General features: G+C 40.9%; 1 protein-coding gene and 1 long non-coding RNA gene across 2 annotated transcripts; one reads left to right on the forward strand and one right to left on the reverse strand.

Annotated features, from left to right (window-relative positions):
* Nucleotides 1-8273: 8273 nt before the first annotated feature.
* Nucleotides 8274-12250, forward strand: LOC130071076 (uncharacterized). The gene is made up of 4 exons (XR_008803958.1): nucleotides 8274-8417; nucleotides 10725-10813; nucleotides 11846-11945; nucleotides 12016-12250. It is a non-coding gene; the product is annotated as an uncharacterized LOC130071076 (long non-coding RNA).
* Nucleotides 12251-22295: 10045 nt separating this feature from the next.
* On the reverse strand, nucleotides 22296-57111 carry LOC130071106 (ATP-binding cassette sub-family C member 12-like). Its single transcript, XM_056235722.1, is given in 30 exon segments — nucleotides 22296-22393; nucleotides 23340-23504; nucleotides 27646-27759; nucleotides 28357-28435; nucleotides 28750-28909; nucleotides 31331-31520; nucleotides 31637-31726; nucleotides 31797-31986; nucleotides 32527-32664; nucleotides 32771-32997; nucleotides 33662-33850; nucleotides 33962-34065; nucleotides 34180-34269; nucleotides 34370-34435; nucleotides 34937-35027; nucleotides 35161-35295; nucleotides 37877-38080; nucleotides 38237-38309; nucleotides 42632-42756; nucleotides 42840-42911; nucleotides 45341-45547; nucleotides 46097-46204; nucleotides 46871-47019; nucleotides 47116-47263; nucleotides 47347-47520; nucleotides 47712-47948; nucleotides 48535-48682; nucleotides 49805-49951; nucleotides 53180-53340; nucleotides 55705-57111. Coding segments are annotated over 30 exon segments (5481 nt in total). The 3' UTR covers nucleotides 22296-22300.
* Between the last annotated feature and the right edge of the window lie 14978 nt (nucleotides 57112-72089).

A 72089-nucleotide genomic window follows, 5' to 3' on the forward strand; every position in this document is an offset into this window, starting at 1 on the left:
CGCACAATCTGACGTCAAACACAGTGGATAGCGGCGCACAATCTGACGTCAAACACAGTGGATAGCGGCGCACACTCTGACGTCAAACAGCGGATAGCGGCGCACAATCTGACGTCAAACAGTGGATAACGGTGCACAATCTGACGTCAAACACAGCGGATAGCGGCGCACAATCTGACTTCAAACACAGTGGATAGCGGCACACAATCTGACGTCAAACACAGCGGATAACGGCGCACAATCTGACGTCAAACACAGTGGATAACGGTGCACAATCTGACGTTAAACACAGCGGATAGCGGCGCACAATCTGACGTCAAACACAGTGGATAGCGGCGCACAATCTGACGTCAAACACAGTGGATAACGGCGCACAATCTGACGTCAAACACAGTGGATAGCGGTGCACAATCTGACGTCAAACACAGTGAATAACGGCGCACAATCTGACGTCAAACACAGTGGATAACGGCGCACACTCTGACGTCAAACACAGTGGATAGCGGCGCACAATCTGACGTCAAACACAGCGGATAGCGGCGCACAATCTGACGTCAAACACAGTGAATAACGGCGCACAATCTGACGTCAAACACAGTGAATAACGGCGCACACTCTGACGTCAAACACAGTGAATAACGGCGCACAATCTGACGTCAAACACAGTGGATAACGGCGCACAATCTGACGTCAAACACAGTGGATAACGGCGCACAATCTGACGTCAAACACAGTGGATAACGGCGCACACTCTGACGTCAAACACAGCGGATAGCGGCGCACAATCTGACGTCAAACACAGGGAATAACGGCGCACAATCTGACGTCAAACACAGCGGATAGCGGCGCACAATCTGACGTCAAACACAGCGGATAACGGCGCACAATCTGACGTCAAACACAGTGGATAACGGCGCACACTCTGACGTCAAACACAGCGGATAGCGGCGCACAATCTGACGTCAAACACAGTGGATAAAGGTGCACAATCTGACGTCAAACACAGCGGATAGCGGCGCACAATCTGACGTCAAACACAGCGGATAGCGGCGCACAATCTGACGTCAAACACAGTGGATAGCGGCGCACAATCTGACGTCAAACACAGTGGATAGCGGCGCACAATCTGACGTCAAACAGCCGATAGCGCCACACAATCTGACGTCAAACACAGCGGGTAGCGGCGCACAATCTGACGTCAAACACAGTGGATAGCGGCGCACACTCTGACGTCAAACACAGTGGATAACGGTGCACAATCTGACGTCAAACACAGTGAATAACGGCGCACAATCTGACGTCAAACACAGCGGATAGCGGCGCACAATCTGACGTCAAACACAGTGGATAAAGGTGCACAATCTGACGTCAAACACAGCGGATAGCGGCGCACAATCTGACGTCAAACACAGCGGATAGCGGCGCACAATCTGACGTCAAACACAGTGGATAGCGGCGCACAATCTGACGTCAAACACAGTGGATAGCGGCGCACAATCTGACGTCAAACACAGCGGATAGCGGCGCACAATCTGACGTCAAACACAGTGGATAAAGGTGCACAATCTGACGTCAAACACAGCGGATAGCGGCGCACAATCTGACGTCAAACACAGCGGATAGCGGCGCACAATCTGACGTCAAACACAGTGGATAGCGGCGCACAATCTGACGTCAAACACAGCGGATAGCGGCGCACAATCTGACGTCAAACAGCCGATAGCGCCACACAATCTGACGTCAAACACAGCGGATAGCGGCGCACAATCTGACGTCAAACACAGTGGATAGCGGCGCACAATCTGACGTCAAACACAGTGGATAGCGGCGCACACTCTGACGTCAAACAGCGGATAGCGGCGCACAATCTGACGTCAAACAGTGGATAACGGTGCACAATCTGACGTCAAACACAGCGGATAGCGGCGCACAATCTGACTTCAAACACAGTGGATAGCGGCACACAATCTGACGTCAAACACAGCGGATAACGGCGCACAATCTGACGTCAAACACAGTGGATAACGGTGCACAATCTGACGTTAAACACAGCGGATAGCGGCGCACAATCTGACGTCAAACACAGTGGATAGCGGCGCACAATCTGACGTCAAACACAGTGGATAGCGGCGCACAATCTGACGTCAAACACAGTGGATAACGGCGCACACTCTGACGTCAAACACAGCGGATAGCGGCGCACAATCTGACGTCAAACACAGTGGATAGCGGCGCACAATCTGACGTCAAACACAGCTGATAGCGGCGCACAATCTGACGTCAAACACAGTGAATAACGGCGCACACTCTGACGTCAAACACAGTGAATAACGGCGCACAATCTGACGTCAAACACAGTGGATAACGGCGCACACTCTGACGTCAAACACAGTGAATAACGGCGCACAATCTGACGTCAAACACAGTGGATAACGGCGCACACTCTGACGTCAAACACAGCGGATAACGGCGCACACTCTGACGTCAAACACAGTGAATAACGGCGCACAATCTGACGTCAAACACACTGGATAACGGCGCACAATCTGACGTCAAACACAGTGGATAACGGCGCACAATCTGACGTCAAACACAGTGAATAACGGCGCACAATCTGACGTCAAACAGTGGATAGCGGCGCACACTCTGACGTCAAACACAGCGGATAGCGGCGCACAATCTGACGTCAAACACAGTGAATAACGGCGCACAATCTGACGTCAAACACAGTGAATAACGGCGCACAATCTGACGTCAAACACAGCGGATAGCGGCGCACAATCTGACGTCAAACACAGTGGATAACGGCGCACAATCTGACGTCAAACACAGTGAATAACGGCGCACACTCTGACGTCAAACACAGCGGATAGCGGCGCACAATCTGACGTCGCAAGGCAAAAACTCTGGTTTGACTATCTACACGACAACACTGCAACCGGCGTTTCTGAAAATCCTCATCCTGCCAGGGGTTTTCAAAAATGTTGAAAAAACTGCGTTTCCGTGAGGACGAACGGCCGAACCACGTAAAAAAAGTCACGGTTATAAAAATACCTGTGTCCGTGTGGACAAGGCCTCAGAAATCATCAGATCTGTTTGGTGATACTGAAGATATAAAAGTTGTATAACTACAGTTAAAAAACTCATTCAATCATTTTTATAAAGACATTTATCTGTGCTTATTATTATTTTTTTATAATTAAGAAAGTCAAGTTTACATTCATCATGTATTTCTGTTTGACTTTTGTACATCAGAGCATGATTCATTGCTGCTTTACAAAACAAATCTAAAGTTGCTCATTTGCCTCCTTACATCTGACTGTTTTTCATATTGATCTGTCATTAAGAAAGCCTGTTTTTCACACAGGGCTGTTTTGTGTTCAGGAGCATACAAGTGGCGCTCAAGGTAGAGAAACCTTTACTTGCACAGATTTAAAATGCACAGACATGCAATAGTACCTAAATAAAAGTTCTGTACTTTTATAACAACAACAACAACAATCTTGTTTAATTCATTTGTATATCGTTTTTACAAATGAGTTTTGTCAGATTTAGCCGTGTCTACAAAATTGTAGGCCTACCCAAATTATAGTTATAGGTGCACTTACACATCATTTGCATCTTAAGATAATTTTTCATGAAATTTCCTCTCTCCACATCAAATTAATTTGCTTTTTCCAGAGAATCTGGCTCCAAGAGGAACCGCCGCTCAGTCAACGACACACTATGCAATGACATCCTATGTTAAGTCAGCGGAGCTCGCCATTGACGGTGTGAAGGATTTCTCTACACTTTCTACTTCTTGTGCCGTAACCAGTTTGGGACAAAACCCGTGGTGGAGGCTGGATCTCCAGGCTTCGTATCGAGTGAACATCGTGGTCGTCACTTACAGAGAAGACTGCTGTCTTGATAGATGGAAAGGTGTTGAAATTCACTTCGGAAACTCTCTGCGGGACAACGGAAACGACAATCCCAGGTCAGTCGCGAGTGATGTAGGTCTTTAAACGTGCTCCTGGGGACCCACCTGGGAATGAATTCAATGAAAATATAACATTTTTAACAGTTGCTTATTGCCACCTACTGGTGTGTAACGATGTAATCGATACAATTATTTGAAGCACCAAGTTACTTTCAAAAGGTGATTGCTTTATTTCTATCGCTTCCAAATCAGTAGCTGCGTTTCCATTACCCTGCAAATTGCAAAAATTGAAATTGCGATTTGAAAATACGCCCAATGGAAACGTAAATTTTGCACAAAAAAAAAGTACGCTCACATGAGGTGGTTTTTCAGGGAATACGAAAAAGGAATGTTTCGCAAAACTGCAATGGAAACAGTTTTTCCACGTTTACAGTCACATGACGTAGATTCCACCGTATGTTTGGACAGAAGACGAGATAGAGTTCTTTATTAAACTCATAAAAGGCAAAATAATTATGGGAATACTGGATTCTAAACAACAAAGAAATGCCACAATAAAGACCCTGAAGACAAGTCACATTTATTTATAGAGCGCTTTTTACAACACAGATTGATCAAAGCAGCTTTACAGAACAGGAAAATAGTGCAACAAAGTTTGTTTCCAGAAGAAAATAGAGTCACAGTCCAGCTTAAGTAAGTCCAGTGGTGTTTAATTTTGTTGTAAAAAAGTTATTCATTTACTTAATTTATATATATATAGCAGCTCCGGGGAAAAATGTGATGTCATCGTCCAGCTCAGTTCAGTTCTCATACAATGGTGTCAATGCAGGCAGATCAATATTATTGTTGAATATTACATTTAATTATAACTTTAATGTCCCCAACTAAGCAAGCCAAAAGCCAATGGGAACAAATGGGAAAAAAAAGGTGAAAAAAGCGATATACACTACCGTTCAAAAGTTTGGGGTCGGTACGATTTTAAATACTTTTAAAAGAATTCTCTTCTGCTAACCATGGCTGCGCTTATTTGATTAAAAATACAACAAAAATCAGTTATAGTATTAAATATTATTCCAGTGTAAATCAGCTGTTTTCTGTGTGAATATATAGTAAAGTGTAATTTATTCCTGTGATCAAAGCTGAATTTTCAGCATCACCAGTGTCAGTGTCTTCAGTGTCAAATGATCCTTCACAAATCAATATGAGGATTTGATGCTCAAGAAACATTTATTATTATTATCAATGTTAAAACAGTTGTTGGTCTGTCAGTTGTACAGTTTTTTTGATGAATAGGAAGTTCAAAAGAACAGCATTTGTTTGAAATAGAATTTTTTGTAACATTATAAATGTCTTTACTGTCCTTTATAAATAAAAGTATTGATTTCTTTCCTCCAAAAAATAAAAATTAAATTCTCACTGACCCCAAACTTTTGAACGGTATTGTATATTGAAGCAGAAATGTGCCATTCCCAAGTATAAGGGGCTTTCCTTACAATTAATGTTTGTAAAACACGCCTACGTCTCCTTCCATTAAAAATAATGGCTAGTGCAGTGGCTGAGACTGACATCCGTCGCCATGATTTTTGGAATGACTTATCACGAGAGAAAAATATATATATTTTGGTCTCATAACATCGGTTAATGGAAACCATTTCGCAATAGTGTTTTTTATGGACATTTAGAAAATATTGCAAAAGTTTTGCGCATATCTGTAATGGAAACCGGGCTAGTGTCTGAACTATAAACTTTTATCCCGGTACTTCTGTGATCATTTGAATATTTGTAACACACAAAAATAATGATAATGTGTGGTTGTTTGTGATTCCTCAACATGACAACTGCTCTCTCTGGGTCAGCCGCAGCACAAACACAGATTTGAACACTCTGGTATGATTTTGTCAAAGATTTAATAGAATCATTGTCATTTAGGAATAAGATCCTGTGTGTGTTTGAATCGAGGTCACGTTTTTAGAGAGTAGAGCCGCTGCTCCTCCACATCGAGAGGGTCAGCTGAGGTGGGTCGGCCATCTGTTCCGGACGCCTCCTGGACGCCTTCCCGGGGAGGTGTTCCGGACACGTCCCACCGGGAGGAGACCCAGGGGAAGACCTAGGACACGCTGAGAGATTGTGTCTCCCAGCTGGCCTGGGAACGCTTCGGTATTCCCCTGGAAGAGAGTCTAGGGATGTCTAGGGAGAGGGAAGTCTGGGCGTCTCTGCTTGTAATAATATAGATTTTCTGTAGCTCAAACAGGAGAGCGCTGGCGCTTGCAACGCCAAGGTCATGAGCAGTGTTGTGTGTGACGCAACTACTTTTTCGGGTAAAAAGTTGTGTAACGCGCTACTACTGAAAATTTGGTAACGAAACGTAGTTCCTTTTTCAATTCGGCGCAACGTTACTTTCCCCAGGGACAGATTATCTGTCCCTGGGATTTGACAGCGATCTCCGTCATTTGGTAGATTTGACCGCGATCGCCATCTCCGTAGTGAACGCCCCAGAGAGAAATGCACATAATGGATTACATAATCAGAGAGTAGCCTATTTCTTTTCGTTTTGAATTGTTTCGTTTAAAGACATTTCAAGCTTAAATTCTATACGTTGAGTTTCGGTTAATTTATGATGAGATGCTCCAGTTCACGTGCAATGCAAATGACCACGCCGGCGCTTCCATGATTATATTGTCTCCTATATTTGCGTATTAAATCCAGGCATTTGGTTGATAAAAAATTAATTAAAATTAAGATACAATTTATACAAAACGAAATTCGCTTTAAAGAAAGGCTTTCTTCAAAACAAAACTTAATGAAGTGGTCAAAATCATGTTTGATTGACTCAATGTCTCCCGATATATTGCGCATCCATCTTACTCGCGCTGTTCACTTTTCATAATCAGCATAGATGGAAAGAAAATAACATTATAATATTTGAACAAATATGAAACTAAATGCGCTTATTTAATAGGCTATAGTAGGCCTACAGACTCTCTATTTGTATATTGCTGCACATTCATTTAATTCTGAATTTTGCACACATAAGTTGAAAGGCATTTGTTTACGTGCATAGTAAAACATATCTGCAACATTTATCAAGTTCACGGATAATTGTGCGTGTATTTATTAATCATTATGATACTAAAATCATAATAAAGTAGGCTATACTATGTACAAAAAATCAGATGAGCCCAGAATATGAACGCAACGTGTTTACTTACACGTTAAGCATTTTCCTCCCATAGAAAACCATTATAAGAACGCTTAATTTGGCTTAATGCAGATTAGAATGTCCCCTTATTATGTCTAAATAACAAGATAAATGTTCTTTTTTTTCTTCACCATGCGGTTCAGGACTTCCATAGAATACAGCCTGAATATAATTACTTCCAGAAATGATTTTTGGGGGTGCTATACGGGGTGCTTTGGTCTTTCTTGGGGGCTTTCTTTCTAGCCCCTCCCTAGCGCCGCCCATGCATATGCCTATCCAATATCTTCATAAATATTAAAATGTTTGATAAATGCATTATGCATTTATGGCATTATATATGGCATTATGCATAGTATAACTTTATGTAGGCCTACACATTTAGGAACATATATTGGGTTCTGCCCAAAGTCAAGCAACATAAAAGTAACGTAAAAGTAACGAGTAACGTAAAAAGTTACTTTCTATATGGGGTAACTAAGTAAAGTAACGGATTACTTTTTTAAAGAAGTAACGAGTAACATGTTACACTACTTTTTAAAAGTAACTTCCCCAACACTGGTCATGAGTTCGATTCCCAGGGAAAGCAAGAACTGATAAGAAATTTGTAAATGTGTACCTTGAAATGCAATTTGGATAACAGCGTCTGCCAAATGCATTAATGTGCAAAAGGGGGCAATAGAAACAGAAAGTTGAGTTTATCCACTTACCAGGGTACAGTTCAAAATCAAAATTATTCAACCCCCATTGCAAGTCAGGTTTATTGGCAAAATGTACAGACTTTCAGCTGTGTGCAATGAACAAAAGTAATGGGTAATGGCACCCTGCAAGTCTACTATAGTGGGACCTGCAAGTATACTATACTCTGAACAGAGTTAATTTAACTCTGGAGATTTTGCTGTGTATAATAATCTGTTAAGTGTCCTTTAAAAAGAGACAAAACTTAAGTCTGTGCTATAAAGTATTCAAGATTTATAACAATATAAGTTGGGAATGTCACTTGACTGACAGTGAAGAGGTTTATCTCTCATTATCATGTAATTAAACGCTTTGATTTCCTAAAGAAATGGCCTACATGCAATTGTATACATTATAGTTTGTTTCGTTAATGTAAATCATGTAAAGTAAAAGACTGGTTGAATTTGCATGTGCGATTCTGCAGATGTACCGTGATCTCAGTGGATCCAGCAACTGGCAGCGTCACCTACTCCTGCGGTGATCTGGATGGACGGTACGTAAACGTCCTCCTTCGTGGATGGTGGAACTACCTCCCGGTGTGCGAGGTGGAAGTATACGAGTCAGGTGATCATCAATAATACAGAACTTTTTGTTATGGTCATGCTCAGAAGTTTACACGCCCCTTGCAGAATCTGCAACATTTTATTTCAACAAAATTAGAGGGATCATACAAAATGCATGTTATTTTTTATTTAGTACTGTGCTGAATAAGATATTTTACATAAAAGATGTTTACATATAGTCCACAAGACACAAAAAATAGTTGAATTTATAAAAATGACCCCATTCAAAAGTTTACACACCCATGATTCTTAATACTGTGTGTCTTTGCCTGGCAGATCTTGAGTCCCTTGTTTGTCCTGAGCAGTTGTAGACTGATCTCATGAAATGGCGTATGTATGACACGCGAATTCGTATTTCTATTTTTGGCGTGCTATCAACACGCATAATCGCTTTTCAGCGTGTTTATCAACGCCGTTGACTTAACTACATTACTGTATATATGACCTACCCCAGCCCCGTCCCTAAACCTACCCGTCACTGGGGTTAATACCATTTATGAGTGTTCTCCTACCATCCTAGGAAAAGAAATATCGCTCCACAGACGTAGATATAGCCTACTTTTTGCTTCGTTTCGCTCGGACATTTAACAGCGTGCACATACACGCGGAATCACGCGGACGTTTAATGGCGTAGACATACACGCAAAAGATTTCGGCGTGGACACACACGCGGATAGCTCAAAATGCGTATAGATAACACGCCACTTGACTTGAAAGTCAAGTCAAGTCAAGTCACCTTTATTTATATAGCGCTTTTTACAATACAGATTTGTATCAAAGCGCTTCACAGTGATAACATGAAAACAATATAACAAAAACAATATAACAATATAACAAAGTTTGTTTCTAAAAGAAATTGCGTCAACGTCCACCTTAAGTAAGGCAGATCAATAATATTATTGAATATTAAATGTTAAATGTCCCCAACTAAGCAAGCCAAAAGCCAAGGCAACAGTGGCAAGGAACCAAAACTCCATCAGGTGACAGAATGGAGAAAAAAACCTTGGGAGAAACCAGACTCAGTCGGGGGGCCGGTTCTCCTCTGGCCAACGAAGGAACAGTGCATGATTCGGGCAGCATTACAAGTCAGATTGGATCGGAACATTTACAGTATTTTTTGGAAGTCCAAGTAATCACGCCGGTCTTAAGACGAGTTGTTGAGGATCAGTGCCGTCCACCATAGAGAGTCCATATCGCCCGTGTTGAGTCGTCACTTCATAGGCTTTGTGATTGGAGCATCTGAAGTCTCCGTGAGAGGCTGGATACAAACTGGAGCTGACGAACGCCATTTTCTCGGGACTCGCGTCCCGAGTGGCGTGTATGTTTACACAAAGTCATGATGTCATGTTGTAATTCCCCAGGTCCCGCAAATTGTTTGGTTTTCCAGCATCTTTTGCATATTTGAACCCTTTCCAGCAGTGCCCGTATGATTTTGAGATCCATCTTTTCACACTGAGGACAATTGAGGGGCGAGTATTACAAAAGGTTTAAACATTCATTGATGCTCCAGAAGGAAACACGATGCATTAATGAATCTGAACATCAAGGTAAATTGTCCTCCAGAAGACATGTAAGTATCTTCTGTAGCCTCCGAAGGGCAGTACTAAATGAAAAAATATGATATTTAAACAACATAAGAAAAATATACACATCTTCATCCTGTTCAAAAGTTTACACATTTTCATAAATTCAGCTATTTCTTTGTCTTGTGGACTATATGTAGACATCTTTTATGTAAAATATCTTATTCAGGGCAGCACATGCATTTTGTATGATCCTTCTTATTTTGTTTAAATAATTTACATTTTGCAGATTCTGCAAAGGGTATGTAAAATTTGGAGCACGACTGCATAGATGCTTGACATTTGTACACAAATACAGATTGTGGTGGTTACTATGTAAAACAAATATATATATTTTTATTTATATATAAGATGCTTCAACTAACAGAACCTCAACAATGTTCCTCCTTGAGTAGGTTTTAAAAGTGTCTCGGGATTTCAAGTGAGAAATTTGAATTTTTAATATAGGTTTTGTTTACATAATACTAGTATTATTGCTGATCTAGTCTATAAGTTTCATACCATGCATATTACAACTAGAACTCATTTGTGACCATTTAATTTTGGGGACATGAAAATGTAGTTGTTTTTTCCAGTTAGCCCATGTTGGTTTTTATTTTAGTTTTCAGAAACAATAATAAAGCTGAATGTTTTTATGTTTTAGTCAGTAATCACAATAAAGAATGAGTATGTGTGTCTGAAACTCTGCGTTTGATGCAGTTTTTTGAATGTATGTGTTTCTTTAGATTATATAAAACGATCGTTCATGAAGCTAGTGTTTAACTCCAGCGCCGATCTGACCGACCCGACAGTAACGGATCAAGTGCTTAAAGAGGTGAGAGTGTGATGGGAGTCTCTTATCAATTCAGTTCAGTTCTTTTATTTATAAAGCACATTTAAAACAGCCACAAGACTGACCAAAGTGCTGTACAAGCACAAAGCTAAGGATCGAAGAGAAACAGCTAAGAAACTACATGTACAGATTTAAAACAGAAAATAAAGAAGTCAAATAGACAAAATCAAAAATTGAAACATGCAGAGGAGAGACATTAAAGGGATAGTTCACTTTGAAATAAATTTTTGGTGTGTTTTAGCTTACCTCAAGGGCATCCAAGATGTAGTTGTCTTTGTTTCCGCAGTATTTTCAATTTTGATATTTTTAGGTCAAAGCGTTCTTGTCTGTCAGTCATATAATGCAGGTCTATGGTCACCACCTCAAAGAGCATGCACAGAGAAGTCCAGATTAAACATGATTTAATGACTCGTAAATGTAAGTACACATTGATGGCCTAAGACACGAAACGAGCGGTTTGTGTGAGAAAACGAACAGTGTTTATATCGTTTTTACCTCTTGTAAACACAGCCACGTCCAAGTGATCTGAGGGCGCCGGCGCTTCGGTCTTTTCCGGAAAGCGGCGGAAGTGATCTCTCGCGCGTGTACGTCACTCATTGTTTACACAGAACAGAGATTGTAGGTAAGACGGCTCATTAAAATGGTACTAATTTGCGCTTATCCGGGATGTTTAAACCGTCGTAAAATAAAAAATAAAAAAAAAATAAAAAAAAATAAAAAAATTGTATGAGTGACGTACACGCGTGAGAGATCACTTCCGGCGCTTGCGCAGACCGAAGCGCCGGCGCCATCAGATCACTTGTACGTGGCTGTGTTTACAAGAGGTAAAAACGATATAAATACTGTTCGTTTTCTCACACAAATCCTATACAAGGAACAGTGAGTATATGTAGATTACCAGATCTTAGGTCACGGGACGGGCTATAGGAGTGTAGAAGTTCAGACAGATAGCTCATCCTTCAGGCTCATCCTGTTCTGATGCATTAATATGATATTAATGAGTGTTCACTACAGTTGACGTCAGCGCTGGCTGTGAGAGGAATCACCAATGTGACGCTGAGCTGGTCTCAAACTCCTGAAGAAGAAGAAGTGATTCAAAGACAAGTCGAAAACGGTGAGTCTCGAGTGAATCCGCTGTAAAATCCCTCAGTGATGTGTTTAATGATGATGATTTTCATTTCTAGATTCCTGCTGAAGCAGATCTCAGAGGAGGAATGAGCTTCATTATATTCATCATTTATGCACCTCAGTTATTCATACAGTCACTGCAAGATGCCAGAATAAACATGCTGTTTTCATGAACCCTCTGAAACATGAAGGATGACACCAGGAAGGAAAAGGAAAGCAAGATTGTCTCTCACTAAAATAATGTATTTTGATCTTATAGAAAAACACATTCTCTTATATTTCCCCCAAAAAATATTTAGATTTGTAAATGATAATTTTAATAAATAATATAGAATATGCTAATTATAAAGATGAAGGTTTTCTCTCCCCAAAAATATGTATTTTCTCCCATATTTCCCAAGAATTTAGGTATTTTGAGAGAGCTAGATAACAGAAAATATTGTAAATATAATAATAAATATATACAATAAATATTGCCATGGCATATGATGCATCACCACTTTCATTAGCCGTTTTGATTTTCTGTTATTATAAGTAAAACAGTAAAAAAAGAGAGAACAGTGATATATATTTATGAGTAAAGATGTAACATCACAAATTGAAATGATTTTTTTTTAAAGACCTGCCAATAGCAGACATTATGCATCAGAGGGTTTAATAGGGCTTAAACATAGATAAAGTAAAACATTGTTGTATATAGCCACACAGTATATATCCATATAGCTCATGTAGTCACTCAACTGTGTAATTATCTGTTTTATGTATAATATTGCCATAGGATCGTGTCGCTGTGCTCGTCTTTATTGTTGATGAATAAGATAAATGGTTTTGGGGAAACATATGCATATGCAGCAGTCTTTTGCTGAAATAGATTCCATGAGGTCATTCCTGATGGGAAAAAGATTTCTTAAACCAACATTTGGATTGGTTGGAAACTAAACATAAGTAAATATATATTTATTGTAGATTTCTATCCACTTTACCAGACTCCACATGTTACAGCTGTTATCATCAACAGGTCAATCATACAAATTCAGCACAATATACTATCTAGTGTTAATAGTGTGTCTAGTGTAATATCTTGATGTGACACGACGACAAGGGGAAATACTTTAGTTTTATTCTGCTCTTCAAAACAATATTAAAAGTGGTCTAGCATCATCAATCTGTGTTTCTTTACATTTCCCAGCACCAAACCAATGTCTGTCTGTCTCAGTCACTCTTACAAACTAATGATGAGGAATTAGCCTATATTTATCAGTGTTTGTTAATGTAAAACCCCTGCCAATATGTAACAGTTGCTTATTCAACACATACATGCAAAAAGTCTCCTATCGATCAGGCATGAAACCTACTGAACCGCTGACTGAAGCATCACGAGTCGTAACCCCAGCTGACCAACACGTGCTCTGAGAACATTTTGCTAACGTTCCCATGAAAATGTTATTTCTGAATGTTTTAAAATGTGTATTGGTTATGCGAACATTAGGGAAACATTCCCTTTTATCATTTTGCAAACATTATGGGAACGTTACTTTTGAATGTTCTCTGAACGTTCTGAAACAAATAGCAACTTTTTAAAATGTCACTACTTATATGTCCAGAAAATACTGTTTGAAAAGCATTAGACAAGCATGCAACTGAACGTTTTAGAATAAAACGTTCCATGAACGATGTATAAATGATGTTTTTGTGCGAACGTTTTGAGAACTTTATTAAAGATTAGATTACTTTGAAACGAACATTCTATTAACGTTACTGGAAGAACGTTTGTTCACATCTTTAAAGGTGCTATATGGAACTTTTCTTCTAACATGAATCCTTTTTTTATTGCCTGTGTGTGAAGGGGTTGTAATCACATATTGCAATGATCCACTTGTCGGGTTTGGCTATTTCCTCTGAAGGCCAGTATTCCTATTTCTAGTCTATGCGATGGCACTGCAGCTGACGGAGTCTGATAACACCCAAACACTCCTGCCTCCAGCACAACACACACTCCAACACAACACACACTCCAGCACAACACACACTCCAGCACAACACACACTCCAGCACAACACACACTCCAGCACAAACTCCACATAAATATACAAAACAAAACAAAACCGTTTCTGCTGAAGCTCGTCAGGCCAAACGTGAATCGGATCGACTCAGGACGAAAACACGGATCAACATCGGCAAAGCGTTTGAATTATGGAGAGACCTCCGCTATTTTTATTGTAATAAATTACAAGTTTTCAGATATGCTGAAATAAATATTGGTAAACTGTAATGAAATAGCAAGATAAACTACAACATACATGAGGCATGAAATGAATACAAAAGACTGTTCCAGGATAACAAAAAGTAGGTGCTTTAGGATGTAACTTTTATTTTGTGTACTAGATCTACTGTCTAACGTCACTCATCCCACTACTATCATATTGTTTATAATACACATTTACAGACACGTTCAGTACAGTAATGCTACTTCCTACGATCTTACTGTTACACTGAAATTGTTCAGTCTGGTTCACTAACCGTTTTCGTTATCATATAATACATTCACCTGTTGACATTGCTGATTGTGAAAGATACACGAATAGTTAGTGAAATGCCTTATGCTAGATAACACCACAGATGTAACGTTATCATGGTACGAGCATGGAGCATTAGTTCAACGTCAAGCTGATAAAAGTAGCCTATTATTGTAACGTTGCAGTGGGAGTTTACACGAGTTTCCAGCATGTTGTGTGATGCTTTCTCCAGTGTGTTGAAAGTCTCAGTGTGGCCGGTACCATGAGTGATCGCTCTTGTGTTCGAGCACGAGCGCTCTTGTAAAAATTGGTTGCAATCTGAAACATCACCGATAGAGGCCGCTAAAAAATACATATAGCACCTTTAAGAGAACCTTTAAGGAACTGGTGGTGGCGGCGCAGTGGATAAGAAACACATGCCTTTGGTGTGAGAGACCCGGGTTTGAATCCACTGTGAGACACCAATGTGTCCCTGAGCAAGACACTTAACCCCTAGTTGCTCCAGAGGTGTGCGATCTCTGACATATATAGCAATTGTAAGTCGCTTTGGATAAAAGCGTCAGCTAAATGAATAAATGTAAATGTAAACATTTAGAAATCTGTACTATCCACATACAATTCCTTGTTTACTCAGAAAACTTAAGTTAAGGTGAATTGATAGGTCTGAGGGTCATTTTTGTCAAGCAAAAAAAGGAGAGTTTTCGAGGCTGTTGCGGAAGCAGACTCAGATGAGGAGGCACACACAGTCATGCCATGATTATGAAGCTGTCATGTCAGTCTTATGCACACCGCTTCAAGTAAAGTGTTACCAAAAAAAGCAATGGCATAATCTATTTATGCCGCAACGCACTGTAGCGAATTAGCTCAAATAAAGGGAATTTATATATTTAATATTTAATCATGGTTATGCCTTATGATCAAGTATTGCATATATATTTTAAATTGTCCAAAAAGAGAATATATAGCCCATGTATTTGTACTCTATATATAGATAATTAACAACAACGAATTATGCTAAATTATGAATATATAGAATATACAGAAATATAGGCTAGATCAATTTTCAGAATATACTTTTACAGAGTTCATTTCAAATCAGGGGTGTTGAGGTGATTACGATCTTTCTGAAGTTTGGGGGTGTTTCTGCTCACACTCTCCCATGCCACTAATGTGTCAACGGACCAGTTTGATGCAGACTCATTGGCGCTGGTCCAATAGGTTAAAAGCTTTCTGAAGCTCACAATGAATAAGTCATTGTGATTTCGTCCAGACGCTACAGCACTCCGAGTCAGTAATTCTGAGTAGCCATACAAAGAGTAAATCTAAAGTAAATGATCAAGTACTCTCTCAGTTATTTTTTAGTTACTAGAACTCTTGTGTAAGTGAACTATACTAAGGCTCAATCCCAATTTACCCCTTGGCCCTACCCCTTGTTTTCGAGTGTACCCCTTGGCCCTTAAAACAGAGTTACAAGGGCCAAGGGGTTGAAATATTCCCCTCTGAAATGGAGCAACCCTTCATGAACCCGATCCGTCATCAGTCGTCGGCGATGGCTCTGCCGTTACGGAGTTTTTACAGGATTTCTCCATGACAACGACTGACAATCAGCGCAGCTGCTCTTAACTTTGAGGAAACATTATGCTTATAACGTTTCCTTCCTCGAAATGTATGTCTTTTCTGTTTCGGAAAGGTAATTTATTATACAATTTCTTAATTTAAATGACTATATAATTATTATAAGAGTAAATAAAGTGCACGGTGGTGTCATCTGGCGCTAAATTTAAATGTTTAACCGTTTGTGAAGCCATCTCGCCGGTGATTCGCGATGTATTCTCCAAACTTTCTCGTAGCCCTCCGTTTGGAGTGTGCCTCTGAAAAATCTCCGTTTCGAGGGCTATGTAGCCCTACCCCTTAGCCCTACCCCTCGATCTCAACAAGAATCGGGACACCCTACCCCTTAGCCCTACCCCTCGATCTCAACAAGAATCGGGACACCCTCCGTTTTGCGCGTTCACGTCAAGGGGTAGGGCCAAGGGGTACACTGTAAAAAAAAATCCCGTTGTTTTTACGGAAAAAAAACTGGCAGCTGTGGTTACCAGAACTTTACCGTCAAAAATACGGTATCAACGTTTTTTGGTTTTACAGACTTAAATTTACAGTAATAAACCATAATTCATTATCTGATATAATGATAATTTACCAACCTATTGAAGTATTAATATCTGTTTTGTACCATTGTAATACACTGACAACCAACAATCATCACAGCAGTGATGAGAGTCACATGATCAATCAAAGCTTATCACAAGCAATCTTCCACAAGAAAGTTAATATTATTATATTGAAGCTGCACAGTGTTATTCACACAAACATTAAACACCATCATGGTAACACACATGACATTTTAAAAATGCAATAAACATTAATTTAACAACATTAAATGTAACATAAAACCCTAATGTGCATAACCGATTAGAAAAGAACTAAGAAAACTAAGAAGAAACATAGTTATTTCAACAAAAATAAATCAAATGTGAAGTGTCATGCAGGGAATTGTGGGAATGTCAATTCACGTTTTTTCACTGTAAATCATACAATGAGTTGTTCTTTTCACTTTCAAAAACTGCAAATTTAACGGTATTTTACAGTAAAATTACATTAAATGTACCGTTAGATCTATCACAGTTATTTAGCGTGTATAGTAAGGAAACTTTCTGTTAACCAATTAACAGTTTTGCACTGTAGCATTTTTACAGTCTTTTACCGTTAAAATCACGATCATTTTTTTACAGTGTAGGGGCAAGGGGTGAATTGGGATTGAGCCCAACTAAGCATTTGTCAGCACAACATACTATTCCTATTTCACTTTACTTGGTTTTTAAGGCAATCGGTTTGCATGCTTTTTTAAGTAAGTCTAACAAATTAGATTTTACAGTGTTTTAATTCTGCTTCTGTTCTGACTAATGTAATGTACTAATGTAACTAACTATGCTCACTTCACAGCGTCTCAACACTTTGTCTCGCATTAAAGTATAAACAAGTCCCATGACTCATTTATGCACATGCAAATAGAACAAATATGTTAAAGCGTTGCAAAGTTTCCTAAATGATTTCACATGCAAAACTCACAAATTCATTTAAATATTTGTAACATTTAGTTTTATTCCAATATATAGACCTATTTTTAAATCATAACTATGAAGAAGAATATGTATTTACAATATTCCTGTGTTATATTTTATTTAGGATCTGGAATCATTGTGGATTTGGGAATCTCTCAGAACAGAAACTCTCAATCCGACTCCCAGCCCAAATTTCCCTGCCTTGTGACGTCACACGGAGAGAAAGTACATCAGTCTCCTTCGGGAATCATCGTCAGATGTCAAACTGACTGTAAAACCACTCCATCATCAGCGTACGGCTTTCACAGGACAGGACAGTTCGCTTCATTTTTAATAAAAACAAATATGACTGCAGATATTAGTGACAACAGTTACTGATTAAAAAACTGCAATAAAAACAAAACCATAAAATTAACATGCCTTTATTAATAATAATTAATAACTGTTAAGCCAGTTTTAATAATTAAATTACAATAAATTGCCGTAAATATACAATAAAGAAACTTCGTCCTCTGATTGTTTTCTCATACTTGTTGTTGTTCCATGTCTTGAATTGCAGAGAGTTTAACATATTTTTAATGTGTTCAAAATGAAAATCAATGAAATAGTTGACTTAACTGACATGTAATACACTTCCAGATGGCCCTCGGCCATTACTGTCTGTCAGGAAACTGCAGACTGAGATTTTACAGCAATGTTCCTCTAGGCTCCATGACATTAATCTTTGTCATATTTCACATTTTTGTCTTTTGTCCCAACATTACAGAGCAATATAGTACATATTTATAAGGACTTATCTGTGAGATGATGGAGATCATTGTGTGCTGGCTGTTATTATTGGGTAAGACTTTCATTAATAACAGTAAAAGAAGACCTGTTCACACCAAGGACGATAATTATAACGACAACGACGATAGTTAAAAAAAAAAAAATCGTTTGAATATATAAAATAATAGCAGAGTCCGCACCACAAGTATAACGGCACATAGAAACCATATCTTTGGACTCACTTTCAGAACGATTTTTTCTAACTGATGAACAATAAAAACATTGACAGCCAATCAGAATCCATCATGCTGTAACGAGCTTGAGCATTTAAAGTGACAGATGGGAAAAACCGCAGCCTGCTTAGAATAAACAGTACAATATTGTTATATGTATAGTTATCGTTCTTGGGGTGAACCGGTCTTAAAGGGATAGTTCACCCAAAAAATTGTATTATGTTGAAAACAAAAGAAGATATTTTGAAGAATGTAACCAAACATTTGATGGGCCCCTTTGACTTCCATAGGATTTTATTCTATACTAAAAACATCAGATTTGTATGGTGTTCCTGAAGATATGAAAGTTTTATAAACTATAAGCTAATTTAAATTGACTCATTCAATAATTTTTATAAATATATTTATCTGTGCGTATACATTTTATATATATATATATATATATATATATATATATATATATATATATAAACACTATTTACACCCATCAAGTATTTCAGTTTGTTGTAGGTCTACTTTGCATATTGTACTTTGACTTTTGTGCATCAGACCATGATTCATTGCTCATTCACTGCTTTACAAAACAAATCTAATGTCATCTGGGTGCTCATTTGCCTCTTTACATCTGATTGTGTGTTATATTAATGCTCTGTTATATAATAGCCTATCTTTTGCACATGCAGGGCTGTTTTCTGGTCAGGAACAGGCAGATTGTGCTAAAGGTAGAGCAACTTTTCACAAATTTAACAGCATCTAAATAGCCTTCTGAAAAAAAAAAAAAAAAATTCACCTTAAGATCCACTGGACTTTAAAGCTATTTTATTTAAAGTTCCCTGACTGTCTCCACATCATATTAATTTGCCTTTTTCAGAGAATCTTGCACGAAGAGGAGCCGCCACACAGTCGACGTCAAGCGGTGCTAAGTCCGCGGACCTCGCCATCGATGGCGGCAAGGACTTCTCTACATCTTCTAGCACTTGTGCCACAACCAGTTGGGAGCAAAACCCGTGGTGGAGGCTGGATCTCCAGTCAGCGCATCTACCAAGCATCGTGGTTGTCACTTACAGAGATGACAGCTTTCCAGGAACAATGAGACCAATCCAGGTTTTTTTTGGGAACTCTCTGCAGATCTATGGATATCCCAGATTCCCAGGTGAGGCGCTTCAGATGTTACACTTTATTTCGATGGTCCACTTTAGACATTCTACTAAATACCAAGTTATGGCATGAAACTCTAGATGGTGCTGTCTGATAGGTCCTTAACTCATGGTAGCGATCGCATCATCATCTACACAGCACAGCTGATTGGTTGCATCAGTGTGCTTTCAGAAACCCTTCCCTAGCTCCACCTGTATATGAGTAACTTTACAACTTTACAATGTCAACTAACTCTCATTAGAGTATTAGTAGACTATAAGGTTAGGGTTATGACTAGTAAAAAAGATGATGTACTTGCGAAGTCAGTAGAATATTTAAAGTGGATTAGAGATATAAAGTGGTACCATAGTTAAATCACAAATGCATGAATGAATTCAAATTGCCATGAGAGAAACATTGCACAGGAGTAATAATTACACTAAACATGTAATTTACTTGAGGTTCTGACATAATGTTAATTGCTAGTCTGTTTAATAAAAAATAAAATTGGTTTTATTTAAACATTTTTTAAAATTGGTTTAAATGAATGATTCAGTGACGCAAGTGTAAAGACGCAGGCTGCGTCCGAAATCGCACACTGTCATGAGTAGGTACTTATTTAAATTGCAAGCGCTATATCAGCAGAAGTAGTAGTTTTTCGCCTATGCTATATAGTAGGGAAGTATGCGATTATGGAAACACAATTGAGCAAAAATTAGATATTTACAACCTTTAATTTCTTAAAGGAAAAATTGTTAAAAAAAGTTTAGTTTAGTTCCCACCCTGATCCAACACACACACACACACACACACACACACACACACACACACACACACACACACACACACACACACACACACACACACACACACACACACACACACACACACACACACAAACAAACACACAGCCCTAGACTCCAAAATAGGGCTGTCACTTTACGTTCGGAAATCGATTGCACAATCGATTGGCAAACACACATACAAACTATACTATACTTCTGGATAATGTGTCTCTTTTTACAACAAAAATGTGAATTCTGCCGGTATTCAGACAGTCTCATGCATACAGATGAGATACAGATCTGGCCTACAATCGCCTACGTAGGCGAAATTTGTTTGACATTTCTAATCGTAAACAGCCACGTTGAAGCTTGCAGTGATGTTTTTCATTGATGTTATGGCAGTCCACTCTACTTATTGTTTTTCGAGAATCTTATACTCCTGTTTGTCATTGTGCACGAAACTTCATGCCAATAAATCATCAGAAATATTGCTGTCTCAAGCGCCCTCTTTACGCTCGTCCTAACGCCTTTTAGGTGTCCGTGGATTTGCCTAAATTTGGCGTTGAAAATGGAAACGTCTTTAGACATGGAAAATCGATTTTACAATCTATTCAATGAACATTTATGTCTCAAAAATCGATCAGGATTTTTTCACAAAAGTGACAGCCCTACTCCAAAAAAATGAAATGTACAGCATACATTTGTTTTCATCTATTACTGTATTGGTCTGAATACAAGGATAATATATGTTATATTAGGACCAATATGGTAATGTTGACCCCTATTGTCAATGTGTAATGAACAGAAAACTCATTGCTAATACTAAAATCATTAATTTAGCTGTGAAATGTTAACTACAGTTGCACATGTGACCCATGTTCGTTTTTTTAATACTAATAGGCAACTTATGCAACTGTAATCAGCATTTCATAGCTAAATGAGTAATATTAGTATCAGCAATGAGTTTTCTGTTCAATAACCATTGACAAACCATTTGACAAAATTAATCGGAGTGAATCAATATAAAGCTCTATTTCTTCCCTTAATGAAGTAAAATAAGTTTTTTTACAGGAGAATTTATATTTATGAAACATACAATTTTGCCATTAAAAGAATAAAATGAATGATATAAATCTGACTATGCTTGATTCTACTGTTCTCCCAGATACCAAATAAAATATGTTTCCAAAACAACATAAATTGGTCATCAATGTTTCTTGTGATAAAATCACACACATTTTGCCAAAATGGTCTTACAAATGGGCAATGCCAAAACAAATGAACCACAGTTTCAGGGCAACTGTCACAAAAGGTGCAATTAACATCAATATCACTTTTAAATTTGATAAAGTAATGTATATTCCATGTATCAATTTGAATGATACCTCCTTAACTTTGTTTGTAATTAAATATTGATTAGGTATAAGCCAAACCTTTTTCCACACAATATCTTCTGTAAAACATTTAGCTGACGCTTTTATCCAAAGCGACTTACAATTGCTATATATGTCAGAGGTCGCACGCCTCTGGAGCAACTAGGGGTTAAGTGTCTTGCTCAGGGACACATTGGTGTCTCACAGTGGATTCGAACCCGGGTCTCTCACACCAAAGGCATGTGTCTTATCCACTGCGCCACACCACCAGTAAATATAAGGCATTTCTTTGAAATAACTCTCTAATAGATCTGTTCTTTGCGTTAAGGGAAAAACAGATATTACCTACATATATAGTAGGTGGGGACAATGCAAGAGCATGCAGTGCGAGGATGTTTCAGAGAGCTTCACGAGTTCACTTGATTCGCTGCTGCTAGAAGAGAGGCGAACAGAGAGTTCGGCCTCTGGATCAGGTCCTGCGGCGGCTCAAACTCGACCACCTGGGAGAAAACACACAAGCTCACTCTTAATGTAGAGCGATTGTAACATGGCTTCTGTTCTAATCCACTTCCAATTATTTTAGTTGCTGTACAAAAACTGCCTGTTATGCTGCTTGATATTGCAAACTGAGATTTGTTTTGAATTTATAATCATTTTACCATTCACAGCATTCTGTTATTCTTCCAGTCATAGCGGCAAATTAATCGGAAGTGCCCCCAAAATCCCAGAAAATAGCTTATGTGTTGCTACATAAGAGGAATAGAGTACTTCAATAATGCAGTAATGCATTTAGTAGTGATGGCAATTTCAAAACACTGCTTCATGAAGCTTCGAAGCCTTTACAAATCAATGTTTCGGAGCGTGTATCAAACTGCCAGAGTCACGTGATTTCAGTAAACAAGGCTTCATTACGTCATAACTGTTTCAAAACACTTCGAAACACATCATCATTTGTTCATCGCTGATGATCTCTGTCAACCCATGAATCATGAGGATTCACTGAGAACCACTGGACAAGTGTCTGTGGGTTTACCTGATCTCTGATCAGTTTTATACATTTGTAGACTATTTAATTAGACATTAGTATAATTAAAATGAATAATGGTAGTTCCTTATTTAGCTGAGCCATTCATAGAACTAACAAACAAAACAAAAAAACCGACAATTGATAAAAGAACATATATACACTTGATAATCTTATTAGATGATTAGATAATTGCATTTGATAGATTTTACTTTCAATAAAACATTTGCATTAGATTTGTAAAAGTGGTTTCTATGCATGTTTTTGTTGCATTTACACTGTTCTGACCACTAGGGGTCCCCATGACACAAAGCCTCGACACAATACGGCACATTTGCTTTAACTGTTTCAGTGTTTCACGAAGCCTCGATCTGCCCACCACTAGCATTTAGTTGAATGGATATTAAAGTGTAGTGGATTACCTTGCCCTGCTCCATGACGAGTATGCGGTCACTCTCCAACACCGTGTTGATCCTGTGGGCGATTGTGAGCATTGTGCAGTGCTGGAAACCCTCTCTGATGGTGCGCTGGATCATGCTGTCAGTCTCGGAGTCTATAGACGCCGTCGCCTCATCCAATAGAATGATCTGTGAACACAACTTTATCAGACCCTGTTAAAGGAGAACTCCGGTCATTTTTAACATTGAGCTCATTTTTTGGTAAATTTGGAGTGCTGTCAGTACAGAGAACAACGACAAAAATCGGTGTTGCCTGCACCGTGTTATCCTCTTTTTAAAATGTGCACCCTGTAGACTTCAATGGGGTTCTAAACCTGCTTTTAACATCCTTGATGTGTCATTACAAGTGCACAGCCATGTGAGTGAGTATATTCAGTGAACACGGTCGTCGAGTTCACATGCGCGATCATTACCTTAATGGTGTGTTCACACCAAACGCGAATAGAGCGTCAAATACACGTCTATCGCGTCTAGTTAGACACTTCAACATTCGCTCGAGTTCAAATTTTTCAACTTGCGCGGAAGACATTCGCGGCAAACGCGTCGCCCAATTCGCGTCATTCGCAACGCCCGGCACGAATGATGTGTCTATTCGCGTCTTTGCATTGACTTTGTATGTAATCTACTCGCCCAAATAATTAAATTCACGTTCGGTGTGAACACACCATAACCACTTATTTACACTGCACACGTCTGCGGCGCATTACGGCTCCGACAAGGTTTTATTCCGTCCTCCACGCGGTGCCAACTCACACCAGGAGCATTTCAGAAGCGAAGCGACTGGATGCGCGAGACCACGTGATTTGCCTGTCCGACGTGGTTTTTCTTGATTTTTGGGTTTCTACCCTACAGTCTATGGTTTCTACCAAGGATATTGGTGTAAAATACAATTAGGAGTTTGCACAGGGTGTTAATTTTTAAAATTGACAGGATATTATTATTTTTATTTTGTATTTACGGTGCGGCTTGGACGCGCATCCGTCAAAAATAGACTAGGCGCCTATCTTTAGCGAAGCGGCGCGGAGAGCCGCATCTGGGACGCTTCTGAAACGCGCCGCGTCGCGGCTGGTGTAAACACTAGCATTGACTAGAGTGGCCGCGATCAACTTTGGTAGCCGTGTCGCGGCCGTAACGAGCCGCAGACGTGTGCAGTGTAAATGAGGGGTAAATGAGGGGTTAGGCCCATGACACATTGGCTGCGTGGCGTGTCCGTTTTTATTTCGGCTCCCATGTTAACAGGTCAGAGCTTGCAGACTGCCTGCGTGACACGCGCGTCTCAGGCGTGGCTTGAACCGCGCGGAAAACGCGTGCATGCTAGAAATAGAACCGACGCCTATTTTACACGCGACACGCAAGCGTGTAGGAAGCGTTTCTAGCTTCCGATGTTTATATGTTATTTTGTACACGAATACTAATAAATTACATTTTGATGGTTGAAAGTCTAGATTTTGACAAATTCAGATATAAATATAGGCCTAATTTAAAGATAAATAAATAAATAGGCCTAATTATCAATTTTCATATATTGCACCTGTCAATACAGAACGAAATATTCTGTAGTCTATTTTGCTGTCAATACTGCTGACAGTGTCTTTATCAGTAGGCTTTATATGTGTAACGGAGGCCAGCTAGTAGTTGCTGTGCGAGTAAACCTCACTCCTCTGATCTCAAAAGGCGCTCTAGCGACAGATGCTAGAGGCTGCATTCTTTAGCCTCCTTGTTAGAGCGCCTGACTCTCACGCCGGAGACCCGGGTTTGAGACCCGCTCAGAGCGGGGTGAGAAGGACCCGGGTGGAGGGGTTACATATGTATGCTTAACACGAAGTATAGGGCTTCCACAACTCTCTCCCATATGTCGAACAAGGGTGATCCGTGTCAGCGATGCGTCAGAAACGTTTCTGGTGTGCAAAGACACAACAGTGTTTACATCAGCCGCTTCGCTAAAGATAGGCGCCTAGTCTATTTTTGACGGATGCGCGTCCAAGCCGCACTGTAAATACAAAATAAAAGTAATAATATCCTGTCAATTTCAAAATTAACACCCTGTGCAAACTCCTAATTGTATTTTACACCAATATCCTTGGTAGAAACCATAGACTGTAGGGTAGAAACCCAAAAATCAAGAAAAACCACGTCGGACAGGCAAATCACGTGGTCTCGCGCATCCAGTCGCTTCGCTTCTGAAATGCTCCTGGTGTGAGTTAGCACCGCATGGAGGACGGAATAAAACCTTGTCGGAGCCGTAATGCGCCGCAGACGTGTGCAGTGTAAATAAGGGGTAAGCCTTGTTTATACTCGACGCGTCCGCAAGAGCGCGAAGGTGCGCGCGGCAAAAATCACGTAATTGCGGCGTGGGTGGTCATGCGCGTTGGGTGCGCTTTTTGTAACATCGCGCGCGGCGCCGCATCCGAAGATGAACGACTTCGAGCCGAATCTGGCTGAACTGGTACGTCTGCACCAGCATGTTTATGATCCTTCTATATACAGAGACATTCGCATTGATGGGCGACCATAAAAGCCTCTCATTTTGTGAATAGGAACACATTTGCATTAAGCACCTAGTTTGCACTTGTCTAAAGTAATTGGTTACATTTACAAAATAAGCCTTCAATAGCAGAAGTATAGCCTAGAAATCTAGATGCACCCTAGCGGCAGCGAAAATTATTTCGCAGCCAGTGTGGTCTAGCAACTCTCCATAGGCTTTTGAGCTGGAAAACCCCAAAACTGGTCGGGCTTAACACAATGACGGCACAGTTCATGACGTTCCGCGTGATTTCCATTGGTGATTTTCCTGCAACTTGAAAACAATGAAGATGCCGCGGTCTTTCGAATCGGCTTTGGCCGCGACTCTGGAGGACTTGGAGTTAAGAGAACGTCACTTAAGTCATTCTTAAAAAAGGAAGATGTGTTCGGAGTTTTGCCGACCTGATACGGCAAAGTTTAATATATCAATTAGCTCCGCTGGTGGAAAAACGCATGGGACTCACTCATCCACAACCGTTCGTTGCTCTGGTTGGTTGTAGCGCTATCCTATTGCGAGCAGAGGGATTTTGAAAGGTGACCGTTTATCCCGCTCCTCGGATTGAGGCATGTCAATGGAGAGTTCCCAGACCTAACATCTTGATGTAGGTCTGGCATGCCAGGCTAGCAGAAGTAAGCCTTGCTGATGAAATTAAGGTTTAAACACTCTTCAATAAGGCTTCAGTTGTTTAACTAGTTTACATGCAGTGAAAGTACAATAAACCTACAGCATTTATTACTCTTTTAATATGAATCAGCTATTAATAAACCGCAAACTACTTCTTCACTGCTGATTCCTGGTGGTTTAGAGGAGAATTACTCCGAGTCGCCCCCTGTCGTTTCACAGATTAGCACAACGGTGAGCACGTCAAGTATAAACGCCTCGTCCGTTTGGAGAGGTGCGCGCGCAGTCAGCGGAGACTCGCGCGCGTGCGGACGCGTCGAGTATAAACAAGGCTTGACGGTACTGATCCACTTGTCCGCGTGACACTTCAGTCGCGCCGCACTACACTTTATTCCTATGGGTGACGTCACGCCACTTTAACGCGCCCGCAAAGCATCCCGGGAAGGCGGCGCTTCATTTGGAAAAATGCTGGCCGTCAAAAAGCTGGCCGATGCCCATCTTTATGCAAATGAATCCGTCAAACGCGACGCGTCTATCCAATAGAAGTAGTCTCTCGAGGGGCCTTTGTTCTAGACTGGCCGCTGGGTCAAAACCACGCCCATAGCGGTAAACTTGAGGAACGCCCATCAACTTACAAATGTGGAGAGGCGTGCGACACCACGCTTCAGTCGTGTCGCAAAAGTGGATCAGTACCGTAATTACCAATGTTCGCGCGCGTGAACTCGACAATCGACTACTGTGGACTTCGACCGAAAACAGGAAGGAAATACAGGTATGTGAGCTGGCTGAATAAACATCACTTTTATTCAAATCTTTCAGATCTACTGCAGTCAGATTCACCGTGTTCACTCTGAATATACTCACTCACATGGCTGTGGACTTGTAATGACACATCAAGGATGTTAAAAGCAGGTTTAGAACTTGCCCTATTGAAGTCTACAGGGTGCGAATCTTAAAAAGAGGATAACACGGTGCAGGCAACACCGATTTTTGTCGTTGTTCTCTGTACTGACAGCACTCCAAATGTACAAAAAAATGAGCTCAATGTTAAAATGGACCGGAGTTCTCCTTTAAAGAGCAAGGACAGTTTTTGAGGGGATTCTGGTGTGTGTTTTGTATTCTTACTTTGGATTTACGGAGCAGTGCTCTGGCCATACACATGAGCTGCCGCTCTCCAACTGAGAAATTCTCTCCGTTCTCCACTACTGGAGAGTGTAACTTCTCAGGCAGCTTAGCAATCTGCAAGAGAGAGAAAGAGAAGTGCAGAGGACTTACCTGAATGCTTGAGTGTTTCTTTTATAATCTATGACGATTATATTCAATTATTGTTTCTCCTTTCTTTGTTACTGTGGACCAAAGTGTGAAAGGTACTGAGAAGAATTTGAGCAGATCTACTTTGTTTCATCACTGTAGTGCAGCTCACAGTAACTTTTATTACTTTTACTACACACTCTTATATATATTTTTTGGCTCTCTCAATAAATGATATCCTCACATAAAAGGCTAGATTAGCTTGATGTATGACCTGCTCCTAGTAGAAAGCATGACTGTTGAAATAATGAAATCATGGCACCCCACTGAAACAGTGGAAGAAGTAGAAGTGCATAAGCACAATGCCAGTTTGATCAAACATAGACTTAAACAGGTAATGTTTATCGAGTATGAAACCAGTAGCTGAAAACTGAGCATTCAGGCTGTGTTCTACTATTTGAAAAATAAGGAACACATTTGGAGAACCCCTCGGACACAAGATCAAGAAAAGTATGTACTTGAAACATACGTAATCAAAACTATATCCAGTATTGCTTGCAGGCCTTGTATAGAGTAACTCTTTACCGTGTCCCTCATGTAGGCCTTTTCTAACGCCAGCCAGAGCTCCTCATCTGTGTAGTTGTTAAACGGGTCCAGGTTATACCTACACACAGCAATCACACAAACAAACACATTAAAGTCACCATTCCTCAATCTGCACAAGAATACAATACACACAAACGTCCACAGATTAAGGGTATACGTATCGAGGATAATTGCAATTTTATTTTTCGATATCACACAATGAATGTTGCCTTTTTTCAGTTCAGCTCATTTTCTGACAAAAACAATTCAATGAATAAGACAAGGTGATTCACTGCTAGAATAAGTACTTATTGTGAATAAAAAAAGGAGTAAAGTAATTGAATCATCATGACGTAATGAATAGAAGTGTAGAGTTGGCAGGTGAGAGGTCACCTGACAGTGCCGATGAAGAGGACAGGATCCTGTGGGATGACGGAGAGTTGGCTGCGGAGATCTCTCAGCCCCAGCTTGCAGATGTCCACATCATCTATTAAAATAGTGCCCTCGGTCGGCTCTGCCAAGCGGAACAACGCCACAGCCAGAGAGGACTTCCCTGAACCAGAAAGAGCGGCAATGAACCAAACCACAAGAGACACAGACAGAAAATCCTCATTTATATTACAAGACTTCACTGAAATGCACTCGGTACTTTATGCATTTTTTTGATGGCAGCCACATTTGTTAAAGAATACTTTAGAATGACGACTTTGACATAGATTCCATCAATCTGAACAGTTATAACAGTCAATCTTAACATTTAAAAACATCAAATTAAAGGAGAACTCCGGTCAGTTTTAACATTGAAACATTGTTAACAACGGATGAAACATTAACCTACATTAGTAAAGGTTATTTAAACATGAACACATCCAAAATATATTGCTATAGCCTACTGAGATTTGTTCTAATCACGATATAGAATAGTGTCTGTAATGCCAACATGTCGTTGACGAGTTCTGGATAGATTATGGACTAAAATAGACATCAAATAAGCTTTTGTTGGACAGTTTCTGCTCATGTTAAATATATAGTATGTTTTATCAAAAATAAACTAATCAACTGTTATAGTGTTTGTTCCAATGCAAGCTATATCAAAATAATGAATCCTTAACTTTGAAATATGTATGATAAAATGTATTGGCCTACTTTAAAAAAAGAATAATACTTTATTTTTTGACATTTATGGAAAAAGACCATTTTCTTTTCAAGATGTTTCCAACTCTAACTTTAAACCAATTCTATAGAATGGCCCATATAACCTATTTGAACAGGATTTGTTTCCAGGTATGACTAAAAATGTGCTTTTGACTTTCATTTATATTTTGATTATACATATATATGTGTGTGTGTGTGTGTGTGTGTGTGTGTGTGTATGTATATATATTAGGCCTGTCAGTTAAACGCGTTATTAACGGCGTTAACGCAAACCCATTTTAACGGCGTACATTTTTTTACCGTGCGATTAATGGTCTTTTTGGCCTAGCAAACTTTGTAGTTTTTTTTCACATGCTTTTGCAACAGGACGGCATGCGCGGCGCTGCGCTATGAAACCCATTCATTTCAATGCCTTGCGCTGCGCGAGGACGTTCTGTTGCTTCGTCGACCAAAGCGCAAGCGGATCTAGCTAGACCGGAAACAGAACAACAGGCACGCCACACACACTTGTTTGAGCTTGCGAGCCGGCCAAATAGTTGGTTAACGTTACGTTTTGAGTGGATGACGAGCGCGAGACGCCGAAATGGTGCCAATAAGATTCTGAATGGAAAGTTTACTTTTAAGAAGTTGCCAAATGGTTCCATTGACAAGACCAAAGTGATCTGTGTGTTTTGTCGTTGTGAACTGAGCTATCATCATCGCAGCACGTCCAGACTGAAATACCACTTGATGATGGCCAGCACACACACACACACACACACACACACAGCTGATGCGAATTCTCCGCCCCCTCGTCAATATCAGGACCTCGTCAGTATTTCTTTCAACCTTTTTTTGATGGACAGTGTTACATTGTGTGAGAGATTATTTGCTCCAAGTGAGAATGTTAGTGTGAAATTGAACACTGTATATGCCAGTGTTGTTTTCAATAAAAAACATTTGCACAAAGCAAGCCGATCCACTTTACCATGTTGATAAGAGCATTAAAATGAGAATAAAATAATGGGACAAAAAGAAATCAAGAGACATTTAGAATAGATAAAAATGTGTGATTAATTGCGATTAATCGCGATTAAATATTTTAATCGTTTGACAGCACTAATATATATATATATATTTATATATAGTCCTTGCATTTTTTCTTGTGTGACACACCTGAATGAAAGGCTCATTATTATGCGGGTCTTTGTCTTCTCAGGTGAGAACCACCTAATTATTCATGAGGGGGTTGGGCCGTTCACGGCCATTCGCATATTGCCTTTCCAAACAAACAAAAAAGTTAACAATTTAAAACAATCTATTGTGTTATGTGAATGATTAAGCAGGATGATTTTCAGATCATTTTGAAGCAAAAACTCTAGGCGACAACATCCATTAGTCAAAAGTCTTGTGGACACATATTTAGTATGTGTTTTGTGGCCTTATTTCAGAAACTTTAATTTTTAGTTTTTTTCAATAACCACGCATAAACAATATTCTCTCAAAAATACAAACATGTACATACATGTTGCTCACATATTATGGTAGCCCTGTTTGTGCTAAATAGAGTGTAATTTCACCTGTGCCATTAATATGTTTATAAGCAACTGAAAAAAGCACAAATGTCAGTGCATGTCAAAACATCTCAAGGACCCTAAAACACCTTATACCCCAGAGGGTTAAGTCTACAGGGTGCACATTTTAAAAAGACGATAACACGGTGTAGGAAACACCGATTTTTGTCGTTGTTCTCTGTACTGACAGCACTCGAAATTTACAAAAAAATTACACCGGAGTTCTCCTTTAAGCTTTGAATACAACATTATATGTTCTCTCTCACCAGAGCCAGTACGTCCCACAATGCCAAGTTTTTCCCCTGGATTAATACTTATGTGGAGATTACTGAGGACTATGGGCGTGTTGTCCCTGTATCTCATACTGTAGTTTTGAAAGGTGATGGCGCCCTCCTGTGGCCAGCCGGCGGGGACGTGAGCACCCTTGACACTTCGTGGACCCTCTGATACACAACTCTCCAGCACACAAAGAAGCAGTGAAAAATTAAAACTATATTCATGATTATCTGAACTGGCTAAACTGAATATGAATGCATGATAACCCAAAGCTTAACCTAATGTTTATCTCTTACCGTAATATACTCCAGCAGTCTCTCTACACTGGTGAACTTCGCCTCCACCTCAGTGGACAATTTCACCACATACTGAAGGATTTCAGTCAACTGAAATGGCATAAACACACAGTGCTCAGATATCGTCCAGTTGTTAACCTAGTCTAGTTGTGAGAGTTACCTGTATCGTGTAGGATAAGGCCAGGCCCTTTAGAGAAGGGTTTATGGCCTCATTGGGGCTGAGCACTACGAACAGTGCCACCATTAGAGTAACAGTAGCAGACAAGAAGCCTAACCAACATGACAGCCAGCGAGTCCCACAATTAAACAGCAGGAAGTGGTTTGAGTTGATGTCGCTCAGCGTCTTAAACCTGATATTGGACACACAAACAATATGAGGCTTTGAATTCATTGGATGTTTGCTACAGTTGTGGGGGCAAACTTGGCTCTGAACTATTAGTGTTGGCTTTACGTGAAGAGAAAAATGTTCTTTTTGACTTTTAGTACCGAGTTCTCTATAAAAGCCACCGTTTGAATGGCCTAAATTTAATTTGAAACGATACAACAGTTAGTATATGGTCAAACAGCACTGGGACTCTTTTTGCAGGTTACGACATTACACCAGTAGTGATTCAACCGATTCATTCATAAATAGTTTCATTCAGGAACAAAACAACAGAAAACAAAGAATTGTGTTTTATTGTGTTGCAATTCAATATTCTTGTTTATTAGACTGTTGCATAGAAGCAATATCACACTCATAATAGTATTGTTGGTCTACATATGAACACTTTTGCTTGTGTAATTTCTGGGCTATGATTCATGAGAGTCACTCATTAGTAACACAGCACTGCTGTATGTATTTCTTAAATATTTTCTAATATAAAATTATATTGTCAGTAATACCTTACCGTTCAATGTACTGCTTTCTTTTGTCAAAGGCATGGATGGTGCTGAGTCCCTGTATTGAAGAGGTGGTGAGAGAGATCCAGGGAGAGCGACTCACATTCTCCATCCTCTTCATCTGACGAATGCTCCTTTGGAAAACACTAGGGCAAAAACAACAAAAAAAACATCATTTTTGTACATTTCATGGCATTTAAACATGAATCTGTGATTGTAATCTTTATATTCTATGCAATGTTTGTGTCTCACTGTAGGATTGTGGCAAAGATGACTCCGAGAACTAGCATGGCGATCAGGAGGAATGGGAACACTACGCAGATGGTGAGAATGGTGAAAGTAACGATCAGACAGAACTGCAAAAAGTTCTCCATGTTGTACGGCAAAGCTGCATCAACCTCATCTTGGTCTTTACTGAAGCGGTTCACCAGGCGGCCGGTGGGAGAGGTGTCAAAAAAACTCATTGGGCTGCCAAGGATCTGATGGAAAATAGTCAAACGGTATCAGAATTCTTCTCAAATGGTTTTTATTTTACTGAACAAATAGTAGCACAATGCTTACATTCTATTACTAAACAAACTCTGTCCTATTAAAAGTGATCACTTATATAAAAAAAAGGAGTTTGTGTGCTATGGGGAGGGTTTAGATCAACCAGCTGCAGGATGACTAAAAAGTATTTAAATTAATAAATTATTATTAATATAGTAAAAAAAAATCTCTAATCTGAATTAAAATTCTAAAAATAATAATAATAATAAGAAATATTTTGTTTATTAAAGAACAGTTCAGTTTTTGAAACTTCTGGAATCACAAAATGAATCATGGTTAATCTAATATATCACTAATAATAATAATATTAATAATAATAATACACTCACTCCTAGTTTCTGTTAAACAAGCAGCTTTGTCATAATTACACCAGAAATACTGGGAAAAAAAGTATTTTTTCCCAGTATTTCTACTGAATTTCTACTTTCCCAGTATTTCTACTTTTATATTCAAATAAAATAAACATGAAAAAATACACCATGTACATATCTGAATAAAAATAGTTTTGCCGGAGCCTTTTGCCTTCGTCAAAAAGGTTGTGAAAAATATGATCTAAAACCAAAAATTCAGGAAGTGTAAATCTGCTAATCTTACCCGTTTGAACATTGTGTCATGGAGTTTGGAGGAGGCACGCAGAGTGACTTTAGTGAAGGTGTAGGCCTTGGCAACACTCAGCAGTAACAGGGCAACTATAATAAGTCCATAAATCATTTGGTAGAATGACAGGTCTGGATTCTCAGAGATATTACCGCTTTTTGCTGTTAGATTAGAACTGGAAATGTTCTACAAGAACACACAGAGAGAAAACATTTTGAAAAGTGATGGTGAGGTCTTGATGAGTCAGATGAGTGAGTGTGTGTGTGTGTGTGTATGTGTGTGTGTGTGTGTGTTTACCCCCGATCCCTGTTCTAACCAGTAAGTGAGCCACCAACTGCTGAAAGTAGTCGATCCCACATGAAGAGTGAAGATGAGTAAAACAACTGCCAGCAGTATATACCCTACAGAGGCATAATTCAAGAGAAAGACAGAATGTGAAACAGTGTTACAGCGTTTATAATGTACAGACAGAGAGGCCGAGATGGAGAGAGAAGAAAGAACGTTATCAAACACACCTCCCGCAGCTTGGCAGTATTGGTGGTAATTCCTCCACGAAACTGAACCTTCACAGGACAATTCCTGTGTTACCAACTGATCCTTTTCCCCTGAATCACACACACACACACACCATTCTATAATCAGATTAAACTGTGTGAACATAATGGACGTATTCATAATAATCATTGAAGATGTTTCTACATCTACCTTTTGTTTCTGCAGAGTCTTTGGGTAATTTATTTGTAACATGTTGCTCATCAGACATTTCAAAAGCTAGAAAGATAAATGAGAGATAGATGTCTGTTAGCAGATGTTTGTCTCTCCAAAAGTGCACTATTAAGAGGATGAATTGCTTATGAATGCATGATCATTGCATTTACTAATATTTAGAAGATGTAGGGATTGCATATTTAAACTGTAATTCCTCCAAAGGCTATCAAGTTCAGTGAAAACAAATTTGGCTCACATCTGTAACACAAAAATCCTTAATGTACTTAAAATGTTCATGCTAAACGTAAAGGCGATTATAGAACTTCTATGGGAGCCATCATGCTTTGCTTTGATAAACCTTTCTTTTATAATTCAATTATTAATTATGTTCAGCTATTCTTTAATTATATTAAATAATTGTGATATTAAGTGTGTATAAATGACATATTTGCATAGCGAAGAATTTACGTTTTTCATTTATTACAAAACGAGTCTCCTAAGGAGATCCAAAATGAAAGAAAAGTATGATTGTAGAGACTAGAGATCACCTATTCATCCACTAACCTGTGTTGTCTACGCCGCTGACTTTGGGCTCGTCTGCATTGCTCTGTTCAGAGTCATTGTGTTCAGTATGTGTTTTGGAATCCGCTTCTACCTTTTTATATATGACCTAAAGGTGACAATTAAGAGGAAATGTTTGTTTAGTACTGGAAGCCAATACATGTCAACAGAGTAAATAAGTTGTAGTATTTCAATGGCTCATGTGTAAGGTAATTGAGAGGGGTTACGTTGCTCTGTTCCATCTGGACGCTGTTAATAAGATGAGCGTAGCGGCCTTTAGCTTTCATCAAATCTCTGTGAGTTCCTGCCTCCTTTATCTCCCCATTATCCAACAACACCTCCTCATCACAAAACTCCAAATACTGCAAACACAACAGAGCGGACCAGAAGTTGTTTCTTTCACTGAACACAAAAGATGATATTTGAATGTCGGTAACAAAAAAGTTGATGTACCCCATTGACTTCCATAGTGTTTTGGGTTCAGCAGAAGACAGACATTTATAGAGGTTTGAAACTTTTTCAGGGGGAGTAAATGACAGAATTTTCCTTTTGAAGGGAACTACTCGGTAACACTTTACTTGAAGGGGTATGCATAAGACTGACATGACACCTTCATAACCATGACATGACATATGTCATGAATATGAAGTAGGGTTTATGCATGTTTATGACAACTGTCATTAAGTGTCTTTCGCTCAATAATGACATTTTGAATGCAAATATGACATTGTTTAGAATGTCTTTGTTATGACACCTTGACATAAACCAACATCATAACCTGTCAGTGTCTTTGTCATGACAATTGACATTAAATTAAGTTAAACTGTCATGTGGTTGGTTTTGACATTGGCTGTCATAAGGCCATTATAACTGTGTCATGAATATTTTTCTTGACCTCAACTACAGTGGTACAAATTGAATTTGACATTAACCTGTTAACTGGCACCCCCCCTTTTTTTTTGCATAGACATAAAAATCACTATCCAAACTTAAATGGTTGTAATTCAGGAATGCTTTGGAATTTAGACCTATGGCTGGTCTTGTTTTAAAGAAGACATTTTCCAGATTATTGTAGAAGTCTAGAAATTGTAAAAAATGAAACAGAAAAAAAGTTATATAAGTTTGAGTTTATGAAATTGTGTAATGTAAAAATATAATGATTAATATTTTATATAAAATATATATATATATTACAAAATATATTTTACTCTAAAACTGCAAGAAAATTAAAGTCAAATATCTGAACAAGTTGTATTCCAAATTTTAGGTTGATATCTCAAAAAATGAGCTTTCAGTAAGATTTTATTCGGGCGCAGTACCCAACTTTTTCACTAGGTGAACACCAGACTCCATTACTGCCCATATAAGGGCGCCTCCATTTTCATATGTTTTGAGTGATCTGAACCATGTATTTCCATAATTTTCATACAATTTATGAAGTAGACATCCTATTCAGAAGTAGTATGGGTGGTTTGGCAGTATTTGATTTGAAAACCTCTAATAAATGCATAAAGACTACGTTATAGCGTTATAGCTCGCAGCCGAATTACAAATCGAGAATCCATACATTTTTCTTTATATTTAAAACATTTTCAGACCTTTTTTTCTCATAAAATGGAATTGGTGTTATCTTTTGAACTCATGGCATGAAAACAAACTGAGGTTTCTACCAATCTTTCATGATTTTTCATGTTTATTGTTATTTCAAAATAAAGGCCTAAATACTCCTAATGAATATGAAATATTCTTGTTGCAAATTGATAAATTTCTGCTCCTCTGTAATATATTTTAGATAACAGCCACCAAATATGAAAACTAGAGATTTTAAGCTTTCAAATGATATATAGTTTGGCAATATTACTTTAAGTTTTTACTAAGATATTATTGTTTTAAACATGCAATGGCAAATGGAGGTTAAGAGGTTAAACAGTTATAATGGCTTCATGACAGCCAATGTCAAAACCAACCACCTGACAGTTTAATGTAATGTTAACCAATAAAGCTAAGTGGTTTCTTAAGTTTGATAATTAATCTGCTATGTCATGTTTATGACAGGTTGTGTTGTCTTAGTAATGTTAAGTTGTCATGACACTGACAGGTTATGATGTATTGGTTTATGTCAAGGTGTCATAACAAAGACATCTCAAACATGTCATATTTGCATTAAAAATGTCATAATTGAGCGAATGACACTTAATGACAGTTGTCAAAAACATGCATGAAACCTCCTTCATATTCATAACATGTGTCATGTCATGATTATGAAGGTGTCATGTTAGTCTTATGCACACCCCTTCAAGTAAAGTGTTACCAACTACTCCTTTAAGTAATTTTTCGAGCAGCTTTCACGAGAGCAATATCTTATATATATTTATATATATTTTTTAAACATTTTAAATTTAAATCAGAACTAGAATAATTATATCATTATAGAAACTGGCCTGACTTTTGCATGACTTTTTTATCGATGTCCATGACTTGTTAAAAACATTTCACCATAAAATCAAATAGAGTAAAGAGTATGCGTATTTGGCGTATTCGGCGTATTTGGCGTATTTGGCGGGGGGAGGGTTCCCAGCTCTGAATGTGGACCGAACCCAGAGTAAACCCCCTGTATCGCTGGCTGGGAGAGAAACAGATACGACTGAGGAGTTGGGGTGCTGGAACACTGTCATGGGACTGAGGTGAGTTGGCTATTTTTATATCGGCCTCCTCTCGCTGATTAGGTATAGATTATCTGAATGTGCTCCTTCCGAACTTTGTCATTAACATTGTTTAAAATGACCTGATATTTTTAGTTTTTCAGAAGCTACTGGGAAACGCATATCTATAGATGTTATCTGGTATGAGCAAATATTTATTCCACTAAGTCAAACAGAAAAGAAGCCTGCAAAGCAAATGAACATACTTGACATTATGGATTATGCTGTTAGAGTAAATTACCTGCAGCTGATGCGTGACCAGAATGATTGATTTGCCCTTCAGCTCTTTCTTGATGCATTCCTCAAAAATGTGCTTCCCAACGTGTGCATCGACAGCAGACAGAGGATCATCCAAAAGGAAAATGTCTCTGTTAGAATACACTGCCCTGGCTAAACTGACTCTCTGTTTCTGACCACCTGAAAGATTAATACCTCGCTCTCCAATCTTGACACACACACACACACACAATATTATTATCCCCATACGTTATATGCATTCCTTTCAACTGTACTCCTTAGTATTATAAACATTTAATGGTTAAATTAAAACAAACAAATATTAGTGTCTAATCAGTGTGTTGGTGAAAATGTGGAAACATACCTCTGTCTGGTCTCCATATGGAAGTATTTCCAGATCAGGTTTCAGACAGCAGGCATGAATAACACGGTCATATCTGAAAACACAGCAAGCACATAACCACTTTTTTTTAGGATGCAGCAGTTCATCTCAGTACAAATTATCAATGTTCAGATTATAAAGCAGCTGAGACTGTGACCAGAGCCAGAAATAAATTTACCCCATCCAATAAAAGCCATTACAAACAATAAAAAAAATTGCTTTTGACACCGACGTGTCACCGACGCAATAAAGTCATACGTCAATTACTGCGTGGACCTGTGCATACCACTCAAAAAAAATCAAACACTATAATAACAACAAACCATGGTTTAACAACGACTCAACTTCTTGAATGGGAGGTTTGAGCAGGCACCGGCTACACCACCATCTCCCCCCTTTTACCATATACGAGGAGGAGGTGAGGAGCATCTTCAGGGGACTTAAGAGGAATAAAGGCCCCGGCCCAGACAACATCAGCCCCACCGTTCTCCACCACTGCGCTGCAGAACTGGCTGGGGTCTTCGCCGACATTTTCAATACCTCCCTCTGTCAAAACTCAGTACCCAAGTGCTTCAAATAATCCATTATCATCCCGGTTCCCAAGACCATCTCCTGCCTCAATGATTACATCAGCAGTCATGAAATCATTTGAGCACATCTTACTCAATCACCTAAAAACCGTCACCACCCCCCTCATGGACCCTCTCCAATTTGCATACAGGGCCAACAGGTCAGTTGAGGACACCGTCACCTTAGCAATTCATCACATACTGAACCACCTTGAGTCCGCAAACACATATGCCCGCATCCTGTTCATGGATTTCAGTTCTGCATTCAATACAATAAACCCGGTCCAACTGTTCAATATATTACTGGACATGAAAATCGATCCATGCATCTGTCACTGGATTCACAGTTTTCTCTGGAACAGGCAACAGAAGGTAAAGATTAATAATAACACATCCTCCCCTCTGTTCCCCAGCAAAGGCTGTGTTCTCTCACCCTGGCTATTCTCTCTCTACACAAATCACACCACAGTTCTGTCAGCCTATACAAATATGCAGACGATACAACCATTATAGGACTCATCACCAATAACCAAGAAACCGCATACCGTGCACAGATCAACCAAGCAGTGACCTGGTGTACAGACCATGATCTTCTACTCAACACATCAAAAACAAAAGAACTCATCGTCGACCTGAGACGTCAGCCATCCCCCAAAACTTCTGTGCTCCTTGAAGGTGAACCGATCTCCATCACTGATACATTCAAACTCCTTGGGACACACATCCGCAACAACCTTAAATGGAAAATCAACACAGATCATATCTACAAAAAAGCCCTGCAAAGACTTTTTTTATCTCCGACAGCTCAAGAAGCTCAGAGTAAGGTCTCATCTTCTGCTCCGCTTCTACATGGCCATCGTTGAAAGCATCCTCACCACATCCATCACAATCTGGTTTGGCAGTCTTGACTCACTTTCCCGGAAGAATTACAGCGCATCATCAACAGAGCATCTAAAGTCATTGCTTCACCCCTACCATCCCTTGAATCACTTTACCACAAACGGACACTAAACAGAGCCCACAAGATCATTTCTGATATCTCCCACCCTGCACACTACGCCTTCCAGTTACTGCCCTCTGGGGGGCGCTACAGGACAATCGCCTCCAGAACAAAAACAGTTTCATTCCAAAAGCAATAAACATTCTGAACTCTGAACGCTGAGGACTGTGGATTAAGCATGACCCCTTAAGGCGGGCGTACACGGTGCGAATTCTGACGGTCGGAAGATCGTATGTCCACGCACACTTTACGAGTGAGTTTATCCGAAAATCGTACGGAGGCAGACAGTGATATACAACACCATTTTACGCCCTGCTGAATTCCGAAGAAATCGCACGAAGTTCCGCGCCAAAAACTCTATCATAACTGCATATAAAATATTGATACAAGCCGTGATTATTTTGCTACATATATGGGCTCGTTTTCAGCATCGGAAAACGGACGTCCGGTCACCCTTGTGTGTGTGTGTGAATGAGTAAAAAAAAACTTAGTTACGGTAGGCTACACATTCAAAAATAAAATTTCAAGCTCTCTGAATGATTAATTAGCTGTTTAAACCACCTCATCATGTGAGTGTTTGCAATTCATTTTGCTGCGAGAAGCTAGCGCAGTGAACGGGGCTTGAGTGAGCTTGAGCGCGTTGTGAGTGAGATCGCGGGTGCCAGATCCCGTGTTGCCAGATCCACATAATGGAAAGGTGACAGTAGTATTCTGGACTTGTTTTTTGGATTAATGTCACAGCTTAGGAAGTTATTAAAGTGGTTCGTGATATATTAATCTTATTTCCAAAAAACAAGCTTTGAACTTATTTCGGATTTTTATAATTTCTTTGTTTTTGCTTGTTTTTCGTAGCAATATCTGGCAACATTGTTCTGTCGGCATTAATAAATAAAAAAAGAGTAGGCTGTAGACAAACTGTAATTGCTGTTAGGAAGATACAAACGCAATGATCATCGTGACGTGTAAGAATCTGTAAGAAATGTAGGCTATAACACTATCAAAAACAATAGCATAATACAGATCTGTATGTTACAGAATGAAATATGCCAAATACTGGCCAGCAGGAACACGGCAGATGCTGTTTAGTTAACCTTTCACAAAGTCATCATAAAAACATTAATTGAAGCAGTGTTTCTAGTAGCCTAGTCCACACCATTTTCGTCTTTCTTCTGTGGATTTTCTCAGCTCCTGATTGGTCAAATTCAGATAGATCGACAAATCGGCTCATTCAACCTCACACACCTCACGAATGCAAGCCGACAGCTCCCGAACTTTTTCGACATGCTGAAAAATGATCGGGAGGTCGAGAGGTGCTCGGCTCGGCTCGTATCTATCACGGTTGTGGTGCGGGTTGAAGAAGGAGGCTGAGGCAAAAGCTCCAATGCAAACATTTACTAAGTGTAAACTCAAAAACAGGTACAAGAAGGCAAACAGGCAGAACAACTCACAACATAATAAGTAAGACTAACTACTGACAAAGAATGACTAAACTGAAGGAACTAAATACAAGTACAAATCAAACATAACAAGGTGAAGACAGGTGACACAGATGATGATAACGATGAACAGGCTGGTAAGTGAGGGAGTGAGTTCAGGTGTGGAGACAAGGAGGATTCTGGGAAGTGTAGTGCAGACAGGGACAGACAGGTGCAGACGAGGACTGTGACAGTATCTTCCTCGCACACGATACGAGCCGCGACATGCGAGCATAACCGATTTACACACGATTTCTCTCGAGTGAAAAAAATCATCTGCGAGCTCGTAAAACAGCAAAAAATCGCACCGTGTACGCCCGCCTTTATGTATTATGTATTAATGTGTTTGTCTGTATGTATATATACATGTTACTTTATATGTTCAATTTTTACTGTTTAAATGTAATGCTGGAACCTGTACCAAAGAGCTGTACTGAAAACAAATTCCACCAGCCTGGCTGTGTGGTCATTCAATTAAATCAAATCAATCAATCAATCAATTAATCAATCAAAACACCATAAAGCGGTTCACGGTCTGGCTATAAAACAAGATCTATTAGCTTCCTAGGACACTGAGGTCAATTAAAACTGGCTATTTCAAGACGAATGGGTTAGTGGTGTCTAAACTGTTTTATTCTGAGTCCTTGCTCACTAAATTCACACTTACTATGGGGAAATAATGTCAAGTTTCATACAAAACTACTCTTTTACATTCTAATGATATTGATCTGCTTCATATTTAGATGAATATTTACATCTATCAGAGAGGCTAAAGGAGCGGTCACATACAGTTGTTAGATCTCGCCACGTTGACCAACAAAAAGCTTGACTTCTGTATGAAGCACAGCTCACACATTGCGACCACATTAACTGTGAGATACGTTTATTCATCACTATATCTTCATGAAAGTTTTCCTTTTACCTTTGTATGTGGAAGATTTATCAAGATCTATTGTAGATAAAAGAAAAAACGTCACGTGTAATTTTATTGCTTTAGGGACATGACTGTACGTTTTCTTCTTCGTTCAGTTTAGTGCTGTTTATCACTCTAAATCATCCACTGTTCTCCATTAAGCTCTCCTCTTTTGGCCAATACAGATATGATAGACTTTGTGTTGGCATTTGGCCTCCAGTAAAATGTGATACTTCAAAATACTGTGATACTGTAAATGTGGGTTTATAAGTAAAACTCCTGCAACTGCACAAATTGTACATTATGGGCATCATTTGACTGTGCAGAAGTGAACTCTCCTGACACTTTTCAAAAGACAAATATGTAACTGTTGACACACATTCTTTGACCAGTTGTGTTTTTTGCGTTCTCTAGTTTTACCTGGTTTGGTCAAATGGTTCTCCCATGAGGATATTGTCCCTTACAGTCCCGTGGAATATCCAGGCTTGCTGGGAAACATATGCAAATGTTCCATTAGCTGATACAGACCCACTCACAAGATGCATCTGCAGGAATAAATGATTATACTGTCAGTCACACCTCATCACATCATGTGTCTTGGACGTAGAAAAGACCGGCGGTGCCACACCTGCTCAAGAATACTTGATATCAAAGAGGTTTTTCCACTTCCAACATTGCCACACACCCCAAGCAGACTTCCCTATAGTTGAAGAGAGAAATTCATTGGTCTCTTTTAGTGTCAGAACACGTCCTGTTGTTGGACTGCAAATGTATTAAATGTTAAATCTAGGTTCCAATACAATAGTTTATAAACTGAGAAAGTACATTGCAGGTGTCTGACATTAACCTTGTGTATTTTAAAATACATGTATTTGAAATATATTTTCAGAATATATTTTTGGTATATATGCAAATATTTGAAATTGGCCCAATAAATATATTTTAGTTAAATTTATGTATATATATATATATATATATATGTATATATATATATACACTCACCTAAAGGATTATTAGGAACACCATACTAATACTGTGTTTGACCCCCTTTCGCCTTCAGAACTGCCTTAATTCTATGGCATTGATTCAACAAGGTGCTGAAAGCATTCTTTAGAAATGTTGGCCCATATTGATAGGATAGCATCTTGCAGTTGATGGAGATTTGTGGGATGCACATCCAGTGCACGAAGCTCCCGTTCCACCACATCCCAAAGATGCTCTATTGGGTTGAGATCTGGTGACTGTGGGGGCCATTTTAGTACAGTGAACTCATTGTCATGTTCAAGAAACCAATTTGAAATGATTCGAGCTTTGTGATATGGTGCATTATCCTGCTGGAAGTAGCCATCAGAGGATGGGTACATGGTGGCCATAAAGGGATGGACATGGTCAGAAACAATGCTCAGGTCGGCCGTGGCATTTAAACGATGCCCAATTGGCACTAAGGGGCTTAAAGTGTGCCAAGAAAACATCCCCCACACCATTACACCACCACCACCAGCCTGCACAGTGGTAACAAGGCATGATGGATCCATGTTCTCATTCTGTTTACGCCAAATTCTGACTCTACCATCTGAATGTCTCAACAGAAATTGAGACTCATCAGACCAGGCAACATTTTTCCAGTCTTCAACTGTCCAATTTTGGTGAACTCTTGCAAATTGTAGCCTCTTTTTCCTATTTGTAGTGGAGATGAGTGGTGCCCGGTGGGGTCTTCTGCTGTTGTAGCCCACCCGCCTCAAGGTTGTGCGTGTTGTGGCTTCACAAATGCTTTGCTGCATACCTCGGTTGTAACGTGTGGTTATTTCAGTCAAAGTTGCTCTTCTATCAGCTTGAATCAGTCGGCCCATTCTCCTCTGACCTCTAGCATCAACAAGGCATTTTCGCCCACAGGACTGCAGCATACTGGATGTTTTTCCCTTTTCACACCATTCTTTGTAAACCCTAGAAATGGTTGTGCGTGAAAATCCCAGTAACTGAGCAGATTGTGAAATACTCAGACCGGCCCGTCTGGCACCAACAACCATGCCACGCTCAAAATTGCTTAAATCACCTTTCTTTCCCATTCTGACATTCAGTTTGGAGTTCAGGAGATTGTCTTGACAGGACCAAACCCCTAAATGCATTGAAGCAACTGCCATGTGATTGGTTGATTAGATAATTGCATTAATGAGAAATTGAACAGGTGTTCCTAATAATCCTTTAGGTGAGTGTATATATATATATATTAAAATATATTTTAGTTAAATATGTGAATATATTTGTATGTCAATATATTTACTAACAACATGTTCATATGTTTTAACTTTTGCAAATGGTTTCATTTGAAATATATTTTCAGAATTGAAGTTATTTAATAGTGTGTGTAAAAGTGAGTTCTATCTATTATTGAAGCGTACTTCACTGTTGGAGTGTCACTGTTATACTTGCATCATAAATATTGTGCATGTTTTCAATGTTTAAATGACTTCAGGAAAGATGTCAATAAAACAACAATAAATCTAATAATTGCAAGTAGTGTTAGGCACGTGCCACCTAATAGTCCTAGGAAAGCAACTATCTGTCATTTTACATTGCAGTCATTTAAATGTAAGTACAGTATTTATTATAGCTGTGTGTCATAATACAGTAGTGAAATATGGTAGCCTACTGTTGTGTGTAGGGGAAAAGGTAGAGGAATTACTATGATCAAAATACATTTTCTTTTGCAAGCTAAACATTTTTTGACCATATATTTTGTCATATATTTTACATATATTTGTTATACTTTAGAATATATTTCAAAATGATAAATATAAGTGAACAACAATGCAAATGTGTATGGGGATCAGGCTGATTGGATTAGCATCTATGCATTTGAATGACACTGCTATGCTGATGATATCAGGACTGACTCCTGTACTTCATTTGCATGCTTTGTTCAGAGTGTCTCCACCTCTATATAAATCCCTCCTCAACTGTGCTGAGCTATTGATTTAGACATGATGACTGCAGCTATACCGTGTTCTCAAAAAATCCTGGTGAAGATACAACCAAGTCTCCTGGTCTTCGCTTCTAAGTTTCCTACACTGTCTATATCGACTACTGGCATGTTACAGTGCCTCACATTATAATATATTCATATCACACCTTTGAAAGAGTGAAGCTGATGCTTCTGATTGAAGGTTTGGAGTCTGACTGGTGTGTGGCGCTTTGAGAGGGATCTTGTGGTCTTTCAGTGCCGTTCATGTCATCTGGCCGGCTCCAAGAGAATGAGGCATTTTCCATGACCAGCGCCACATCCATATTTTTATTCTGCGTAAGATAACCTTTGGGGTTCTGTACCAACAAGAGTTTCTGTAGAGATGCAATCATTCAATATTCTGTTATTTGCATTGTGCTGCAGAGGAAAATCAGGAATTCAATGTAAAAGACGCATTTTAGAATATCAAGTTACAGCACGTGAAAATATATTTTCCACACACTTATCTTTATAAGATACACATGTTAACAATATTTACATCAATCTCAATATGTCCTAAACCAATGCAATTACAGCAGATAATGCAACACATTCTCATCCCAAGGCGTCATATACTGACGCTTTTGCCAAAGCGTCTACATCCGCCGCACATGGCACCCTTTAGCGTCAATATAACACGCTTCGGTTATGGGTAGGTTTAGGTCTGGGGTAGTGTTAGGGTTAGACCACTAGGAGGCGCCATATATCTGCGTCTCATATTGACGCTAAAGGGTGCCATGTGTGTTGGATATAGACGCTTTGGGATGAGAACGGGCTGGATAACGGGGCCAAAGGTACAAATCCGTAGGGAAAAGGAGGAACTCTTTTTGACAATGAGGTAAAAATGAGAGAAAAATAACTTTGATTTTGATTGAGAGTCCAACCTTGAGTCTCGCAAGAGCCACTTTAGCCTCAGCAACAGCTTTAACAGAGAATGGCAACAAGCCCATAGACATCTTCAAGCAGTTAAATACAGCGATGACAGTGTACGCCTGTGGGCAATGGTTAGAGAAAACTCATCGCTTTTATCAAAGTTTCAAGCACATCAGAGTCATTTGCCAGTTTACGTGATGTAGGAAATTACAACAAGTAAAGCGAGTTAGGACAGAATTATCCAAATACAAAATGGAAACAATAAATTGATCAATCAATGTATAAGTAATGAAGTTTTACACATTTACACTACCATTCAAATGTTTTGGGCTAGTAAGATTTTTAATGGTTTTGAAAGAAATCACTTAAATTAACAAGGGTTGCATTTGATAAAAAAAAAAAAAAAACAGTAAAACAATTATATTGTGAAATATTACAATTTACAAAATAGCTGTTTTTTATTTTAATACATTTTAAAATGTAATTTGTTGCTGTGATGGAACAGCAGTTTCAGAAATCATTCTAATGTGCTGATTTGGTGCTCAAGAAACTTTTTTTTTTATTATCACCAGTGTTGAAAATACTGCTTAATATTTTTGTATTAAGTTTTTACAAAAACACGATTTTGATGAAACTTTTTCTATTCATCATTGATGAATAGAAAGTTCCAAAGAAGAGCATTTATTTGAAAAAGAAAAAATATGAATGTCTTTTTGATCCCTAACTTTTGAAAGGTAGTGTAAACTTATGCATTTAGCAAATGACAAGCCTTTTGTTGCACTCACAGTGGAAGGTTGAAGAGGCAGTTTCAGTGCAATGTGGACAATGAAGGCGAGGACGGTTGCCAGTGTGGGGGCTATCATTGTTAATACTCGGTTTAAACTCTGAACATAACCAGCCTTTTGTAAGAGCAACTTCTCATTTTTCCTAATATCTATATCCGAAATAAATAAGGAAAGAATGGGTGAGAGAAAACACAGCATTTCACAGAGTCATGAGTAAAATACAATAGGATGGATGGATAGGCAACCTGTGATTGTTTTCTCGAAAGACTCCTCCCACGCATACATCTTAATGAGTTTGATGCAGGTCAGAACCTCATTCATGGTGCGAACACGGCTGTCCGTCACAGACACAGCCTCCCTTCTCAACACACCAATCAGCCTGGCAACTGATATCTATAGCGGTCAGGGAAAATACTAAATGTAACTGAGACAGGCCTCGGAAAAAGTGTTACACGAAACAGAAAAGACCACCACACCTGTATTGGTAGGAACACCAGGTACACCAAAATTCCCATTAGTGCCGTGTATCCCAGAATAAAGCAGGCATATATGATACATATGATCAGCAGAAAAGGAACAAACAGCAGACAGGTTCCAAACAGGACCGCGTCAAACACCCGATAACCATCACTCGTCAACACGTTTATAGTCTACAAAACAGAGAAATGATGCACACAACAGTTTATGACAAACACTACTTGTATTATATATCATTTAAGTAATTCAAAAGTGGTTGAAGTACTAGTAAATAAATACAAATTCCTTATCAAGTACCAATAACTAGATTCTACAGACAGTAAAGTGGCAGTACTCACTGTCGAATCGACAATCAATGGTTTACCTCTCCTACACTGATGCTGGTGAGATTCCTGAGAGAGAGGATTTTCCTGAAAGCAAGCATGTTGAACGCTCCCTTCATTCTCACAGCGGTTCGCAAATTCACAGCCCACATGAGTGATGCAAAAAATGCCTTGCTGAACTCAGATGTGAACAGAGCCACACACACACCGACGCCGTAGAACACCGTGGATGTCTCGGGGTGTTCGACGTAGTTCAGGATTTCATACACTAGAATTGACTAGAAGACAGACCAAATGAAAATAAAAAAATCCATGAAAAAATAGCACTGAATGCTTAGTTAGAATCCAATTTCAAATTTAATTCGAACTATTTTATTCTACTACATTGGCAATATAAATGTTTTAATCAAGGAAATAACATGCCTTTGTAATATAATGCTTAATATTTTTCTCATACATAAATGGTTATTAATACATGAACATATACAGATGCTACTATATTTTTGCAAGTGGGTCCCTCAAAAGGGGATTGACTTTATAAACTAAGCTACTAATGTAAAGCATCAGTTCACCCAAATGTTCGATTCATCAATTATGAACCTTGGATAAGCTTTTTGGGGCTTTAAAATCTCAGTTACTATTCACTCCTTTTATAAAGCTTGGAAGAGACGGGATATTTTCTTTAATATAACTGTGTTTGGCTGAAAGAACACAGACATATACACCCAGGATGGCTTGAGGGTGAGTAAATTATGGGATAATTTTCATTTCTGGGTGAACTGACCCTTTAAGGAACATAAAACAATATGTTTTATTGTTTATTCAACTGAATGATACTTTGTACTGCCAAGTTATTTTACATACCGGCCCAATAAATACAGCAAAAGTAAATAGGATTGAAGCCAAGAATGACACCATTAATCTTGTCTTCTGAAAACGAAAGACCACAGCAGGAAGAGAAGCCTTCTCTAGGCCCACACGGGCAACTTCATCGGCCCACAGTCTCTGGAACCTGAACAGAAATCACAACCGCTTTTCATTTTTTGAAGATAGTTGGTTTGCCCGCAAATACTGCACATTCTCCAAGACTCACCCAGGATTCAGGAAAACATTCTTAGACCTTGTGACCACTGTTTTTTTGCTCGTCCTGCAGCAAATCATTCTGTCGAGACTTCTTAACCAAGCTTAGAAACCCTCTGGGCTTCTTCGTTTGGGGGTTACACTTAGCTTCCTCCCGGTCAAAAAAGACAGACGCCTTAAAATGTAACTTTTTTTTTTCCAGGAAAACCAATGAAATATATTTTTGTTCAATAATATTTTCTTATTATTATTTAGAATTTTTAAAGATTTTTATGATACTTTGCATTAATTATATACTTTTTATGAGGTATTTTTTCCATTAGAATTAATTTTTCATTATACAATTTTTTTTCAATAAATGCAACATTTCACATCAAAATAGAGTGCAGGCTGCAGGAAAAAAAAATTCAAGTGAGAAGCCTGCCATCCAGTGGCTTTAAAAATATATAAATGTGTGTAATGTCCTTAACCGCCTGTAGGCTGCATATAGCTTCCTATATAAATACATAGAAAGGCTTTTTGATTCCTATTGTTGTTTTAGACATGATTTCTCTATCTTATTCATTTTTTTTATTTAGATATATATTTAGATATTCTAAAAGACTAGTTATTTTTTTTTTTTGATGTTGCAGTCTTGCCAGTTTATCACTGTGTTTGTGTGCGTGGGGGGTGGTTGTCTTATTTGCACTCTTGATGTTTTAGAGTGTCACTCCTTCATTGCTGTACACTTTTTTTCTGCACAGTGGCTGATCTGTAGTTTGTACCACCAAAAGTTTCTGAGTTTTCCTATTTTTTCGTATTTCCCATTCATTTGTCGGTCATTTTTGACCGGAAGGAAGCTAAGTGTGACTATTTTTTTTACGACCCTTTAACATATCCGAATCATCTCCTTGATTTTTTTTTTGTGTGTTCACATAGGTAATACAACAAAAGTCACCAAGTTTCAACCCCATCCGATGAAGCAAAAAAATTAAACATTTCAAAACATAAACGGTTTCAGTCATTTTTGTCCGAAGAAGCCCAGAGGGTTAAATGAAAAGATTATGAAGAATACCTCTCTTCATTGATGTGGGCTCCATCATGAGGTGAGAGAGAGGAAAAGTCCTCATTTAATCGATTCCTAAAGAGCCTCCACATCATGGGTGTCATCCATGCAAATGTTGCGAAGGAGAAGAAACCAGCATCATCAACTGGGTGCGAGCTGTGCCAAGTTAGAAAATGTACATTTGACATTACATTATGAATGTATCAGACATTTGGAGATTCAGAAATGTCACGTGAATGAAAGACTTGTTGAAAAAAACAGAGCATTAGCAATCATGAAAAATCTCGCTTACGAATGTAACCCTCGTTCCCTGAGTAGGGAACGGAGACGTTCTGTCGGATGACGACGAATGGGGGTTTCGCTTAGAAAGCCTATTGACTTCGAGTATACAAAACGAGCCAATGGCAAAGGAATGCCATGGGTCTGCGGAATTTGCATGGAATTTGCATATATAAAAAATACACATATGACCCGGAGGGATGCATATGGGGAATCACTGGGGTGTCCAGCCGCAGGTGGAATATTTCAACCCCAGGGGTGGCAAGGTGGCTTGCCAAGGGAAAGACACATGCTCAGAGAGGCTTACAGTGGAAATACACATGTGGGGGTCGCTCAGAGAAGGGACCATGCACACGGGAGGAATCTAGCCGACGCGCAGGCAATAGACACTGGCGCCGATGTCAGGAGTGATGGAGGAACTCAGGGCTTTCGGGGAAGATCACCTGAGAAGAATATCGCACGTATCCAGTCCGTAGAGTGGAATGGCGAGCAAGCAAAGACAACTGAGCGGGTCCGGTACTAGCTGGTTGAAGCGAGTACATGAGAGGACACTGGCTCCACTCGGAGATTGTAGAATCTGGTGAATGTGTTGGGTGTCGCCCAGCCTGCAGCTCTGCAGATGTCTGTTAGCGTGGCGCCATGCGCTAGAGCCCAAGATGAGGCCACACTCCGGGTGGAGTGGGCAGTCACACCAAGGGGGCACGGTCGACCTTGCTGCTGGTATGCCAAAGCAATGGCGTCCACTATCCAGTGAGACAGCCGTTTCTTGGAGAGAGCCTTTCCCTTCAGCTTCCCACCATAACAGACAAAGAGCTGGTCTGAGGTCCTGAAACACTGCGTCCTGTCTACATAGATGCGGAGAGCACGTACTGGACAGAGCAGTGCCAAGGCTGGGTCTGCCTCCTCCAGGGGCAGCGCTTGCAGGTTCACCACCTGGTCCCGGAAGGGAGTGGTAGGAACCTTGGGCACATATCCAAGCCGGGGTCTCAGGATCACGTGAGAGTAGGCCGGCCCGAATTCCAGGCACGCTTCGTCAACGGAGAATGCGTGCAGGTCCCCTACCCTCTTGATGGAGGCCAATGCAACCAGGAGCACTGTCTTCATAGACAGGAACTTAAGCTCCACTGATTGCAAAGGCTCAAAGGGAGCACTCTGCAGGGCAGTTAGCACCACTGCGAGGTCCCAAGAGGGAACGAGAGGAGGATTCAGTCTTCTCGCTCCTCTCAGGAACCTGACGATCAGGTCGTGCTTCCCCACAGACTTACCTTTGACTGGGTCATGGTGTTCAGCAATAGCGGCAACATAGACTTTGAGGGTGGAGGGAGACAGCCTTCGCTCCAACCCATCTTGAAGGAAGGAAAGCACGACACTGATCGAACATCTCCTCATTCTGACTCCATATGAGGAGGTGGCGGGCGAGTTGCGACATACGGCGGGAGCGTAGACCACCTTGACGGTTGATGTACGCTGCAGTGGCGGTATTGTCTGGTCGGACTAGTACGTGTTGATTCTTGAGCACGGCCCGGAAGCGGAGCAAGAAAGACGTACAGCCAGCAACTCGAGGCAATTGACGTGCCTTAGGCGGTGGGGTCCTGTCCAGGAGCCCGCGGCAGCACGTGCATTGCACATGGCGCCCCAGCCAGTGGTAGAGGCATCTGTTGAGACAACAACATGCCGGGGAAGCTCGTTCCAGGGGCACTCCGGCCCGTAGAAAACTGAGGTTCGACCACGGGGTGAAGGTCTGATGGCAGGTCGGAGTAACTGGTACTCGGAGAGTGCCGTGTTGCCATGCCCACCTCAGGACTCGATCGCGAAGCCAGAGCTGAAGCGGTCTCATATGAGCAATCCGAGCGGCGTTGTCGTGGCTGCAAATGCCATATGCCCCAGGAGCCTCTGAAAGAGATTCAGTGGAACCGCACTCTTGCCCTCGAATTGTCTTAGGCAAGTCAGCAGTGACTGCGCGCGCTCCTCGAAGCTGCGCAGACATGGCGACCGAGTCCATACCGAGAAAAGAGATCCTCTGCACGGGGCAAAGTTAGCTCTTCTCCCAGTTGACCCGAAGGCCCAGACGAGCTAGGTGCCGGAGCACTAGGACCCTGTGTTCGCAAACCCAGTCTCGAGAGTGAGCTAGTATCAGCCAGTCGTCGAGATAGTTCAGGACACGAACCCCATGTTCCCGGAGGGGAACAAGGGCTGCCTTGACGACCTTCGTAAAGATGCGAGGAGACAGGGCTAGCCCGAAAGGGAGAACTGCGTACTGGTATGCCTGCCCCTCGAAGCAAACCGTAGGAACGGTCTGTTTTGAGAAAGAATGGAGACATGAATACGTCCTTCAGGTCGATCGCTGCAGACCAATCCTGGGGCTGCACACACGCAGGATGCGTTTGGCTGTGAGAATTCAGAACAGCAGCCTGTGAAGGGAGCGTCTCAGGATGCGCAGGTCCAGGATTGGCCGTAACCCACCGGATTCTTCGGGACAATGAAGTAGGGGCTTTAGAACCCGGACCTCATTTCGGCTGGAGGGACAGTCTCGATCGCACCCTTCGCCAGTAGGGTAGCAACCTCTACTCTCATGATAGGGGTATTGCCACTGACCATAGTAGAGCGGACTCCCCTGAAGCGGGAAGGAGACCGTGCGAACTGATTCGCATAGCCGAGCCTGATGGTTCGTGCGACGCAGCGGGATAGGTTGGGAAGCTCAAGCCAGGCTCCCAAGGACTGTGCCAGCGGCGTCACGCGAACCACAGACGTCCCCTTTGTGGTGCAGCGAAGCGGAATGACCGGCCCGGACGTGGACAGCATAGCGGCCCGTGTGGGGGCACGGTCATAACCGCACCCTGACAGAGGAGGCCAGGGAAGGACCAGCGTTCCGCGGGGGCCAGGCTCTGCTCTGACATGGCATTCCTTTGCCATTGGCTTGTTTTGTATACTCGAAGTCGATAGGCTTTCTAAGCGAAACCCCCATTCGTCTCCTCATTCGGAGTGACAACGAAAAGGAACAAAGGTACTTTTGGTTTATCTCAGATCTCTTGATGAAATGGACAGATCATTTTCATTACGGAAACAAAAATATATGCTTCTAATACGTTGAGAAATCTGTTTCACTATGAGCCAAAACGGAACGGAATGAGGGTTTTCAAGCTTTGCTGGTGCTTGTGCTTCTGAGGAGGATCTGGTTACCTGTAATCTAGACCTGGAGGATCTTCAGGAAAGGCTTTCATGACTGAAGACGATGCCGGTGTCCTCATAGCTCTGTCTCTTTGTTTCTGCACAATAAGATATATATGGAAAAACAAAGATACATATCATAAAGTAAAAGGAACGGTGCAACAATAGAAAATGAGTTGTGACAAATGGTGTGACAGTGTGATGGCCAGGATTTAAGCCACACAATTCTTATATTATGCATCTTTGCATTTGATCAATAAATAAAAGGACATTACTATATGGGCCATTCCACCGTTGTTGCAACTCTTCAAAATTAAACTTTATTTGTTATCTTTATTCAACACTGAATCTAATACTACACATTTAACTATTCAAAATGTGTATTGGTCAATCTCAGGCAACTTTTGTTATTTTTTTACAAGGTTTAAGCAGAAAATGGACGCATGTTTTCTCAGTCCTGTTACCGAAAATCATGTGCCATTTAAAAAGCAAGTTTAAAAGCATGTCAATTAATTCTTTTGTTTTCACCACAAGAAAGTGTTTATTTTAAAGAAATTGTTGGTTATATGTTCAAATAATTTACATTTGTGACAAAAAAAAAAAAAAACTATATGTTAAGGTAGGGTGTATTTTAATAAAAAAAAAACACAAAGCCATTTTTTTTTTTCATTTTAAAGAAGACCGAAGCCTCAAGTTTTTTTTTTCTTCTATAATTCAATTAATTAAATTATATATAAAAAAAATTACTAAATTTAATTATATAAATTATATAAAAAAAAAAAAACATTTTTTATAAAAAATTTGTTTTAACTAAATTTAATTAAAATTTAAAAAAAAAAAATCAAAACTGATAAAAACAGTGGTTTAATTAAATTGTTTTTAAAAAGAAAAAAATTGTAACAGGATTGAGTTTTTAAGCAAAAAGTTATCAAATACGTGGCATATGGCCACACAGCAGACATGCTTATAGCATGAGGACACTGAGCAAATTCTTTTGACTTACCAAAAGTTAATATTTTTTAAATAAACAAATAAAATCTAATAAACAATTTAGGTAACAGGAGAGTATGTTGAGATTGACCTTCTCAGTCAAAGTTACAATTTCATCAAATATACAGAAATTAAAATGAGAGGACTTACTTATGGTCTTCCCATTGCCTTCAGAAGATTCAGATTGTGCAACTTCATGTTAAAAATGTGTCTTGTGGAATATTCCTCAAGACACATTTTTAACAGGATGTTTAACAGGATGTTAAAAAAGTTTTTCAGAGGAGGGGGGGGGGGGGGGGGGGTGTAATAGGGTAAAAGGACTGAGTGAAAACCTGGGAACATGACTAAAATGTGTATTTTATCTAAAATATTGGATAAAATATGTTTTTCATTTTAAAGCAGATTCGATATAAAGTCACACAACTATGCAAAACAATTAAGATTTCTGAAGGATTTTAGTCATTATATTTCATGGTAAAGTTTAGAGAGAGAGTGGGGACATGCAGAAAATGCTATTATTTTGTGTTCTATGTAGTTTTTATTAACGTTTTTAATTATACATTTTAAATGTGTAGTTAGCTTTATGTGTGCAGGACATTTTGCTTTAATAAAATTTATTTTAGAGTTCATTTTCATGCAATTTTATACATATAATGTCCTGGGGACAGAAATATCACCCTTTCTGTGGAATGGCTCATATTGGTTTGGTTTAAGATCTTTGTTTGTCATTGTACTGAGTCAGTGCACGGGCTTAGTTATTTGGCTTAAGGTTAAAACATTAAAACCAGTTAAAATTCCTCTTTGGCTAAATGTGATTTATAAAAACATAGCTCAAATTGTTAATGTTCATTTTGTAATTAAGATGACTTGACGTGTTTAGTACCTGGTGTGTTGTGGGAATGGACCATCCTAGTGGCAAAGAGATTCAATCAGGCAGTTGTTCTGTTTTATGGGAATTCTAAAGGAAATGAGACTGTACCAACTTTGATGTATTAGAGTACACATAGGGAAATGTGATGTCTTGATCAATATGATTTTTGTTTAATAGAATTCTTTTGCATGAACTAAAATTGATCCATGGCTCTAAATTCAGTTAAATGTACTGTGTTCATTCCAGGATTTGTGTTGTTATTGTTGTGAAAATGTGTATGGTTTTGTTTCCCCTTTTTTGTTTTCAAGGTGCAAACATGTGACACAAACGTGTGACTCCAACGTCGCACCACAGTCGCGTAACACAAATATGCGACTTCAACGTCGCACCACAGATGTGTGACACAAACGTGTGACTCCAACGTCGCACCACAGACGCGGGACAAAACATGTGACACCAACGTGTGACTACAACGTCGCACCACAGATGTGTGACACCAACTTGTGACTCCAACGTCGCACCACAGATGCGTGACACCAACTTGTGACTCCAACGTCGCACCACATATGCGTGACACCAACTTGTGACTCCAACGTCGTACCACAGACGCGTGACACCAACTTGTGACTCCAACGTCGCACCACAGATGCGTGACACCAACTTGTGACTCCAACGTCGCACCACAGATGCGTGACACCAACTTGTGACTCCAACGTCGCACCACAGATGCGTGACACCAACTTGTGACTCCAACGTCGCACCACAGATGCGTGACACAAACGTGTGACTCCAACGTCGCACCACAAATGCTCGACACCAACTTGTGACTGCAACGTCGCACCACAGATGCGTGACACCAACTTGTAACTCCAACGTCGCACCACAGATGCGTGACACAAACGTGTGACTCCAACGTCGCACCAAAAATGCTCGACACCAACTTGTGACTCCAACGTCGCACCACAGATGTGTGACACCAACTTGTGACTCCAACGTCGCACCACAGATGCGTGACACCAACTTGTGACTCCAACGTCGCACCACAGATGCGTGACACCAACTTGTGACTCCAACGTCGCACCACAGATGCGTGACACAAAGGTGTGACTCCAACGTTGCACCACAGATGCGTGACACCAACTTGTGACTCCAACGTCACACCACAGATGTGTGACACCAACTTGTGACTCCAACGTCGCACCACAGATGCGTGACACCAACTTGTGACTCCAACGTCGCACCACAGATTTGTGACACCAACTTGTGACTCCAACGTCGCACCACAGATGCGTGACACCAACTTGTGACTCCAACGTCGCAGCACAGATGTGTGACACCAACTTGTGACTCCAACGTCACACCACAGATGTGTGACACCAACTTGTGACTCCAACGTCGCACCACAGATGCGTGACACCAACTTGTGACTCCAACGTCGCACCACAGATGCGTGACACCAACTTGTGACTCCAACGTCGCACCACAGATGCGTGACACAAACGTGTGACTCCAACGTCGCACCACAGATGCGTGACACCAACTTGTGACTCCAACGTCGCACCACAGATGTGTGACACCAACTTGTGACTCCAACGTCGCACCACAGATGTGTGACACCAACTTGTGACTCCAACGTTGCACCACAGATGTGTGACACCAACTTGTGACTCCAACGTCGCACCACAGATGCGTGACACCAACTTGTGACTCCAACGTCGCACCACAGATGCGTGACACAAACGTGTGACTCCAACGTCGCACCACAGATGCGTGACACCAACTTGTGACTCCAACGTCGCACCACAGATGTGTGACACCAACTTGTGACTCCAACGTCGCACCACAGATGTGTGACACCAACTTGTGACTCCAACGTCGCACCACAGATGTGTGACACCAACTTGTGACTCCAACGTTGCACCACAGATGCGTGACCCCAACTTGTGACTCCAACGTCACACCACAGATGCGTGACACCAACTTGCCTCGCATGTACTAGGACCACCATTGTCTGTGCTTATTAACATGTCATTTGATACATGCGAAGTGCCTTTTGCTTGGAAATGTACTAAAGTTATTCCTTTGCACAAAGGTGGAGACTCACAAATTCGGAACAATTATAGGCCAATATCAATAATTAATAGTGTGGTTAAAGTTTTTGAGAAAATAATTTTTAATCAATTATCTGGTTATTTATCTGATAATAATTTACTTACTCAATCAGGTTTCAGAAAACACTTTTCCACTACCACTGCCCTCTTAAAACTCTCTAATGATATATTTTCTAGTTTTGATGACAATCTGTGTACCGGTGCTATTTTCTTAGATCTCTCCAAAGCCTTTGATTTAGTTGATCACTATATTCTATTGGATAAATTGCATGCTATTGGTCTCTCGAGATCATCTTTACTCTGGTTTAATTGCTATTTTCATCATCATCGTCAGGGTGTGTGTATTACAGGGGTTGTCAGTCAGATTATACAGGCATAGTGAAAGGCATCCCTCAAGGTTCTTCTTTGGGACCTTTATTATTTTCTATTTTTGTTAATGACATGCCCTTATGCTGTACAGACTGTAATATTCATCTTTATAATGATGGTACAGTCATTTACTGTAGTAAACCCACTATCTCCGGGATAAACCTCGCTTTACAGCATGACTTTTTTATTTATTTATTTATTTATTTATTTATTAATGCTTAGCAGATACAGGCTTTAACAGTTGACCCGAGAGCCTATCGTGATCTGCGGCTACTCAGAACTAGGAATATGGGATAAGTGACATTAAGCATCAAGACATTTTTTTGCTAAGAAGATGTTTGTTTAGTCTCTTCTTGAAGGCCTGAACATTCTTTGAGGTGATTTCACCTACTACAGTACAGGGGAGGCAGTTCCAAGTTGTTACAGCCGAATGAAGAAAGCTCCTCCCCAAGCATTTGGTGTTAGACTTGAGGAGTTTTAGGGCGTGACTTGGTCGTGCTCTTCGAGTGGTTCGGCAAAAGAGATCAGGTGGAGGGAGCAGAGCTTTGAGATCTTCTGGACAGTTTTCAGTGTGCATTTTAAAAAGCACAGTTGTTGCTGCAACAGTTCTACGATGGCTGAGCTGGCTGATTGCATATTTCCTTAGGGCAGTGTCCTCATCCTCCCCAATGATTTTCAGTGACTTTTTCTGGATGTTGTCAAGCTGCCCAAGGGTGGTCTGTGATGCGTTCATCCAGGCAAGGCATGAGTACTCCATGGTACTCCTGACTTATGCTTTATAGACATTGGCCCTACCTTTGACGTCAAGCTTGTTGGCCACCCTGTGCAGAGCTCCAAGACACTGTCCAGCACGCTTGCCGATGTTTGACAGGTGATTAGTCCATAGCAACTTCTCATCGATACACAGTCCCAGAATATTCAACTGCTCAAAGAGGTCAATTCTGATTGCCCCAAAGAACAGTTCCGGGCAGGATGGAGGCCTCTTTCTCGACAGAACCATAGCCTTGCATTTGCTGGGCTCGAATGTGACCTTCCAAGTATCTGCCCACCTGCGAATATTCTCCAGGTCTTTATTTAGGGATGCTGCCACATTGGGACCATTAAGTGTCGTTACTGGGGCATAAATGGTGGAATCATCCGCATATAGAAAAATGCTATTATTGCACTGTTCTACAACATCGTCAATGAAGATGGAGAATAATAGCGGGCCGAGAATGGATCCCTGGGGCACCGAGGCATTGATTGGTTGAGGTGATGAGGACTGACCAGAGAGCACGACCTGGATGGACCTTCCTTCCAGGTAGTTCTGTAGCCAAGAATGTAATGGCCCTGTTATGCCTTTAGCATAAAGCTTATCCAGAAGGCCGTTGTGCCAAACCTGGTCGAACGCTCCTTTGATGTCTAGTGCAACAATATACACCTCACCTCCTTTGTCTAAGATGTTGTTCCACGTCTGCGACAATACTGTAAGGAGATCTGCTGTGCAGTGGTTCGGTTTAAATTCATACTGTTTATTAGAAATTAATTATTGACGGAAGAGGTAGCCCTGGAGCTGTTTATGAACTGAGGATTCCATCACTTTGCTTAGGGTTGAAAGAAGGGATATGGGACGATAATTTGTTGGATCTGATTTAGAGTCTCTTTTATGTATTGGTATCACTCTGGCGTTTTTCCATTGTTTGGGGAACACGCCATGTGAGAAGAGAATTTGAAAGAGAGGACTGAGGGGGCTGGCCAATTCCGCTGCACATTCTCTAAGGACTTTTGTTGGTATTTCATCAGGTCCCGTTGCCTTTGCTGGATCAAGGTTACGAAGAATGTTTCTAATGTCTTTAGGTTTAAAGTGCACATTGGCAAAAGAGGATGTTGGTTGCTGACACCGAGGCAGCGGATGCGCAGATGCATCAGGCAAAGTACACTTCTCTGCAAAGGTTTGACAGAAAATGTTAGCCTTTGCTCTGGCACTAATGTGGGTGATGCCCCGGTGTTCAATGTCTGTGAAACCACTTCTGCCTGAAAGTGAATTTACTATACCCCACCATTTTTTTGAGCTTAGTGAGTTATCTGCAAGTTCATTCCTCAATTTGGTGTAATACTCCCTTTTTGCCCTCTTTTCAGCTTGATTGAAAGCTGCTCTTGCCTTGAGGAACTTCTGTATCATAGCCGGGTCATCAGAGGTCCGTATGTTGTAATAAAGCTTTCTTTTTACCATGGCTAATCTTCTACATTCTGCGTTGAACCAGGCTTTATCCCCAGGCTTTTTGGTGATGGTCTTGTTGGGAATATATAATGCCATGGCGTCTCGCAGTATGGTGGTAAAGTTTGTGCAGATGATTTCAGGATCTTCATCCTTAAGAATACAGGGCCAGTTGATGTTGGTGAGGTAACCTTTCATTTCCCAGAAGTGGGCCTTATCGTATCTCCATACTGTTCTCCTGTATGGCTTGTCCCTAAAGACTGGGGTTTGTAGCTGTATTAGAACAGGATTGTGGTCAGAGGATCCCATTTGTGCTAAGGTGGTAGTAGTTGCTGGTATGTCTGAGAGAACTAGATCTAGAATATTATCTCCTCTAGTTGGTTCCATAACAGTCTGGTCTAGTCCCAGACAATTGGCGAGTTGTAAGAGTCGCCGTCCAGCAGTATCAGTTTTGTTACTGCCCAGCCACTCGTGGTGGTGCACATTGAAGTCGCCTATGAGCATTACAGACTGTGCTCTGTATTCGTCCATCACTGCGAATTAGGGCTGTGCTCAGAATATCGATACGACGATACATCGTCATGAACTCCTGACGATGCGCGTATCGATACAGCAACTGCTGTATCGATACTGTCGTGCTTTTGAATGTAGCCAATTCAGGACTCGAATTTCAGCGCGGGATTGCAAGTATTACGCATTATTCTAACCATTCCCGCAGGTCTCCCACTTATAATGATTAATCCATACAGGTTATAACATCGAATTAGTCATTTTAAAACATTCTGCAAGACACAATTTCACAAACAGCGTGAGTGTTCAGCTGTGCCGCGTCTTCTGTCTCTGTCTCTCAAAATGGGTTGCTCAAGGCAAGCGTCAAACGCGCTGAAGGCGGCGATACACTCTCGCTTTCGGGAGTTGGGACATGACGGAATAGTCACTTCCATATTCGGGCGAGTATTGCATTGTCACTTAAGTTTACCATTCGCTCGTCTTTTGAAGTCTTACCACGCAAAACATTCAAGCGATTTTAAAGCACGGACAAGCAAAATTATGTCAAAAATGTCAATCTTGGTGAGTATCCAACACAGTCGGTTAATGCATGTGACAGTATAATGAACACAGGATCCATGCACTAGCTCTTAAAGTGACAGCAGCCATGTGTGTCTGTCATTAATATTGTCGTCAAAACAACAAAAGATAGCTTTAATTATAAGGAATCTGGATTTATAGCCAATGTATTTAATTTAGTCAGGACTAAAATACTACCCAATGTTATTTTACATTTAATTACTTTAAGTGTCTGTAGTATTTCTGAATACTACTGCTAGACCTATTCAAAAACTTTTCTCTTTATTAGGCTATATTTATTCTATTGCATTTATTTGTTTAAAATGATTTCAACGTAATGTACTTTGTTTGGTGCACATTCCAACACTTATTTAATTGAACTCTCAATGTTTTTTAATGACAAAAACTAAATAGTTTTTCAATTATCACAACTGTTAACACTGTTTATTCAATAAAGATATTACTGCTACTAAACTCTGCTCAAAAGAAATTTAAATTCCAAATTGATCCATATCGTGATACGTATCGTATCGTGGCTTTAGTATTGTGATGCGTATCGTATCGTGACATTGTTGGTGATACACAGCCCTACTGCGAATGTGTTCTTGTCAAGGTAGTCTATGATATCGCAGGAGGCACTTGGGGGGCGGTAAATAGCACCTATCAGGAGTGTCCTGGTTTTCAGAGCAACAGTAAACCACATAAGCTCAAGGTCATCAGGGTCTCTAGCTGGATTGTGATAGATAGATATTCCCTCTAGAAAGTATACTGCTATACCACCACCGTTTTTTCGAGTGCGATCTCTGCGACAGTTAAGCGAGTAGCCAGGGATCTGGATGGACTCAGCCCCGTCTGGAGTGGTGGAGTCATGAAAGGTCTCAACTGTGATGACTATGGAGGGTTTCTTCACTGAGCAACAGTTGGCAAGATCCCCAATATTGGACCGTAGTCCTCTGATGTTCACTTCAAGGATAGTCAAATCGGATTCGCTAATTCGTAATCGTGGTCCATGCAGTGGTCGACATTGGGTAATTCGATTGTTTCGAGGCTTTCTTTCTAGATTTGTAGCAGAAGTTTGACGGCACAGGGGGAGCTAACCCCTGTGCCCATTTTACACACCTGAGCAGTGCGGCAGGAAATCAATTCTATACAGCAGTGGCTATTGGCGAATAAACTTCTCCTTAATAAAACAAAGTCCTACTCTTTACTGTTCCATAGAAAAGCCTTGGATATAGGTAAAAACAACCTTAATCTTTGTTTTCTTGATTCCTCTCCTTTAGAGTCAACTGAGACCTTCTGTAACCCCCCTTTTTGAGCGTTGACGTGAAAATGCATTACCCAAACTTAAACGGTTATAATTCATGAACCCTTTGGACTAAAGACTTATGGTTGGTCTCTTTTAAAAGAAGACTAAAAATATAATAAAATATATATTTTTCTTTTAATAAAAATATATATAAATTAATATAGGTTTCAGCCTAAAAATGACAAAGTCAAAGCCATATATCTAACCAAGTTGTGTTCCAAATTTGAAGTTGATATCACAAACATTGAAGTTCCCATGAGATTTTGTTTAGGCGTAATACCAAAAATACCTACCGGCTGCCATTGCATTCCATTGAATTTAATTGTATGCATTCTGCCATAACAAATTAATAAATTTCTATCCAAATATCACTTATGTCACTAAAAATCATTAAATGTTTTAATTTTCCGGTCAGAAAAAGAATAGTCTTACAGCTGCTTCTGCCTATTTTGGACTATGCCGACATTATTTATCAGAACACTACTGCTTCTTGTTTGCACTCCATTGATGTGGTCTACAACAGTCTTTGCCGTTTTGTTCTCCGCTGTGCCTTCAGGACACACCGCCATGTTGTCCCTTCAGGACACACTGCTGTGTGTTGTACAGACAGTTGTCCTGGTTGGCCCAGTCTCACTGGTTACAGTTTATTTTTAAGAGTTTTTACTTGAATTATCCAGTTTATCTCAAGCAACACTTGGTGCTTTATGATTCGCTATACAGCCTGCGATACAATGATCAGATCTTGTTTGTTGTTCCTAGAGTTAAAAGACAAGTAGGGAAATATGCATTTTGTTTTAAGGCTCCATATGATTGGAACAATCTTCCTCTTTTTATTCGTTTTTTAACTTCACTTACAGCGTTTCGAAGGGCCCTCGGGGAATATCTTCAGAATATTTGTCTTTGTTTCTAGTTTTGTTTGTTTGACCATGGGCTTCATTGGTCATGTGTTAACTATTTCTATTTTTTATGTCTTCATTTTTATTCATTTATTTATTAATATTTTTATTTTCATCCTCAATGTTTTTTTTTTTGTGTGTGTTACTCATAGCCCTTGATCTTGTGTAATACTAGTCATGTGGATATTTTTCTGTCATGTTATCTATGGGGATCGTGTTGGGTGGGGTGGGGTTGAGCATTGTGAGCTGGTGTGTGTGTGTTGTTGTGTATTGTTGTGCTGTTTTGGTTCTTTTTTTGCTTTGATGTATTGGAGGATCCCCTCGAAAACGAGATGCTTCATCTCAAGGGGTTAATCCTCGTAATATGTGTTTATAAATAAATAAATAAATAAATTTCCTGTAGTTGTGTACGTACAATATCCCAAGAGTTCCCAAAGATTTTTAATTTCAGAGAAATTCCCATTTTAAATAACTGGACGTCACGGAGTCCCTGCCCAGATAGCAAACAGTCATTGAAACTATGTTAAATCAACATTATGTTGTCAACATTAAGTCACTGAATCAACAGCGAACTCTGATGTTGATTCTACATCATTTTGCATCCTGTTTTAATATTGAAACAACGTTGAAATCTTGTCCATAGATAAACAGAATGTCAATGGTATTTTAATTATCAGGAATATTGAAACAATGTTGAAATTCTGTTTAATTGTGATTTCAATGGAATTTCAATAATTATTAAGCCGTGGAAAATTATTGCTAGGCATACGAAAATGTAATGGCCTAAAATAAATAGCCTATAATGAATATCGTGCTTCATCTACACAGCCAGGATGTTAAAAAGTGATGATACATTTGAAAGCTTGTATAGCCTAGCCTAAAACACTGACCACACAACACTATTTAAGGTCAAACAAATTAATTTTATTAGCCTATCCTATTTCATTATTTGTCCTCTTTAGCCTATTTACAGTTCATAGTCCTCTGACGTCTGAATGGTTTGTCGTCCAGTCCCTCCTGCCCGGTCTGGCGCATAGCGCTGCCACTTTTGCAAAGTATGGGCAAAAGTAAATTGGGTGACTACGGCTGTCCCCAACTGCTGTGTAAGAGCATCTAAAACAGAAAATACAAGCACAGTGCAAAAAAATTGCCTTTAAGTTAAACAGAACACAGACATATTTGCACACTTGGAAACAAATTCAGTAGCCTAGGCCTAGGATTTTTCAATAATCGGATAAGGCAATTTGTCCAGTTTTGTAGGCTAGCCTACACTCTAAACAATGCTGGGTTGTTTGAACCCAAATTGTCACGGTGACGGCAATGTAGACTAACAATACAGCTTGGACTACTGACACTCGTAACAGCAACACACACGCGGGTTGCTGGCTGCCTCCGGCCGTCTAACGAGTCACTTTGCCACCCAGTCAGTAGGCTAGGCTAAACTACAAACTTTGTTTCGGACGGCCTAGCAAGATAGCAACACAGAACACCATTGCCATGATACTGACAGCTGACGTGACAGTTGATCCCGGCCGACAGCTGACATTACATCACTGTTGACACACATTGGTTTAAGCTAACAGTTAATAAGTAGGAAATCCTTCAATGAATTAAAGCGTTGAGGAAAGATAAGGCCGGGGCCCTAGTATATTCAATTCAATTCAATTCAAAATTATTTGTATAGTGCTTTTCACAATACATATTGTTTCAAAGCAGCTTTACATAAAGTGCATTTCAGAAATATACATAGAAAAAAAAAATACTGTTAGTTAATCATGTCATGTATTAATTTAGGGCATAACATATCGCCAGCGTCGAGTTGTGCCTTCACAGGCGTTTAGTCGTCTCTTCACAGGCGTCTAGTCGTCTCTTCACAGGCGTCTAGTCTTCTCTTCACAGGCGTCTAGTCGTCTCTTCACAGGCGTTTAGTCGTCTCTTCACAGGCGTCTAGTCGTCTCTTCACAGGCGTCTAGTCGTCTCTTCACAGGCGTCGAGTCGTCTCTTCACAGGCGTCTAGTCGTCTCTTCACAGGCGTCTAGTCGTCTCTTCACAGGCGTCGAGTCGTCTCTTCACAGGCGTCGAGTCGTCTCTTCACAGGCGTCTAGTCATCTCTTCACAGGCGTCTAGTCATCTCTTCACAGGCGTCTAGTCGTCTCTTCACAGGCGTTGAGTCGTCTCTTCACAGGCGTCTAGTCGTCTCTTCACAGGCGTTGAGTCGTCTCTTCACAGGCGTCTAGTCGTCTCTTCACAGGTGTCTAGTCGTCTCTTCACAGGCGTCTAGTCGTCTCTTCACAGGCGTTTAGTCGTCTCTTCACAGGCGTCTAGTCGTCTCTTCACAGGCGTCTAGTCGTCTCTTCACAGGCGTCTAGTCGTCTCTTCACAGGCGTCTAGTCGTCTCTTCACAGGCGTCGAGTCTTCTCTTCACAGTCGTCTCTTCACAGGCGTCGAGTCGTCTCTTCACAGGCGTCTAGTCGTCTCTTCACAGGCGTCGAGTCGTCTCTTCACAGGCGTTGAGTCGTCTCTTCACAGGCGTTGAGTCGTCTCTTCACAGGCGTTTAGTCGTCTCTTCACAGGCGTCTAGTCATCTCTTCACAGGCGTCTAGTCTTCTCTTCACAGGCGTCTAGTCGTCTCTTCACAGGCGTCGAGTCGTCTCTTCACAGGCGTCTAGTCGTCTCTTCACAGGCGTCGAGTCGTCTTCACAGGCGTTTAGTCGTCTCTTCACAGGCGTCGAGTCGTCTCTTAACAGGCGTCTAGTCTTCTCTACACAGGCGTCGAGTCGTCTCTTCACAGGCGTCGAGTCTTCTCTTCACAGGCGTCGAGTCGTCTCTTCACAGGCGTCGAGTCGTCTCTTCACAGGCGTCTAGTCTTCTCTTCACAGGCGTCGAGTCGTCTCTTCACAGGCGTCTAGTCTTCTCTTCACAGGCGTCGAGTCGTCTCTTCACAGGCGTCGAGTCTTCTCTTCACAGGCTTTGAGTCGTCTCTTCACAGGCGTCTAGTCGTCTCTTCACAGGCGTCTAGTCGTCTCTTCACAGGCGTCTAGTCGTCTCTTCACAGGCGTCGAGTCTTCTCTTCACAGGCGTCGAGTCGTCTCTTCACAGGCGTCTAGTCGTCTCTTCACAGGCGTCTAGTCTTCTCTTCACAGGCGTCGAGTCGTCTCTTCACAGGCGTCTAGTCGTCTCTTCACAGGCGTCGAGTCTTCTCTTCACAGGCGTCGAGTCGTCTCTTCACAGGCGTCTAGTCGTCTCTTCACAGGCGTCGAGTCGTCTCTTCACAGGCGTTTAGTCGTCTCTTCACAGGCGTCTAGTCGTCTCTTCACAGGCGTCTAGTCTTCTCTTCACAGGCGTCGAGTCGTCTCTTCACAGGCGTCTAGTCTTCTCTTCACAGGCGTCTAGTCGTCTCTTCACAGGCGTCGAGTCGTCTCTTCACAGGCGTTGAGTCGTCTCTTCACAGGCGTCTAGTCATCTCTTCACAGGCGTCTAGTCGTCTCTTCACAGGCGTCGAGTCGTCTCTTCACAGGCGTTGAGTCGTCTCTTCACAGGCGTCTAGTCATCTCTTCACAGGCGTCTAGTCTTCTCTTCACAGGCGTCTAGTCGTCTTTTCACAGGCGTCGAGTCGTCTCTTCACAGGCGTCTAGTCGTCTCTTCACAGGCGTCGAGTCGTCTCTTCACAGGCGTGGAGTCGTCTCTTCACAGGCGTCTAGTCGTCTCTTCACAGGCGTCAAGTCGTCTCTTCACAGGCGTCTAGTCGTCTCTTCACAGGCGTCTAGTCGTCTCTTCACAGGCGTCGAGTCTTCTCTTCACAGGCGTCTAGTCGTCTCTTCACAGGCGTCGAGTCGTCTCTTCACAGGCGTTTAGTCGTCTCTTCACAGGCGTCTAGTCGTCTCTTCACAGGCGTCGAGTCGTCTCTTCACAGGTGTCGAGTCGTCTCTTCACAGGCGTCGAGTCGTCTCTTCACAGGCGTCGAGTCGTCTCTTCACAGGCGTCTAGTCGTCTCTTCACAGGCGTCGAGTCGTCTCTTCACAGGCGTTTAGTCGTCTCTTCACAGGCGTCTAGTCGTCTCTTCACAGGCGTCGAGTCGTCTCTTCACAGGCGTTTAGTCGTCTCTTCACAGGCGTCTAGTCGTCTCTTCACAGGCGTCTAGTCGTCTCTTCACAGGCGTCGAGTCGTCTCTTCACAGGCGTCGAGTCGTCTCTTCACAGGCGTCGAGTCGTCTCTTCACAGGCGTCGAGTCGTCTCTTCACAGGCGTCTAGTCGTCTCTTCACAGGCGTCTAGTCGTCTCTTCACAGGCGTCGAGTCGTCTCTTCACAGGCGTCGAGTCTTCTCTTCACAGGCGTCTAGTCGTCTCTTCACAGGCGTCGAGTCGTCTCTTCACAGGCGTCGAGTGTTCTCTTCACAGGCGTCGAGTCGTCTCTTCACAGGCGTGGAGTCGTCTCTTCACAGGCGTCGAGTCGTCTCTTCACAGGCGTCTAGTCGTCTCTTCACAGACGTCTAGTCGTCTCTTCACAGGCGTGTAGTCGTCTCTTCACAGGCGTCGAGTCGTCTCTTCACAGGCGTCGAGTCGTCTCTTCACAGGCGTCTAGTCGTCTCTTCACAGGCGTCGAGTCGTCTCTTCACAGACGTCGAGTCGTCTCTTCACAGACGTCTAGTCGTCTCTTCACAGGCGTGTAGTCGTCTCTTCACAGGCGTCGAGTCGTCTCTTCACAGGCGTCGAGTCGTCTCTTCACAGGCGTCTAGTCGTCTCTTCACAGGCGTGGAGTCGTCTCTTCACAGGCGTCGAGTCGTCTCTTCACAGGCGTCTAGTCGTCTCTTCACAGACGTCTAGTCGTCTCTTCACAGGCGTGTAGTCGTCTCTTCACAGGCGTCGAGTCGTCTCTTCACAGGCGTCGAGTCGTCTCTTCACAGGCGTCTAGTCGTCTCTTCACAGGCGTCGAGTCGTCTCTTCACAGGCGTCTAGTCGTCTCTTCACAGACGTCTAGTCGTCTCTTCACAGGCGTGTAGTCGTCTCTTCACAGGCGTCGAGTCGTCTCTTCACAGGCGTCGAGTCGTCTCTTCACAGGCGTCTAGTCGTCTCTTCACAGGCGTCGAGTCGTCTCTTCACAGGCGTCGAGTCGTCTCTTCACAGGCGTCGAGTCGTCTCTTCACAGACGTCTAGTCGTCTCTTCACAGGCGTGTAGTCGTCTCTTCACAGGCGTCTAGTCTTCTCTTCACAGGTGTCGAGTCGTCTCTTCACAGGCGTCGAGTCGTCTCTTCACAGGCGTTTAGTCGTCTCTTCACAGGCGTCGAGTCGTCTCTTCACAGGCGTCTAGTCGTCTCTTCACAGGCGTCGAGTCGTCTCTTCACAGGCGTCGAGTCGTCTCTTCACAGGCGTCGAGTCGTCTCTTCACAGGCGTGGAGTCGTCTCTTCACAGGCGTCGAGTCGTCTCTTCACAGGTGTCTAGTCGTGTCTTCACAGGCGTCTAGTCGTCTCTTCACAGGCGTCGAGTCGTCTCTTCACAGGCCTCGAGTCGTCTCTTCACAGGCGTCGAGTCTTCTCTTCACAGGCGTCGAGTCGTCTCTTCACAGGCGTCTAGTCATCTCTTCACAGGCGTCGAGTCGTCTCTTCACAGGCGTCGAGTCGTCTCTTCACAGGCGTCGAGTCGTCTCTTCACAGGCCTCGAGTCGTCTCTTCACAGGCGTCGAGTCTTCTCTTCACAGGCGTCTAGTCGTCTCTTCACAGGCGTCGAGTCGTCTCTTCACAGGCGTCTAGTCGTCTCTTCACAGGCGTCAAGTCGTCTCTTCACAGGCGTCGAGTCGTCTCTTCACAGGTGTCGAGTCGTCTCTTCACAGGCGTCGAGTCGTCTCTTCACAGGCGTCGAGTCGTCTCTTCACAGGCGTCTAGTCGTCTCTTCACAGGCGTCGAGTCTTCTCTTCACAGGCGTCTAGTCGTCTCTTCACAGGCGTCGAGTCGTCTCTTCACAGGCGTCTAGTCGTCTCTTCACAGGCGTCGAGTCGTCTCTTCACAGGCGTCTAGTCGTCTCTTCACAGGCGTCAAGTCGTCTCTTCACAGGCGTCGAGTCGTCTCTTCACAGGCGTCGAGTCTTCTCTTCACAGGCGTCGAGTCGTCTCTTCACAGGCGTCTAGTCGTCTCTTCACAGGCGTCAAGTCGTCTCTTCACAGGCGTCGAGTCGTCTCTTCACAGGTGTCGAGTCGTCTCTTCACAGGCGTCGAGTCGTCTCTTCACAGGCGTCGAGTCGTCTCTTCACAGGCGTCTAGTCGTCTCTTCACAGGCGTCGAGTCTTCTCTTCACAGGCGTCTAGTCGTCTCTTCACAGGCGTCGAGTCGTCTCTTCACAGGCGTCGAGTCTTCTCTTCACAGGCGTCGAGTCGTCTCTTCACAGGCGTGGAGTCGTCTCTTCACAGGCGTCTAGTCGTCTCTTCACAGGCGTCGAGTCGTCTCTTCACAGGCGTCTAGTCGTCTCTTCACAGGCGTCTAGTCGTCTCTTCACAGGCGTCTAGTCGTCTCTTCACAGGCGTCTAGTCGTCTCTTCACAGGCGTGTAGTCGTCTCTTCACAGGCGTCTAGTCGTCTCTTCACAGGCGTCGAGTCGTCTCTTCACAGGCGTCGAGTCGTCTCTTCACAGGTGTCGAGTCTTCTCTTCACAGGCGTCGAGTCGTCTCTTCACAGGTGTCGAGTCGTCTCTTCACAGGCGTCTAGTCGTCTCTTCACAGGCGTGTAGTCGTCTCTTCACAGGCGTGTAGTCGTCTCTTCACAGGCGTCTAGTCGTCTCTTCACAGGCGTCTAGTCGTCTCTTCACAGGTGTCGAGTCTTCTCTTCACAGGCGTCGAGTCGTCTCTTCACAGGTGTCTAGTCGTCTCTTCACAGGCGTCTAGTCGTCTCTTCACAGGCGTGTAGTCGTCTCTTCACAGGCGTGTAGTCGTCTCTTCACAGGCGTCTAGTCGTCTCTTCACAGGCGTCTAGTCGTCTCTTCACAGGTGTCGAGTCGTCTCTTCACAGGCGTCGAGTCGTCTCTTCACAGGCGTCTAGTCGTCTCTTCACAGGCGTCGAGTCGTCTCTTCACAGTATGTATAAATGAAATCCTATGATAGCCTTAGAACATAACTGTACTTGCCTTTTAATGCCAGCCTGGCATTGTCTGTTGAATGCACAGTTGTGCATAATTGCTAATGTTCATTCAACAATGTGCATTCTTGAATTTTTTATTTAAAGAAATAGATGCGGCATTGTAAGTCATTTTAAACTTAAAATGGGAAAATGGAGGAGGAGAAACAATATCATGTGATTGAAATGACACAGCTGGACAGAAGACACGCTGATATATAAAGCTGATCTAATGTGTCTCTCATCTCTCTCTGTCTCACAGTAATCATTCATTCAAACATCCTCAGCCGAAGGCAGAAAGAATCAGGAAACGCTTGAAATGAACACAAGGGTTTTCTACAGGAGTCTGTCGCTTTTACTGGGTGAGTAAAACAACTTCATTGTGTCTAATATCTTAGGGATTTATCTTTTCTTTTAGATGCAGAAACACTTTTCATAAGACCCCAAAAGGCAATCTAATGTGGTCTTTTTTGTGGTGTATAAAATGTATAATTTATATTAAAATATTTCGTTTTTTATTGTTGTTGGTTTTCCAGTAAAAATGTCTGATCCATAAAACACAAAACAAGATCAATTTACTACGACTGTGTACGTTTTTTTAAAACCTAATAGCAAATAGTTTTCCCTCTGTGGTTTTAAAGGGAAAGTTCACCCAAAAATGAAATTTTGTCATTACTTACTCACCATCAAGTTGTTCCAAAACCAAATGAGTTTTTTTCTTCTGTTGAACACACAAGAAGATATTTTGAAGAATGTTGGTAACCAGACAGTTTACAGTAGCCATTGACTTACATATAAGGAAAAAAATATATACTTTGGAAGTCAATGGCTACCGTCAACTGTCTGAAAATGTTTGTGCTTCAATTTAAAAAAATTATTCATTTCAATTTCTCATTTCTTTTAAAAGGGTTTTTCTCAGTTCAAATGAAGGTGGACGGAACAGAAGGTTAGTTTTGTGAGTTTATGTCTAATTCACATTAACCTTAATCTGAACACAATCCAACCACGAACACTCATTTTCTTATATTATTTAACAAAAGTACTATAGGTTTATAACATCAGCCATATGCGTTCCTGTTTACAGTCACTGGCGTGTTTAAAACAATGTACTTTGACTAAATATTTGACTGTCTTAACAGATAGTCAGGATTTGACATGTAAAGCATCCATATTAATTTGGTTATTTCGTGTCATTTAGGGTTGACCTAAAATCATTGAATTCAAATAATTGTGCTGCAGTTTCCATTGACACAGAAAAAACTGGAAGAACAAACTGAAAGTGTGTCACAGAATATGTGTACGACAGTGATGAATATTTTCACACACTGTACAGAGTAAATTATACTGCCGTACTCTTGAATATCCAGTCGCTACTCAGTCCCTCAAACCAAACACGATTTACAACATTTAGTTGATGTAGTTAAAGGGGTCAAGACTTGGAAGTAAACGCCCACTGCATGATTAGATAACAGTTTTGCATATTAAAATAAGTACTTGGAGTTACCATAGTTATTGTTGAGAAAGGATAACTTAGTGTTTCATGTAAATATAATTATATATGTAAATATAATTTCAATAAAATGTAAAAACATAAATGCCAAAGCAAAGAAAAGAACAGCAAAACACAACTTTTCAGTTTGACTTGCGGCGCTACAGTATAAATACTCAGTACATGTCAAACGATATGTATCAGACAAAGCAATAGCGAAACATAGTAAACACACTGTTACTCACACTTGTGTGTTGCGACATTACTGTCGGCTCCAATTGGCACTGCATCATCTTTCATTTTCAGTCTCTCTCTCAAATCAAGTCACCTTCATTTATATAGCGCTTTTAACAGTGTAGATTGTTCCAAAGCGGCTTTACAGTGATAATAGGAAATTACAGTAACAGAGATTGTTTAGGCTTTACGGCAGCTAGAATAAAGTTATTTTCCAG

Source organism: Rhinichthys klamathensis, unplaced genomic scaffold (genome assembly GCF_029890125.1).
Source record: "Rhinichthys klamathensis goyatoka isolate OS25496 unplaced genomic scaffold, OSU_Roscu_1.1 h1tg000429l_1, whole genome shotgun sequence".
NCBI lineage: Eukaryota > Metazoa > Chordata > Actinopteri > Cypriniformes > Leuciscidae > Rhinichthys > Rhinichthys klamathensis.